At 32.9% G+C, this 63,603-nt stretch overlaps 7 protein-coding genes across 7 annotated transcripts; 3 read left to right on the forward strand and 4 right to left on the reverse strand.

Moving 5' to 3' along the window:
• Positions 1-17,649: 17,649 nt before the first annotated feature.
• On the reverse strand, positions 17,650-20,301 carry ND-18 (NADH:ubiquinone oxidoreductase subunit 18). The gene is made up of 5 exons (XM_080158409.1): positions 20,208-20,301; positions 19,248-19,367; positions 18,726-18,844; positions 18,263-18,419; positions 17,650-17,823 (listed from the first exon to the last, which is right to left on the reverse strand). Exons 1-5 carry the CDS (start codon positions 20,265-20,267, stop codon positions 17,740-17,742), a joined length of 540 nt encoding a protein of 179 aa, XP_080014535.1. The 5' UTR covers positions 20,268-20,301; the 3' UTR covers positions 17,650-17,739.
• Positions 20,267-25,168, reverse strand: Lipt2 (Lipoyl(octanoyl) transferase 2). Its single transcript, XM_080155469.1, has 10 exons — positions 25,035-25,168; positions 24,436-24,524; positions 24,034-24,102; positions 23,458-23,608; positions 22,892-23,035; positions 22,504-22,572; positions 22,222-22,355; positions 21,364-21,443; positions 21,017-21,142; positions 20,267-20,602 (listed from the first exon to the last, which is right to left on the reverse strand). The coding sequence occupies exons 1-10, from the start codon at positions 25,116-25,118 to the stop codon at positions 20,565-20,567; spliced, it is 984 nt and encodes a 327-aa protein (XP_080011595.1). The 5' UTR covers positions 25,119-25,168; the 3' UTR covers positions 20,267-20,564.
• mRpL40 (mitochondrial ribosomal protein L40) lies at positions 25,162-28,948 on the reverse strand. The gene is made up of 6 exons (XM_080158408.1): positions 28,836-28,948; positions 27,962-28,038; positions 27,054-27,273; positions 26,444-26,543; positions 25,831-25,961; positions 25,162-25,315 (listed from the first exon to the last, which is right to left on the reverse strand). Exons 1-6 carry the CDS (start codon positions 28,886-28,888, stop codon positions 25,195-25,197), a joined length of 702 nt encoding a protein of 233 aa, XP_080014534.1. The 5' UTR covers positions 28,889-28,948; the 3' UTR covers positions 25,162-25,194.
• Sec8 (exocyst complex component secretory 8) lies at positions 28,936-37,392 on the reverse strand. Its single transcript, XM_080158406.1, has 5 exons — positions 37,246-37,392; positions 35,296-36,917; positions 31,792-31,927; positions 31,230-31,327; positions 28,936-30,981 (listed from the first exon to the last, which is right to left on the reverse strand). Exons 1-5 carry the CDS (start codon positions 37,354-37,356, stop codon positions 30,063-30,065), a joined length of 2,886 nt encoding a protein of 961 aa, XP_080014532.1. The 5' UTR covers positions 37,357-37,392; the 3' UTR covers positions 28,936-30,062.
• A 1,835-nt stretch (positions 37,393-39,227) lies between these two features.
• Positions 39,228-47,769, forward strand: LOC145317362 (uncharacterized). The gene is made up of 9 exons (XM_080158410.1): positions 39,228-39,389; positions 40,637-42,510; positions 43,452-43,554; positions 43,897-44,068; positions 44,560-44,716; positions 45,161-45,371; positions 46,028-46,190; positions 46,648-47,213; positions 47,524-47,769. Exons 1-9 carry the CDS (start codon positions 39,270-39,272, stop codon positions 47,725-47,727), a joined length of 3,570 nt encoding a protein of 1,189 aa, XP_080014536.1. The 5' UTR covers positions 39,228-39,269; the 3' UTR covers positions 47,728-47,769.
• Positions 47,712-50,878, forward strand: LOC145317363 (coiled-coil domain-containing protein 134-like). The gene is made up of 5 exons (XM_080158411.1): positions 47,712-47,847; positions 48,074-48,177; positions 48,471-48,517; positions 48,930-49,090; positions 49,635-50,878. Exons 1-5 carry the CDS (start codon positions 47,774-47,776, stop codon positions 49,921-49,923), a joined length of 675 nt encoding a protein of 224 aa, XP_080014537.1. The 5' UTR covers positions 47,712-47,773; the 3' UTR covers positions 49,924-50,878.
• On the forward strand, positions 50,857-60,633 carry LOC145317364 (lysosomal dipeptide transporter MFSD1-like). Its single transcript, XM_080158412.1, has 17 exons — positions 50,857-50,971; positions 51,504-51,824; positions 52,138-52,225; positions 52,472-52,572; positions 52,751-52,856; positions 53,182-53,292; positions 53,429-53,609; positions 53,893-53,992; positions 55,052-55,148; positions 55,556-55,694; positions 56,069-56,127; positions 56,527-56,605; positions 57,053-57,258; positions 57,774-57,898; positions 58,432-59,275; positions 59,559-59,702; positions 59,929-60,633. Exons 2-15 carry the CDS (start codon positions 51,529-51,531, stop codon positions 58,595-58,597), a joined length of 1,854 nt encoding a protein of 617 aa, XP_080014538.1. The 5' UTR covers positions 50,857-50,971; positions 51,504-51,528; the 3' UTR covers positions 58,598-59,275; positions 59,559-59,702; positions 59,929-60,633.
• The last annotated feature ends 2,970 nt before the right edge of the window (positions 60,634-63,603 follow it).

The raw sequence follows: 63,603 nt of genomic DNA on the forward strand, positions 1-63,603 counted from the left end.
TGTGTTGAACATAAGTAGAAGTACTTAATTTAGGAAATCAAAGCCTCTACAAGAGTAGTTAAATATCAAGAAATCTAAATTCAAGTAAAGACTGTTCCCCTGTATTTCTGAACATGATACATGCATTTCTGCACTTTCTTACAGGCTAAGCAATAATCACGAGGATAGTGCATGATATCAGAGATAGGGATTCAATTTCTGAATATTATTTTCAAAAAATAGCAATATATTTCAAATATGTAGATCTCTATAGGCATTACAATGTAAAGAATAAAGAAGCGTTATTAAATCAATATTTCCTTAAATACTTTAAATCTATGAAACAGAAGAATTAGTAAACTATTAAGTAAATACAAGTTTTATCATCAAAAGTAAAAACTTAACTGAAATATCTATGAAAACCTAGTTAAACAGGAAAGAATTGGGCATTTTCAAAAGGAATATTAATACTAGGAAGCTAAGTGTTTTTACAATAACCATTAAAAATCTATATGTACTTTTATAATATTGCTTGCTTAATTAAATGTTTTTATATTCTTTATCTCTGTACCAGCAGGTACTATTTGACTATTGTTACAACAAATGCATTATATATGCAAATGATTTTATGAAACTTGTATACAGTTTATACATTTAGGAAAGTACAAACTGTTGCATACAAATATGTTATTGTTTGAGATAACATGACAATGATAACAAAAGATTTTTGTTGTTGGGAACAAATTATCATATTGATCAAATTTTTTGAACTTTTGAAACAAAAACGTTTTGTTTAAGTGAATCTTCATTAAATTCTAAATTACCCAAACATGATTTACTGTAACAATTTTGTTTAAATTTATCCTATCAAATCTTTTAAAAAATTACATTTATCTGACATAGTTATTGTTCATACCTTATTAGAAACCTATGTTAAGAATAACTGAGATTTTGTTCTAAATTCCTAATTATTGATTGTAGATCTTTTATCTGTGAGTCCTAACTGTTGATCTTAGTTCAAGACAATCACCTAATCTTGCTTACAAACACTAACAGTCTGCAGTATCATGTCAATAGGGCCTCATGAGCTTGTCTCGAACCTAAAGCTTACTAGATTAATAACAGAAATTGAATACATTGAAATGGAATCAAAATAAACAAAGCCGAAGCTTTAGGATGACTGGAATTCAAATATAGATTATACCCCTTAGCTTGAAGTTAAGATAGAAACTGACCCTCAAAATCTTATTTGCTTTGCTTATGCAAATATGATTTTGCATAAGCCCATCTGTTTTTTGTGTTCATTTAGTACAGAAAATGAAACAAGTATATTTACTTCCAAAGTATTCAAAGTTCTATTTGTAAGTTTAAGTAAAGGGTAAAAAAAATACATCAAATTAACATCAAGTTTGTGGTTCACTAAGGGATAAGATCATGGACAATAAATTAATTTACCCTTTAAATATTATAAACAATCTTAGATTAGCCTAGTATCCCAAAGTTTTTAATCCAACGAATATCAGAATTTAATTCCTAGTGCAACATTCTCTCCGCCCCTGCAAGAATGTGTGTGTAACATGTGGTAAAATTGCTTGGAGACAGAGTGGCATCAGTTAAGATGGCATCATAACTAACATTTTTTTGCATTCTGTCTAGACAAACTTGGAAAGTTTTGAGAGGTGATTTATTATCATTTAGAATATTCTATCTACAATGATAGTACGTTCTATGTGTGAATTTAAATCTCATTGATAGCTTTGAGATCCTTTATTCAGAGAAGATGTTTATGGGCAGGGATCTAAAGGGATAAGAAAATGGCCAATAAATTTATGTACATCCCAATGATATGATACACAAAATTACGCCTTCTGTAAATTTGAATTAGCTATTGAAACGTTTGAACAATCGACTGAATGAACCAACCAATCAAAATTCACTAAGGTCCCTAAAGTTGTAAAGCCAGCAAATAAGAAAACGTTGTTATAGGACTTTGGGGACTCGTGTAATAAACAGTCCATTGTCCCCTCTTTCTCTCTGATTTATGGATCATTGAAAAATACCAAGCTAATAATAAGCATTACAAATAAGAGGCTCAAAAATAATTCTTAAGAAATGCCTACTCACTTTTTTGTCTTTCAGTTTAGGATAATATAAATAACTTTACTTACTGCAAAATAATAGTAAGGCAATTAATAATCATGAACAGAAGAAATGCTTTAAAAATCATCTTTTTTAAACATGACAATATAAGCTGTAACCATGAGTAAGCTTGTTTCCATGTAGTAAAAACTGACAAACATCAAAGTAAGGCAGGAGAGATAAAAAACAATAAGGCATGGGTTAATTTTGTAAGTTTGCAACGTGCGGTGTATTTGCATAGACATACATATTTTGCTGTATGACCTAATACTCTGATTATAAATTATTAAGTTTGTTGCTATGGTTACAAAGGCAACATATTCTTTAATTGTTATGTATGTAATGGGGCCTTGATTCAGCAATTTTACTCAACTTAAAATACCAAAAATCTATGTAGGAATAAACCGCTTCAAATATATAAAGTGAAGGAAACAAAGTAAGTGTAGTTGAAGGAATTGTTTTCACTTAAAGTTGTTGGCTAGAATTCTGATCCATGTCCCTGAGTAGGTAGGCATAAAAATACACATTTGAATAAAAAAATTATAAGCCAAAAAAAAATATTTAGCAAAAAGCATAGGTATCATGACTGGAAATAGCTTAATAAGCCATCATGATACTTTTTTGACAGAACAGAGGTATCTCTACATGTGCAGCTCTACATCACTAGTCGCCGGAAGGGAAAAGCAGTTTTTTGAAAGGGGCTATCTGAGATTATTACAGATTCTGATATATACATATATAGCCTAATGAAAAATGCAAAAAACGAAATCAAAAGCGTTCCTTCTTGGGAGAAAATCCGGGAAAAAGATTTTAGCTATTTTTAACCTAAAATTCACATTGGCAAGCCTGCAAAAAATATAAAGACATTTTAAACATGTCATTGCTCAGCACCTAGAAGTGGTAGAAAAATGCTATGCATACCATTGGAAAGGTCATAACCTCTAGTTTTCATAAAGGTATATAACGTTTTTGTACTATTATTAGTTTTTGAGCTATCCTCTAAAGTATACTCAAGTTCTAAAAATGCAGTTTTTTCATGAATTTTAAGTTTGATACTAGTTACACAAACCTTTTTAAAATTATATTGCTTAGCACTTAGGAGTTATATAATTATTTTATAAAGGTACAGGTACATTTGTATATTTTAAGTAATTTCAATTTTAGCTGAATTAAAAATTGTCTTTGAAATGCGTATAGTTTGTAGTAAGAACCAAGGAGGGAGGGCAGAGTTTATACACTTATAGGAAATGAAATGCAGTATAAAATTAGTAGAAAAAGTGGTAGAAAAATGCTACGCATACCATTGGAAAGCTCATAACCTCTAGTTTTTATAAAGGTATATAACGTTTTTGTAGTTATATATATTATTTTATATAGGTATATTTGTATATTTTAGGTACTTTCAATTTAAGCTTTGAAATGTGTATAGTTTTTAGTAAGAACCAAGAAGAGAGGGGGGAGTTTATACACTAGTAAATAAAATGCAGTATAAAATTTTGCCCTGGTTGTTTTTGTTATAGTAATTGACCGGATTCTTTTTGTAAAATCTTTTATATGATAAAATTCACCAGTAAAACTCTAAAATTTAATTTTGGCACTTTCCTTCTAGGGGCTAGTGGGATAAAACAGCCCCCAAGACACTGAAATTATAAGATATGAGATTATTTTCAAAAACATTAAGTTAATTTTTTTAATGTTAACATTTTTGGACATTTTCAATGTCAAGCTAATTTTTTTAATGTAAATTTTTTTTGACATATTTTAGCAAAGTAGTCACTAAAGATTTCATTTTGGCACTTTCATTCTTGGGGCTCCAAAACACTAAAATTTAAAGTTATGAGCCTATTTTTAAAGATATCAAGATAATTTTTTTAACTTAAAATTTATCCTCATAATTTAAATATGTAGCCATATGTGGCACTTTCCTTCTTGGGGCTTCCTTAAACATATTAAAATTATAAGTCAGTATCAGATTTTGCCCTGGCTGTTTTGGACTTGTTGTTATAGTTATTTTTTTTAAGTTGGTTCTACGATGTGATTGGTTATAAGATATGAGATTATTTTTGAAGACATTAAGCTTATTTTTTTAATGTAAACATTTTTCACATAATTGAACTAAGGAGTTATTACAGATTTCATTTTGGCACTTTCCTTCTAGAGTCTATTGGGGTAAAACACCTTTAAAATTCAAAAATTATGAGTTCTGAGCATATTTTCAAAGATTTCATGTTGAACTTTAATAAAAACTTATTTCAAATCATAGAAAAAAATAATTTAGTCCTTGAAAGAGGTGCCTAATTGAAATCTATAGTGATTATTAAGTTAAGTTATTTGAAGAAAAAAAGTTTTCATTAACAAAATCAGCCCAGTATTTTTAAAAATAAGCCCAGAACTTAAACTTTTAGTAGTTTTGGGGGAAGTTTTACCCACTAGCCACTAGAAGGAAAGTGTCAAACTTAATGTTTATTGATAATTAATTATATAAGATTACAAAAATAATCAGGTTAATAACTATACCAACTAGCCCAAACATCCAGAGCAAAATTTTATACTAAATTTCATTTCCTAAAAGTGTATAAACTCCCCCCCCCCCCCTTTCCTGTATTTTATAACTTAACAATTTGGGGTTGTTTTTTACCCCACTAGCCCCGAGAAAGAAAGTGTTAAAACAAAATCTTTAGTTGCAACATAGCTCAATTATGTGATAAAATTAACATTAAAAAATCAGCTTAATATCTCTAAAAAAACCTCAAGTCTTAAATTTTAGTGTTTTGGAGGATGAAATAACCCACTAGCCCCAAGAAGGAAAGTGCCAAAATGAAATCTTTAGTGGCTACCTAGCTAAATTATGCAAAAAAAAGTTTACATTAAAAAAATTTGCTTGATATCTCTAAAAATAAGCTCAGACATTAGATTTTAGTGTCTTAGGGGCTGTTTTACCCCATTAGCCCCTAGAAGGAAAGTTCCAAAATTTAATTTTCAAAGTTTTACTTGTATATTTAATCATATAATTTTACAAAAAAATAAGGTTTATAACTATAACAACAAGCCCAAAAACATCCAGGGCAAAATTTTATACTGCATTTCATTTCGTATAAGTGTATAAACTCCGCCCTCCCTCCTTGGTTCTTACTACAAACTATACGCATTTCAAAGACAATTTTTAATTAAGCTAAAATTGAAATTACCCAAAATATACAAATGTACCTTTATAAAATAGTTATATAACTCCTAAGTGCTAAGCAATATAATTTTAAAAAGGTTTGTGTAACTAGTATCAAACCTAAAATTCATGAAAAAACTGCATTTTTAGAACTTGAGTATACTTTAGAGGATAGCTCAAAAACTAATAATAGTACAAAAACGTTATATACCTTTATGAAAACTAGAGGTTATGACCTTTCCAATGGTATGCGTAGCATTTTTCTATCACCTCTAGGTGCTGAGCAATGACATTTTTAAAATGTCTTTATATTTTTTGCATGCTTGCCCATGTGAATTTTAGGTTAAAAATAGCTAAAAAAAATTTCCCGGATTTTCTCCCAAGAAGGAACGCTTTTGATTTCGTTTTTTGCATTTTTCATTAGTCTATATATGTATAAATCAGAATCTGTAATAATCTCAGATAGCCCCTTTCAAAAAACTGCTTTTTCCTTCCGGCGACCAGTGACATATAAGCTAAGGAAAAAAATCATGGGTAATTTTAGGAAAAATCAGGTCCACCCCTCCCCAATGTTTCATTGGCTAACTCCTGGTAACTTTCAGACTCAGTTGTTTAGGTTTATATCCTGCTCTTAAATTTAGGTTTAAGTCCAAAACACAAAGCTTTTCCTGATTAATGAACGTTTACAAACATATCATATATTTAGAAACAAAGTTAGTTAAAATTGGTGATAATATAAAGATAATGCGTAACAATTAGACAGCTAAATAAACATTTATTAACTATTTTCATTATATCACTTATCAAAATATATTACCTAAGGATTGTTGTATTAAATTATGAAAAAATATGCTTAGCTACTTAATCAGGCTAAAGGGGTACTTCCAAGAAGTAAATTTTAATAAAATAATCATGATCTATATTTACCAATTCAATCTTTCTTTATTGTCTTTATTTATACATATCTTATATTCAAAATATGTAAAATTCATTTTCTTGTGTCCCTCGTAAACTGTTTTTTTTAAACACTTATTACTCCCTTAATATTTGAGCTAGCTTATAAAAATTAAAAGTATTTGGCAGCCTACTACTGACCATTTAATGATATAGTGATGACAAATCCGCAAAGATAACAGAGAAAAATCTACAAGGTAATACATAACAGGCTGATTTTAGTGAATATAAGACTAATCCACAAGAAAAATATGCCTTAGTTAACTTTAAAAACAGCTGGTGGTCAAACGGTGGATCACAAAGACTTACTCCAGACATTATAAGAACTGGCATTGTAATATAATTAAAAAATCTGGTATATTTCAGGTTCTTGTATGCATTTGAAGCGAGCTCTCATGAAAAATTAACAAAGAAGATCAATATTATGCCTATTTTTACATATTGTTCACTTATATTACACTTTCTGGTGCTATGTCAAGCCTGTTCTATTTTTGTGCTTAGAAAGTCTGAGCGAACAGCCGTTTGGACCCTAACTAATCCTAAAGTTCACAAAGCAAATATTTTCTTGCGGGTTAGTCTAAATTCAATAAAATGAACCTCTTATGTAATACCTCGTAGAATTTTTCCTGTTTATTTTGTGGATTTTTCATCATTACCCCATAAAATGGTCAGTAGTAGGCTGCCAAATACTTTTTATTTTACTAAGATAGATCAAATATTAAGGGAGTAATAAGCGTTTAAAAAAAAAAACAGAGGTGGATTCTTAAAAAAAAATTGCCCCACTAATCGCTTGGTGGGGCAAAATTGTTGTCGTGAAACATCCTCCAAAATCACATGAAAAATCTACAAAAATTAAATAAAATCTTATGTTCATAACCCTTCTATAATTTTGTTTAATTTTTGTAGATTTTTAATGTGATTTTGGTGGATTTTTCACGAAAACAATTTTGCCCCACTAAGCGATTAGTGGGGCAAATTTTTTTTAAGAATCCACCTCAGTTTACGAGGGACACCCTGTATATGCAATTTAAGAATGTGTCTCATTATCACCAAGTCAGCATGAAAGCCATATATTGGTGATTCCTTACTTATCACACATTACTAGTTCTTCAAATATTATGTGGGATAACTACTCTAACTAGTTAAATGCACTTCAATTAAATATCCTTTAGATATAAAAGTTTTATTCCCTGCTCCTTATAAAAATTGTTGTATCGTTTTATACAGCTATTCAACTTTGTAAATGAAGAATATTTTAGGATATTCTACTTCAATATAGCAAGTTCATCTAAGACAGAATTATCTCACTTGTAGAGATGCTACACTCCTTATCAACACATAGATATTTATATTTCAGTAAAAAAACATATATCAAGATTTGGGCAACTAGTTAATTGCTAAAGAAAGCAACATGGGGCCTAAATTTTCTAGGGTTAAATGCAAATAAATGTCTGAAATGCCACATTTATGTAAAGCTTTGGCAAAAATGTCTGAAACTTTTTCTTCTTCTTGCTTTTTGAACATGTGTTTGAAAGCTTTAACTAATGATAAATAAGATAATTTATCAAACTTCACAAAAAGTGAACATTTTTATAACAAAGGTTTTAAAGACTTATAAATAAAATTCATAGCAAATATTAATAATACTATTTAAATTAAGAATGATGTCAAAAGTAAATTTGTATTTCTCAATCCCCAGTCTCAATTTTAACACTGTTAAGAATTTTAAATTGCTGCTAGAGTAGGCCAAGTATTTGAGGAATGAAATTTCATTGTTTTTTTAAATTCTTAACATCTCTATAATTGACTAGTTTCTCTTTCTCTTTAGTATTTACATGTATTTTAAATATATATTTAAATAATAAGATTGCTGTAGGGAAAATAACATATGTACTTATAACACATTAGACAATTTGGTCCATATGATGCACAGCAACAAAAAATAACAATATTTGAGAGTGTGAGGATAAATACATATGAGATATTTGAACAAGCTTTTTAAACATACATTAGTTTTACTTTTAAATTTCTTTAGAGCAATACCATTATTTTATATAAAATCTTGCTAATGTTTTTTTAAAACTTTTTCAATACATCTTTACTGCTAAAAAGTTACACTTTTGCTTAAGAATTTCCAAATCTTGAATATATCCTCTTCTTTTACCGACTATTATGCATGTACAAAATTGTCCTTGTTTTTTTTCAAATGGCCGCATGCTGGAGTACTTAACATATAATCTATATATACATTTATATTTTGCACATGCTCCTACATGCTTTTGCAATAGTAGGTAACAGTTGCTAAAAAAATTTGAAAATTTTCAACAAAAATATTTTCTTTTTTCCAAGATTTTTTAAATCTAGTATCTCTACCCCTTCAAGAATTTTTTTGATATGGGGGGAAGGGGGTGATTTTAATACCCGAATTAAAAGGATATTTAGGATTGATTACAAACCAGCTGAAAATAGACTAAACCCTGCCAATGTTAATGCAAAGCCTCACTTAGAATTCTAAATAAAAAAACCAGCTACCTATACATTCTACTATGTTTTGAAAAGATTTAATAACTTTTAGCCTTGACTTATTGAATGATAAAAGTAAAACTTTAGACAACCCTTTTTACAGCACATTCAGCACATCAGACTTTTTTCAAGTTTACATGGATATGTTAATCGATGATATATGTGCTAAATAAAGAAAGAACTTGTATGTTTTGTATTGAAATATATATTATTTTAACTCATTCTGTTATCCCTGAAATGACCTTTACCGACTTATATGCAAATATAAGTTAGATAGAATCCTATATTTAAAACTTTGCATCATAGGCGTGCGGTAGAGGAAGTCCATGCCCCCTAAAATAAGAAAGGATTGCCTTCTCCTTTTTTAACCCCACAAGACTTCACAAACCCCTGGCGAATCCCTGTGCAAGCCACTGGTAAATGCATGAGGATTTCTGTGAAAATTCAGTAATGGGCCAGGTCTTCGTTCTCAATTCATTGAATTATTCCAAAAAACTGAATTACTTTTTAAATTGATATAATGTACGTACCAGTCTCTTTTTCTAAATAGTACGTATTTTGTTTCCTGATTATTAACAAGAAATAAAATATTTCTAAATACCTATTGAGCTTAGGTACTTTTTAAAGTAGATAAAGAAATATAAAATGTAATATACTCTCATTAATTAATTTAATTTAGAAAACATAAATTACAGTTCTATTTCTTTGGAATAAACTTATCTTAACAAGGATGACAACATCCATAAAAGCGAAGCTCTGAAACGGTAGGACAAACGGACATTAACACTTGTATAATGTCAGAACTGAATAATGTAAATGTGTATAAGAGTCAAAGCAAAATTGTAAGCAAATTTGTTGAAAAACTGCTTGATACAGGATAATGTTTATGGACATACTTACATTTTTAGGACTTGATTATAGAGTTGCTTCGCTTATAATATTGTACTTTGTTGTCCCAGGAATCAGTATACAAAAAATCAGACCAATCGGATAATTAGGTCACATACAAAAGTGTTGTTAAAATTGTAAAAAAATCAACATATTTTAAATGGACGTACGGACATTCTAGTAATGATTATAGAGTTGCTACGCTTTCTAACTCGTACCTAACTTCTAAAGGAATCACCATGCAAAGTTTGAAATCGATAGGACAATTCTAACATGCCTAAATTAACGAAAAAAGCTATCCGTTACGGACCGACCCTAATTATAGAAAAGCTTCGCTTTTAAAAACAGAAAAAATAACAAAATGGCGATAAACAGCATGTAGATCGTACCTAGATATATTATGAGGCTAAAAAATGGACTTTTCAACATGTAGCTCAAAAAATATGTATCTAAAAACACTTAAACCACATAACACAGAATAAAAACATTATAAAAATATTATAACAAGGATGACAACATCCATAAAAGCGAAGCAGTGAAACGGTAGGACAAACGGACATTAACAATTGTATAGTGTCAGAACTGAATAATCATAATATAAATGTATAAGAGTCAAAGCAAAATTGTAAGCAAATTTGTTGAAAAACTGCTTGATTTAGGATAATGTTTATGGACATACTTACATTTTTAGGACTTGATTATAGAGTTGCTTCGCTTATTACATTATACTTTGTTGTCCTAGGAATCAATATACCAAAAATCAGATCAATCGGATGATTAGATCACTTAAAAATTAGTTGTTAAAAAAGTAAAAAAAATCAACATGTTTAAAATGGACGTACGGACATTTTGGTGATGATTATAGAGTTGCTACGCTTTCTAAATCGTACCTAAATATTAAAGGAATCACCATACAAAATTTGAAATCGATAGGACAATTCTAACATGCCTAAATTAACGAAAAAAGCTATCCGTTACGGACGTACGGACGGACCCTAATTATAGAAAAGCTTCGCTTTTAAAAATCACGTATGCACTTAATATATCTAAGTAAAAACATATAAAGCAACTTAAAAATAAGCATTGCTTTCTAAATAATGATGAAAAAAAACATTTACACATAAATGTATAGTATACAAATATGAAAGATATGACGCAACTAAAAATCTTTCACTTGATAATCAAATCAAAATAGCTTTCTTTTTCATATTTCACAAAAAAATACATTTTTTGGGCATATTTATCTCCATAAAACATACATTTTAGCACACTAAATTAACTGAAATAACGGAGTAAAAGTCAAAAGTTATAGTACTATCCCGTTTGTATTCAATGTATTTCAAACTGTGTTATTGTGCCTAACGTAAAAAATGACTTAGAGAAATACTAAAAAAATTGTTTATGATTATTTTTCAAGGGTTTCTAATATTCATTTGATGACAAGATGTTAACCAAAATAAGTTTATTTTTCATTTTTATCGCAATTTCTGGAAGTTTTTTTACTACCTCCATTTTTTCCAACAACACACTTTTTCCCAAAGAGTCATTACTCGGAGCTTTTTTCTCGCTGAAAATTGTGGAGTGATACATCGGACCATATTTCAGCCAATCACAGCTAGGTCTCCTTGTCAAAAATTGACCAATCACAGCCCAGAATTTTACAAAACTTCTGCTTTACAACTATCCGGTGTTTGTGTTTAGATTGTGTGTGTAAGAAGGGTAGGGGCAAGTATTACAAAATCTGAAACATTCAATTGTAAATTATAAACGCGTTCTCTCATGCGTTAGCTTAAAAACTATTATTAAATCTTGATTATTGGTTCAAGCTACCAAATTTCAAACTTCAAATTTCAATCTACAGAAGGGGTAATTTTATTTATAATAATTGAGGATGATGTACGTAAATTTAGATCCTTTGGTCAACTAAAAGATAGGAATAATTTTACATTACACATATTTCAAATAAAATTCTAGAGAAAGGAATTTTTGTTGTTAGTTTTTTCTAGATTCTTTATTTGATGTAAAACTTTTAAAATTCATATCACTGCACTGTGTGTAAAAGAAAGGAAGATGTCTCCGAAGTTTAAAAAAGTGTCCATGGAATGTCAAACTTTAAAGATACGTTTTACAACGTGGATTTCCAGTAAAAATAAATTTGAGTAGGTACACTGTTCAGTGATATTACTTTAAGTGCATAGCGGCACAGAAATCCCCCCTTAATTATTGGTATAAAATTAAAATAAGAGTAGAGGGATGTGATCTTTATCATGCCTAACCCCTGCGAGAAGCCCTAACCCTGGAATGATACCCTATATACACATAATAAAACCTAACCAAACCTTAAATAATAAACACAAACATAAGAAAAGCATACAAAATTCTGACAATATAATCTGTAAAAAAAATCTTTTCCAACTAAATCAAATAATTTAAATGTTAATTGGGTATGCTGCTCCCTCTAGGGGCAAAAACACTAATATCTCATAATTAAAAATAGACATGACAGCAATATTAATTACCAATAGAGATAACATTATTTTATGTTTTAAAATAAATACTAAATGATAATAGGATTATTAGCCGGATATAAGTGAAAATTTTCATTTCAGACCTTGGGACAACTTCAAAAGGTATAGAGATTCTTTGCTTATGATATTATACCTTAACGTCCTTCTCATAGGAATCACCATTCAATAATCAAGAATATATTATGAAAAAAGTTTGAGGTCTAAGTAGCATCATGTCAAAAAAGACCACTGCTGACTTTCAAACAATTATAAGGTTCAATTTCGAAATTGTACCTTATAGCTAAGAGAATCATTGTGCAAAGTTTGACACACCCAATTCAACCTTTAGAGCTATCCGTCACGGACGGAAGGACTGACCCTAAAATTTGGAAAAGCTTCACTTTAAAAAGATAACATGTATACATTTTTGTAGCAATTTCACCAAATTATTTCGTGCGTAGATAAAAATTGCGTTTCTTTGTGAATCAATTTTCTAGACTATACATGCTCAAACGACTTGTTTCCTAGAATTAACAAATTTTTACTACGTAATTCATTAAAAATATATAATTTTGTTGACATTTTTTACCTTGCTACAATGCAACGTAGGTTAAGGTTTTACTTTTTTGAATTCATACTAAATTGTTACAGGAATGTTCATTAAAGGTTTAATTAAAAAAGGCGATACTAAAACTCAAAATATTAAATGAAAGCTATACCTGCTAGAGCGAAATGGGGAGAGGAAAAGAAAAACTTAATTATTGAAAAGCCTTGATTAAAAGTACTTTCCTATGAAACTTTTACTTATTTAAGTAAAAGACAAAATGTCAAATTAAGATTTAACACGAATTATTTTTCAAAACTTTGCATAACAATTTAGCAAATAAAATAGGAATAAAAATATACATAATAATGAATAAAAGGCGTACCTAAAACACGTTGTTTTAATCTCACAACACAATTTATGTTAATATCCTAATTTTGTTATAAGTAGAAAATCAACTAAAAAAAGGAGTAAACAAATATATGTATAAATATTCACATGGTGACAAAGACCGGTTGTAGACAGCGCAGCATGCTATTCTATAGTGCCCCATATTTTTCAGTTATATAATTTTTAAAATATATTTCATATCTCAACCTTTTTTTTCAGAAATCATCATATTAAGTCAAATATTTAAGTTTATTTCTTTTTCGAATAAAAGGATAGAAAAATAAGAAAAATCGTCGTTATAATGTCCATTTTCAAACAAAGGAAAAAATTAAGGCAAAATATTATCTAAAGTTCAATTAAGAATAGAAATTTTTATGTCTGTCCGTTAAGAGTACAAAAAAATTAATGTATTGATGGCTAATTTGAAATAATGGATTTGACTACCCATTGTTGTTCTTGTACATTTTAATTATATAATAGGCCAACGGGTTTGTTTATTAAAGCTGAATTAGATCACACTATGTGCTGAGAAAAAATAATTTTCCTAATTTTTTTCTTTCTATTTTGAAGTTTTAATAACACTTGAAGCTTTAAAATCAATAATTGCGTAAGAAACTTCAATATCTGATAAGAAATAAGTAGAGACTGTAAGAGAAAAAAAAATTGAACAATACAAACACGTATGCAGTGGCGTGCACAGGGTTTGGCTAGTGGGGGTGTAAACCTTGAACATCCCAAGTCAAAGGGGGGGGGGGCGTAATGACATAAGCTCTTAAACCATGAAAATGGTCTAAATATTGAGCTAGACCCTTCAAACTTGGTATATAAGCTTAGTCCTATAGGTATTACATCTAAATGGCAAAAAAATCCAAAAAATTTTATTTTTGGGTTAGGTTAGGTAAGAAAAACCCTGCGGAAATGGGGTTTTTAGGCTTTTTTTGGTCTATTTTGATGTGGAAACTTGCCTTAAATTGTTTTTTCATAGGGTTTTTACTTAAATACACTGTATCTATTTATATGGATATTATTTAAGCTGATTCAGTAAGTCGGGGACTGACCCCAGGGGGCTAGTTGGGTGGCCCGCAGGGGTTAGGTTCATTTTTCCCAATATATTTGTTGTGATACATCAAATTATAGGTTTTTTAGGTCAAGGAACTCAAATTCAGAGCTAAAATAAGCATTAGACTAATCTGAAGCTAGCCCCAGCGGGCTAGGTTGGTGGCCCGCAGGGGTTACGTGCATTTTTATATTGTTATATATCAAACTATAGGTTTTTTAGGTCAAGAAACTCAAATTCTGAGCGAAAATTAGCATTAGACTGACCTGAAGCTAACCCCCCCGGGCTAGGTTGGTTTTCTGCAGGGCTTAAGAGCATTTACCTAACCTAACCTAGAAACTTACTTATATTTTTACAGGTTTTTTTCTTGAATAAACTGTGTCTATTAATGAAGACTTTATTTAAGATGATCCAGCAAGTCGGGGACCGACCCCAGCGGGCTAGGTGGGTGGCCCGCAGGGGTTAAGTGCATTTTTCCCAACATATATGTTGCGATACATCAAATTATAAGTTTTTTAGGTCAGTTAACCCAAATTCAGAGCTAGAATTAGCATGAGACTAATCTGAAACTAGTCCCAGCGGGCTAGGTTGGTGGCCCGCAGGGGTTGAATGCATTATTTCCAATATAGATCTTGTTATATATTAAAATAAAGGTGTTTAAGGTCAAGAAACTCAAATTCAGAGCTAAAATTGGCATAAGACTTACCTGAAGCTAACCCCTGCGGGCTAGGTAGATTTTCTACAGGGCTTATGTGCATTTTACCTAACCTAACCTAGAAACTTACTTATTCTTTTTGGTTTTTTCCTTGAATAAACTGTGTCTATTAATGAGGACATTATTTTAGATAATCCAGCAAGTTGGGAACCGACCCCAGCGGGCTAGGTGGGTGGCCCACAGGGGTGTAGTGCATTTTTTCTAAAGTATGTGTTGTGATACATCAAATTATAGGTTTTTTATGTCAAGAAACTCAAATTCAGAGCTATTTTAAGCATTACCTAAGGCTAACCCCTGCGGATTAGGTGGGTGGCCTGCAGGGGTAAATTTTCCAAATTATGTGTTGTTATACATCAAACTATAGGTTTTTAAAGTCAATTTAGAGCTAAAAAAAAACACAATAGCAACCTGATGCTAGTTTTTTTGTGGTATGTGGTATACATTAAATTAAAAAATTGTATCCTATTAGCATAGTAAATTCTTCCACTGCTAACATTGTACTATCAAAATTGAAATTCTTTCAAATATATGCCATATAAATGTAGTTTAACCAATTAACCAGGAAAAAATATGCAGTTCACTAAATTAAGTTCAAATGCATTTCGTGAAACTACCCCTTTGAATTTCTGGACCTAAAAAAACTATAATTTTATGTATGACAACTAAAAATGCACTTAACCCCTGCGGGTCACGCACCTAGCCTGCTGGGGTCTTAAATCTTAAATAATGTTCTAATAAATAGACACAGTTTATTCCAGAAAAAAACCATAAAAAAACAAATACGGTTCTAGGTTAGGTTAGGTAAAATGCACTTAAAACTTGCAGGCAACCCACCTAGCCCGCTGGGGCTAGCTTCAGATTAGTCTGATGCTTTTATTAGCTGTAAATTTGAGTTTCTTGACCTTAAAAACCTATAGTTGGATGAATGACAACACATACTTTAAAAAAAAATGCATTTAACCCCTGAGGGACACCCTCCTAGCCCGCTGGGGTCGGTCTTCGACTTGCTGGATCATCTGAAATAAGGTCCTCATGAATGGACAGTTTATTTGAAAAAAAACCTAAAAAAAAAATATTAAATGTAAGTTTCTAGGTTAGGTTAGGTAAAATGCACTTAAGCCCTGTGGGCTACCTATCTAGCCCGCTGGGGTTAGCTTCAGATTAGTCTAATGCTTATTTCAGCTCTGAATTTGGGTTCTTTGACCTAAAAAACATATAATTGGATTTATCACAACATATATATTGGGGAAAATGCACTTAACCCCTGCAGGCCACCCACCTAGCCCGCTGGGGTCGGTCTTCGACTTGCTGGATCATCTTAAATAAAGTCTTCATTAATAGACATAGTTTATTCAAGAAAAAAACCTGTAAAAATATAAAAAAGTTTCTAGGTTAGGTTAGGTAAATGCTCTGAAATAAGGTCCTCATGAATGGACAGTTTATTCTAGAAAAAAAACCTAAAAAAAATAATAAATGTAAGTTTCTAGGTTAGCTTAGGTAAAATGCACTTAAGCCCTGTGGGCAACCCAGCTAGCCCGCTAGGGTTAGCTTCAGATTATTCTAATGCTTATTTTAGCTCTGAATTTGAGTTCTTTGACCTAAAAAACATATCATTTGATGTATCACATCATTGGGGAAAATGCACTTACCCCTGCGGGCCACCCACCTAGCACGCTGGGGTCGGTCCCCGACTTGCTGGATCATCTTAAATAAAGTTTTCATTAATAGACATAGTTTATTCAAGAAAAAAACCTGTAAAAATATAAGTAAGTTTCTAGGTTAGGTTAGGTAAATGCTCTTAAGCCCTGCAGAAAACCAACCTAGCCCGGGGGGGTTAGCTTCAGGTCAGTCTAATGCTAATTTTCGCTCAGAATTTGAGTTTCTTGACCTAAAAAACCTATAGTTTGATATATAACAAGATATATATTAGAAAAAATGCACTTAACCCCTGCGGGCCACCAACCTAGCCCGCTGGGGCTACCTTCAGATTAGTTTAATGCTTATTTTAGCTCTGAATTTGAGTTCCTTGACCTAAAAAAACCTATAATTTGATGTATCACAACAAATATATTGGGAAAAATGAACTTAACCCCTGCGGGCCACCCACCTAGCCCCCTGGGGTCGGTCCCCGACTTGCTGAATCATCTTAAATAATGTCCATATGAATAGATACAGTGTATTTAAGTTTAAACTCTAAGAAAAAAACAATTTAAGGCAAGTTTCCACATCAAAATAGACCAAAAAAGCCTAAAAACCCAATTTCTGCAGGGTTTTTCTTACCTAACCTAACCTAAAAATAAAAATTTTTGTATTTTTTTGCCATTTAGATGTAATACCTATAGGACTAGGCTTATATACCAAGTTTGAAGGGTCTAGCTCAATATTTAGACCATTTTGCTCACGGTTTAAGAGCTTATGTCATTACGCCCCCCCCCCCCCCTTAGCAAAGTCGGTTTTATTTTCTTAAAAGGTTTTGGTTTCGTCACATATATCCTGAGGTCCGAGATTGTACGCAAGTTTTAAAAAGTATAAGGGCAAATAATCATAAAAAAACAGTATCTGAAAGACGATCTACTAGCTGGGGCGTTAAAATATCTTTCTTTGAATTAAATCTATTTAAAAATATTTGTAAATCTCGAGAACATTTCCTTTCTTACTAAACAAAATCAAACACTAAATTTGGTTGTCTTCTATGTTTTTAATTCCAATCGTTTAGGCTAAGAAACTAAGAAAAGAAAATATTTTTCACCATTTTTAATCTGAAATATAACTGTTTGACAGGGCAATACATTAAATATAATATTTATTTCATAAATGAATAATGCATATACAACATTCTAAAGTTTGAATTTAAAATAATAATTGACAGAAAAAAGTAATCTACTTTGTTGACTTTCTGGTTCTCTTGTTCCATGCAAAGTTGAGAGCATAAGATTTGGCCTTAGGTGCACGCTCCTTGGGGTCCTAAATAAAAAAAATACATCAAAATTGTAAAATTATCTTATAATATAAAGAAGTAAAGTCTTTTATATTTCCGTTAACGAATAAATCGATTGAGTTCTCCATTTCAGGTAAGCTATGTATAAATCCTAAGCAGATTTTTTAGTTATTGTTTTTATACAATTTAATATGAGAGAATAGGGGCGTGGCTTATAGTTTTACATAAAACAATACCTAGTTGGATGTGAACTCTTCTTTTTGTTGATTTACATATCGTAGATGGCTGTAAAAACTGATTTAAGAAATGAAAAATAATGGTTTCAAAGGCAACACAGGGTTTTGCCAATAGGGTAAAAAACAGAATAGGTATTATAATTTCTTCAGTGATAAAAAAAAGACTGTTAAAACGACAGAAAAATTAGTTTGTAAGGAAAATTTCTATTAATTAACAATAGGTACTAACCTCAAGAATGTAATTCCAATTGTTCTTCTCAACAAAAGCGATGGCCTCCTCCTTGGTGGCAAAGTCCAGCTGGAGGTTGGACAGGGGATCAGCTGTGCTGGACCAGCCCATCAGGTTGTTCTCCCATCTCTGCTGGGTGTTCCACTCCACCTTCCATCTGAAATCATAAAATAATTTAAATTTAAAAGCAAAAATGAAATTCTACCATGATTGAAATGCTTTAAAACTGTATTGTTTACATTGAAGAAAAGAAAAACTATTTAAAAAGGAAGAATATGGACATTAAAGACAAAGCAACAAAACTGAAGGCTTAAAGTTCTACACTCCATGGCATCAGGGTTAGGCTTTGCAACGCTAGCATGGATTAATGTACTTCTTTATAGCAGAAAACTTTCCTGATAAGTCAACGTCTGACCAAGAACTTTTCCTACAAAGAGACGAACAAATATCTAAAAGTGTATACCTCTTAATACCGGCGGTACCAGACTGCATGGCGTTCTTGGCGGGCTTAAAAATTCTGACTTGTCTTTCAAGAGTCTGTTCTTCGGGCATACCATTTACAAGGCTCAGGTCCTCTTTTCCCTAAAAGTAATAAATCTATCATAAAAGAATGCCTTTTATAAAATTATTTTTCAAATAAAATCTTCCTTAAAACTAAAATTTTCTATGCAGTTTAGAGCATATTTACAGCATCAAAGCCTCTATAGGTTATATGGGAAACCGCCCGTTCTCAGTTAATATTTCTTAAGAATTAGCAATATTCATTTTAATGGTGGAGAGGTATCCTTTTATAGGTTGGACGCTATAATATAGGGTCACACCTCAAGACAAGCTTTAAACCAATACAGTACCAGCACGTGTGTTCCCTTGAAAAAAAGCACGACCTAATCGGTTCAGGTTTAGCAGTAAGCCAGATACGAATTGAGAAATGAACGAACGGGCGGGCACCAATATGCATCCTTCTACTTTTCATTAATAAAACTACCTCAATAATGATGAGTTGTTGTTGAGAGGAAGCTTTATCAGTGATCAGCTTGGCTTCCTTAACCTTGTCCTTGATCTGGATGTCGGTGGCCAGCACTTGAGCACGGGACAGACTGGCAATCTGAAGATTTAAAAAAATTTGTTACTCCGTTTCCTGTTATGCTGTTCTAACAGCCTCTGTGAGTACGCCACACAATTGATCTATTTTAATGCTTTTTATCATAATTATTTGTTATCAAAGTTAAGTTTAAATGTTTTGCCTTTAAAGAATGTTTTATCATATACTTATTTTGTTGTTTTTTTCCAGATGCGATTGATAATGAGTATTTTTTACTTGAAATATATTTCGGAATAATGAAGTAGACATTTTTCTTTTAAATTGGGTTGAGAAAGATTTATAACTGAATAGTTTTCTATTTTATTATTAATCTATAATTTTTATTGTTTATCAATCCTGTCAAAAAAGTCTGTACTACAGGATGTTTTGTCACTATATTAAAGGAATTCAACTACACCAGTAGAAAATAAAGATTAACAAGCCAAGTATCAAGTAAGTAACGAAATGCATTTAACAGGTTAATCTACTCATTATAATGAAGAAAGCTTCAGAAAATAAACTTTACCCTACGATTTTTAAACATTAAACGAAATGTCAATTTGTGACGGGAAAAATTAGCATTCCAGAAAAAATATTTGTTAGCAAAAATTACAAGAATATCATAAGACCCTAGTGAAAAGAAAATACATAGGTAGGTATAAAGTTGCATGCATCACAAAAGTTTGAATTTTCAATTAAGATATTTTGAATACTACACAGTAAAAATATATTTGTAGTTGCATAATTGAACACAAATATTAAATATTTCAAGTTTAGATATATAGGTATTTAGTGTACCTAACTACTCTTTAAAACAAATGAAATAATTACTTATTCCTTTTACATTCGAACGTGTGGACATACCTGAATTTTATTGGAGGCCTGAATGCCGCGCAGAATTGTGCTTCTCAGGACACCCGCCATTTTTGTTTTAGTTCTGTCTGAAACTTAAATACATATTTATTTTTTAAGCTTCTAAATTTTGTAACAAATAATAAAATTGGAGCAATACATCCTATTTGCGTAAATTTCATACTTTAATTTGATCTTTAAAAAAACAGTAATTATTTTACGCAAAAATGTCGCTTTATCTATCTACTTTCTATATAACTACTTTTATAAAGGTATCACAATAAAAGGACCCTAAAAATCTATGAAATCACAGCCTTGTTGTAATTTTTAAGTTCAATATTGTCTTTATAATACTTTTAAATATTATTATCACTTGGAATTTTCATCCGGAGGAATCTCAAGCTCATCTGCAATATAGAAAATATTAGGTATTTCTACTATGATTTTTTTTCATTTCTGGTACTGAAAACCCATATAATAAGATATATATAATATCTAAGTTTGTTGATAAAAGTGTTTTTGCCTGATTGGTGACAAATCATCCCCTTTTTTATTATACTAACAGGGGTGCTTATTCTGCGCAAGATTTATTTTCTTCCCCGGCTGCAAAATGTTTCATTTTTCCTTCCTAGTTTTTCCCCCAAGGAGTGGGAAAAATGTTTTTTAGTAGTCATTTTTACAACACCCATATATTTTTCTAGTTTTTTCCCAAGGAGGTCAAATACAAAAAAAAATTACTAGTACTCTATTTAATCCCCACCACCCCCTAGTAGCAGGGGATTCCATACAGAATATATACACCTCTGTAATTATATACTTACCTACTAAATGTTGTGGTATAAATTGTTTAGTTTGTTCTTGGTCACATTCTACAAGAACCGCGCTAAATTCTTGGGAGAATGATTCAATAAGATGGGGGGTTACGTCTCCTACTGTTATTTCTCGACCTTAATTATAAAACAAGGATTATTCTTTCCAATAGGCACAATGCTTTTGAAAAAATGTCCTTAAGAGTTTTTTAGTTCTTTCTGTATTTTAAATTAAAAACAAATACACAGGTACAGGCAAGGGCATTTTATTGAATTGAATTATGTGAAAAAAATTGGTTGTGAAAGAAAGAGGTGAATATTAATTTGTCACTTCCCTTTCTGCCAATGTGCATTCTTACCTAATTCTTTAGTCAGGGAAGTAACCCCCTTGTCTTGTATACCACAGGGAACTATATTTCTAAACCATGCCATGTCAGTACTGAAATATAAATATCAATCAGTCAAGACGTTAAGTAACCTCTTGTCTTGTTACCACAAGGAACTATATTTCCAATATGACTTCGAAACCTATCAATACCCGCTGGATTAGAACCAGTTCTCAGTCATACTTAAAATTCGTGTTTTGCATAGTATCATACAATTAATCCCAGTTTTGTTAGCTTGGGCCTTACAAAGCATAAATACAGCTAAATATGTTCAGAATATTTTAGATAGTGCTGTTTTAACTCCATGAAAATTGCGACAAAACATGGTATGATCAGTGCAGTAGGGATATTCCCTGAAAAGCAAAGCTCCATCGGGCCAGCAATTAGTGAGATCTCAAGTTTCAACCATACAAAAGGGGGGGGGGGGGGGGGCCAAAGTGACACTTTTTGAAACCAAAACTAAAAGTCAAAGGAACTCAACTAAAAAAAAAGAGTTACAGGTCTGACATTTTGCATGGCAGTTGCTTTATAGGGGTACAATATGGAACTGTGAAGAAACGGCGTCGCAACCGCCGAAAACCGCCGAGAAAAGGCAAAAAAAAATTCGGCGGGAAACGGCGGTTTTCGGCGGTTGCGCCGCCGTTTCTTCACAGTTCCATATTATACCCCTGTAAAGCAACTGCCATGCAAAATCTCAGACCTGTAACTCATTTTTTTTAGTTGAGTTCCTTTGTTGACTTTTAGTTTTGGTTTCAAAAAGTGTCACTTTCGCCCCCCCCCCCCCCCCCTTTATTCTACCTTGTATTACAGTGAGATAATAAATATTCTTACTTTGCATTAAGAGCAAGACCATGGCTGGTGATAAGTTGACTGCTGTGGACCCCCATGGCACAGATCTTGTTGTCCCCCACCCACACACCTGTGTGTGGGGACCTAGCACCCTCCAGGCCATATGATGATATTGTCTAAAAATAAGTATTAATTAAGTGAATGATTAGTCAAAGTGTTAAAAGCTCAGTCTTTATAAGTATACGTCTCAAAAGGTTGGTTTATAAATCAATCATCTTGCACATTCAAGAATTTATAAACAAATAACAGCTGATGAAAACTTACCCTAATAACAACTTGTTCTAATGTGTTGACATACCATCTCATACCTAGGGCTGCTTTTCTTCTATGAACCTAATCAAGAGAAAAAAAATTAAATTGAAATTTCAGAACATATATTTTCATGTAAACAAAAATATCATCATCATCAGGCGCGTCTCTCTATTTGACTATGAAGTCCAGAGAATGCGGACACCTTGTTCCTCCATGAATTCAACAAAAATATAATGTACTTTAAAATAAGAAAATTAAAGAATGAAAGCTTTTGTTAGATCACCCCAGTTGCTAGAAGTAAGAGAAAAGCAACTGTGAAAATACGACGAACCCACTACTTCGTTTTCTTTCAACGATCCAAAAAAATATAGATAGGTACTTTGTTATTGTTATACTCTACCTGCGGCACAAAATTGTTGAGATTGAGAATAGGATAAGCTACCAACTGTCCAGGTCCATGGAAAGTAATGAGGCCGCCGCGATTTGTCCGCACAAAATCTGCTCCCAGATTTTTTAACCTCATCTCCTCTTCCAACGAATATTCCTAAATTGACGGAATAAAATGCATAACGTACAATAAAAAAAACATAAATTTTTGGGTTAAATATTTAAAGGGGTTAAAAAAAGCTATTATCAGCTTAAAACTATCTAACAGAAAATAAAGGTTCCTTTTTGGATGTTGTTAGTAATAAATATAAAACAATCAGATAACAACTTATCATATTTTAAATGATTTTAATGAAAAAGTTATAGGCCAAATAGTTTTTTCATTAACAATGTGCAAGGAGCAAAACAATTTCTAGTGTTATTGTAATACATAGGACATTTCCGAGAACATGAAGGACAGTCATTAAGAAAATGCTAAAATAGAATACTAAAAATCACCAAGACTTGCGTATCAAAGTACAAACGGACGGACAACCCATAGTTATAGAATAGCCACGCTACTGATACTAATTTCCTTACCTTCGACCTGATACCCGTGGTGTAAACAGGTTTATGCTCCAGGAGAAGGAGAAGATTGAGTTTATTATCTCCTTCTGCAATCCTCCGCTTAACTTCTCCAACTAGGTGTTCCTGCAGCTTATACCCACCACGGTAAGGTATCACACCAAGCCTAATCAACAAGATTAGTTAACAGGAAAATCCTATGCCTTTAAAATTTTAAAAAGCTAAGTATTCAAATATAGACGAATAAACACAAGAATAAAACACATAATGCTAACACAACAAAACCAAAGGTCATTAGAATTTAGAATATAAATATTAGCCAATAAAAGTTTTTATTTAGTTTTAAAACTTAATTCTTAATCTAATGGGTTATTTATCTTGAAGGTGTATGCAACTTCCTCAAAAAAAATTTTAAAACCTTCCTGATATCCATGAAAAGCTTCACTGTGATGAAAAGTAATTTCTGTTACGTGGTTAGAGCGATATTTTTCGGTAAACACACACACACATCTTGTTATTTTTACAATAGGATAAAAATTCTCACCTTAATATATTAACTGTATTCATGATGGGAAGAATTGGGATATTTATTTTTTCTTTTTATCATCTACAAAGTTTCCCATACCAGAAACATTCGGATCTTTCATCATGTCAAGTCTTCTACAAGATTTAAGCTAGATTGTCATGTGTTCAATAATATATCTTACTAAGGGGGGTATAGGCTTTGTCTTAGAAGTGAGAGGATATGTTATCTGGCAAATTAAGTTTACATTTGGGAGGTACTTTCCTTATATTTAAAATTTTGGATTTGGCCTGCAGGTTCAGGTGCTGCAGGCCTCCAGGTGGTCTCTGTACAGATAAAATTTTAAATAATTGTTTGACGAGTTAGAGGTTAACTTATAAAACAAAATATGCATCTTTTAGAAAGTTTTCAACAGGCGCGATTGCTTATATTTTTTTAAAAATGTAAATAAAATTTAGCTTAAATCCTGCCTGTAACCATTTCTCATGACATGTTCAATTCTGATTGTATCTGTTTTGGGGATCAGAGCATTACGACGAAAGGTGGTTTGAACATTTACCTTAATTATAATATGCAATTAATCTACATTTATAAACATGATCTTTCAATCACAGGCTTAAAAAACCTGGGAACTTTTATTAAATCTTGATTGGGTCTTACAACCCTCCAATGCCCTAATTTTTCTACGAATAATTTTATCTACAGAAGAAGTAACTTTATTTGTCGCGATTACTTTAATGTATCGCCCATTGTCCTATCCTTTGAGTCTCTCTTTAAACCAGTACATCCTGTAATTTCTCCCATCCTAACCCATTACCCATTGTTTCAATCGAAAGTTTACGGCAGGATTAAATAAATTGCCGAAACACGGTCTTAAAATATTTGAAATTGTAACTTTTGGCTGAAGGTTTAAAGCATTCAGAAAATTTAAGTTTTTTGGTTTTTAATTAATGATGTTTCATTTTTAACATTAATTAAACAAAATATTCGCCCTTTAGTCTATATTTCTTTTTTATTATGTGTTATGGCCGTTTAAGTATTTTTTTGAAGTTGGTAAACTTATTAATACCTTAAATCCAGGTTTAGATTCAGCAGCTCTCAGACATTGCTTGTACAAGCTCAACACTTGGGACTGCAGCTTACTACGGCGCATTATTTCATTTTCAACTTGATTATTTTTGTAAATGTTAGGTATATTCTGAAATATTATTAAATAATAATAGTTTGACTTAATCCTCCTCCGCTGCTTTGGATTTTTTCTTTCTGGTTCTGGAAACAAGTTGTTTGAGGAAAGATTCAGTGTCCTGGTAAACCACTTTATAGTCGCGGGTTATATTAGTGTATTCTCCATCCTGTTGCAAAATAGTCAATTGATTTTTTAAGTGAGGCTGCGCTTCTTTAGTGATTTAATGATTAATTGGTTAGCTATAAATATAATGATACCTTGTTTGGTCTTAAGTTGTAATGTAGAACACTTTTGTATGCCATTTTAGAAACAAAGTTACCTTATAACTTCCTTTGTCCTTCCGTCTAAGGGGAAACATGATTTTCCCGGATCTATATAAGATAAAACGCTGAAACTTTGGCGAAGAATTAGTTTTATGAACTTTGTGCATTCAGTCCATACAATGTTTTGTCCGTCGGTCTATGATATGATAATCTTTTAATTTTTACAGGGTAAATGAGATTTACACGGTAGCCTCTACAGAATATAGCTGATTTGAAATATGTTGAAATATTTATAGTATATTTAAACGGAAAGAGAACCTTTTAGAGAGTAACATTACACACGGAAGGAAAAAGGACAGACAAACACGACAAGTGAATGATAGCTTCGCAACAAGTAAGAACCAAATTGATTATTTTCCTGAATGTAATCTTTAATAGCTGGAGTCAGTGTTGGCCCCGTCACGGTGAAAGGTACCAGTTCTGGATCAATCTGAATGGCCTCCAGGTAGAGTTCCAGGCTTTCGTGCCGCAGCTCATCTAAAGCTTTCTAGACAACCAACATATATATTTCAATCGTTTATTCAAATCTTATACTAATGACTTAAAATATTTTTTGTCTAAAATTAACTTATTTCGACTTTTTAATAAATTACATTTGTCTTATTAATTGTAATAGTGGCTTAGGCAATTTAAAATGACTGACTATTGATAGGTAAAAAAATCATATTGTATCCGAAGAAGAAAAGTATTTGTACACATGTAGTAGTCACTCTAAAACACCTAGAGTATGTATGTACATCAATCTGTTATTAGCTATTACGCCACTCCTAATAATATTATAATTCATCAAAATGCCCTTAACTTTGTTGTTCTGATAGAACACAAATGGCCAATAATATGCTTTCATTTTCATAATCTATTCTATTTTTCACAAGTCTTGAAAGCTTGTAGTTGCTGTGCTACTTATGAATATAACTTTCCCGGATTTATTACATTGTAATGATAATTGTGAATGAAATATAAAATTTCCTGTTGCGCCAAAATCTTTGTATCCAGTTCCCATATTTCTCGTCTATTTCTATCCTTAGCAAACTTGGCCCAATCTTTCATAAAATAATGTCTCTCTTCCCTGAAAAAGTAAATTAAGTGTTTCAATAAGATACTAGTAGTTGCAGCCCGAATGATATGAGTTGGTGTTTCAACCTTCCTCATCATTTTATTTTAATTTTTCCTTTGTTAACTACTTTGTGTTGGAAATCTACCTCAATGTTTTCAGGAAGGGAAGATTGTATTATCCTTTTTTATACGAATTTATAAAATTCTAAGAAAGTCATAACCTTAGGTTACTCCCTAATTTAAAAATGAATGAAAACACAATATAAGAATAATAAAGTAGATTTTATAAGCGAAAAATGGAAACACATTAAACAGAGGAAAAGGAAAAAAAGTAGGTAACTAGATGATTAGTATGAATTTATTATTATTATTATTATTTGTTAATATCTAATATTTGTTAATTAATAAGTTTTATAAGAAAATTGTGTGAGTCACATGTTTATCACCGACAAACTAACAAAGTCAAAAAGCATGTAAAACTTGCAGACTAGGTTTGCTAATATGTTCAATAGAAATAACTTACATTACTTCCTTAGGTGGCTGGTAATTCCTGGACCTTATGGCCGCCTCCGTGTGTAGGACAGCAGGAACTTCCATCTCAATTAAGGGTTTCATCTGACGGTCCTTTTTCTCCATTTTCTTCAGAGCTTTCACCAGACGTCTCCGTCGCCTTTCGTCCTTCATTCGGTCAAGGCCAGGGTCGCCTGTCCGTTTTCTTTTTAGAAAAGCAGAACCGGAAACGGCTAGAAATAACACAAATTAAAATAAATTTTAGTGATAACAATCTTAAAACATCCACTGTATTTCTGCCAGTTGTAGAAACGGCAACGTTCCGCTAGGGCTTAGATAAAATTTGTTGATGCAATTAAAAGTGAACCAATTCTTAATTTTTTGGAGAAAGGGGACTATGCACGAACGAGAGCAAGTGATTCTAAGGACCTTCCAGCCGTGATTCTAAATATTTTTTTTTTGTAAATATAAACCTACTAGGGTTATGTTTGATATAGCTATACCAACTAAAAAAATTAAGTTTAACCATGGTTTTCTATTATAAACTTTGAAATGTTAAGCATTTTTTGATGAAATTTCTTCAAATGTTTTGTTGAGTTCAAAAGGTTCAAAAAAAATAACCCGCTTTACTTTTTTTTGTCACAGCAGTTTGAACTCAACAAAACATTTGATGGTATGTAGACAAAAAATGCCTAACATTTAAAAGTTTTTTTTTCATATTTAACCATGGTAAAACTTATTTTTTAAAATTGATATAACGTTATTAAACATAACCCTAGTATATAAAAAAAGAATCACTGCTGGAAGGTGCTTAGAATCACTTGCTCTTGTTCGTGCATACTTCTCTTTACCTTTTCTTTTATTATAAATATCTGAATTAATGTTTTAATATTCAAGATTTTGTATTAAAAAAATCTTTACCTGTTAATTTAAAAGCTTGAGATGTAGAAGTATGAAAACCAATGCTGCCATTTAATAAATTAAATCTACAAACAGGCCTAAAGATAAGCTAAAATTATATTTTTATACATAGAAACAATAATAGAAATATGAAAGCGTACCAATAACAAAATACCAATACAAAAGAACAGTAAAATCTTATACAGTTAATATCAGGGTGGGGAGAAACCCAGGGTTTTTTTAAAAAGCCCAACCCAACCCGTAAAAACCCTTTAAACCCTGGGTTTTAAGGTTTTTTTTGGGTTTTTTTGGGGGGTTTTTTCATTTAGGAGTCAAATACATTTGATATATTGATGAAATATCAATGTTTATGTTGTTGTAGGTAAAAGTAAGCAAGATTTCACAATAAACAAGATAGATAATGGGAGGGGAGGTTAAAAGCTTCAAAACATGGTACCTCCTCCTCTATTCTTAATCTGTCAACACCCTCCCCCCCCCCCTCCCAGAAATTATTAAGGTCTTCCCCTTTTTACATCCCCTTCATAAAACCCTCTGCACGCCACGGTAACTATTTCCTTTCATTAATTGTTATGTTTTAGTTTAAAAATCAATTATGATTATGTAATTTACACAATTTATATATCATAAATTTAGTAGCAAAGCGTTTTTTTTCAATGGGTTTTTAAAAAAACCCTGGGTGGGTTTTTTGGGTGGTTTTTTTGGGTGGTTTTTTTGTATGCCCACCCTGGTTAATATAGTCCAATGTCCTATTCAAATAGAAATCAAGATTATTAAAAAATGTACATATCATGTATGTAAATATGAGTGTATGTGTTAAGTCAGGACGACGTCTTCTAATTATAGAGTAGCTACACTACAAATATGATAATTTTACCTGGAAGAGCCAACAATATTCATTGTTGACATCGCTCTAACCAAACTATTCATCCTTGTAATTTTATTCTACTTATTTTTATCTCAAAGTATTATCATTATTTTCTGGAATGTTTCATAGGTAATAATCTTAAGATAATAGAATTAATAAAATGCAATAAGTTTCTGGATTAGTACAATAGTTAATATTTACAATTCAAAATAATTTAATTAAAAGGGAATATTTTATCTAAAGAAAATATGTTTTGTCTCCAACATTTCTGTAATTAATTACATATCTATAGTATGGTAATGGTTTCAGCATGTTTTTCTTACCTATATTGAAAAAAAAGCATTAAAGTTTATTTTCTGTTAAAATAATACCCTATTATTTTTTGTTGCAAAGTTATTAAGTTTGTTTAATTTATCATATCTAGTACCTAATAAATTATAACTTTAAAGCTTAATAGATTTACAGAAAATAATATTGTTTAAAATAGCAGAAATTAATCATAAGACAATAAAAAATGTTTACATAAATTCTGTTAACTTAAACCAATTTTTTTTTTAAATCAGCAATAGGAAAATCTAAATATTGTTCAATCAATTACAAGATAATCTAAATTATTAACTCATGAAAATACTTCCAATTCTAAATAAATACATAAAAAATCACTGGCTGCTATAATAAAATACATTGTTAATCTTAAATATCAATAATATTAGTTTTGAGGAAGACATATGAATTTTGAGAAATCTAAATCAACAAAAGAGTAATACAATAATAACAATTAGGTACAAAAATGTAAAATTAATACACATAAAAAATAATAATTTAAGGAGTTTTGGGAAATTTTTTCTTACAAAAAATAAAATGGGAATACTTATTGGGTTTAAATTCTATAAATTGAACAAAAAGCATAGTTTGAGTAAACTTCTAACTATGTAATCAAGAAATTTTCTTCTTAATTGCAAAAGAAAAGCAGCTAATGACTCAGATGTCAATGCTAATTTTACAAATTTTTCTTCAAATAAAATACAATAGAACTACTAGGGCATCCCAATTGCAATTATCATAATGAAATTTTTCTTTGAAAAGAGCAGTTTTTCCATATTTGGTTTCAATACATTCCCCTCTCCCTAATTATAACTGCCATCCATATAACAAAAATTTAAAGTTTTGCCTGAGAAATTCGAGGATAAAAATATGTTACTTCTTAATCCTCAAAGATCTTGTGTTCACATGATGTTAAACTTGAACCCCAGGTCTGGACCCCATACTTGTCAAGATCTCTGCCAGTTTATCCATATGCTTCACCAGCCCCTCGTTGTCCGGCTTCTGCTGGGACCTGTTGATCAGCTGCAGAGCGTTCATGTAGTCCAACTGAGAGAACACAGCTCCCCTCTCCATTACATTCTCCAGCAGCTCACTCTGTGACAAGTTCATGAGCTCGTAGTATGTCTTGGCCTGGTCAAGGGCCACCTCTCGCCGCCCTGTTATACTTGAAGTCAAGGTTTGCTGCACTGAGAATATATTACGACACATTTTCTTAATTCCATTCTTGTTAATCTTCTTAATACTGGTAGCAGAGCTTATTAATATTGCTGAGATAACATGAGAAACGCCCTCAAAGATGTACTGAATCTTTCTTGGTTGCAGGGATGTATCAAGAGCCTCCTCAATACCGAGTAAATCTCTGTTTAATTGAATAACCTCATTGCAAGGATCAGTGGAGTCTGGGCCACCAAAATATTGTCCTCCACTAGGACCCCTCCAAAGGGGAAGAAGATAAAAGAAACAATGAACCCTGACCTCCAGATGTAAAACTAACAAACAAACATCCCCCAGTTCCACAAATTCCTTTGCCAAGGATATTAAAGTTTGTAGAGTACTTTCTGGTAGATCCTTATTTTCCAGGGTTTTGCTGAAGGCCAGAACTGATCTGGCAAACCAGTCCAGGCTTTCATGAAGTTGTGCCAGGGATCTTAGCTGGTTAGAATCAGATAAAATTTCGTGGGAGGTAATCTCAGAGCTGCCAAGGTTCTGGACCAGAATTTCAGTTTCCTTCCTGTTCTGTTTGTCCACCTGGGTGGCAAGTTCCTCGCCTGCCTGGTCTGGAACACTTCCACTCTCTTTGGTCTCCCAGTTTGGAAGAGATTTCAAAAACCTTAAATTACAGAAAAATTATTAAGATAATTCTGGATACAAATCTTCTAAATCAACATCATTGCGTTCATTAAGGACAAGAAAATAAAAAATCTGGGAATTATTTTTTTAATCTAAAAAAACAGCCAATAGTCTAACCTTTAAGAATATTTATGACCATAAATGATGAGAAAACATTGATAAATTGTTATGAAATATTAAAAAATTAAAGACATACGCCATTTTTTCAAAAAAAAAAAAAAAAATTACCTTGAAATATCCTCGTCCTTTGCCCATTGTGCAGAAATAATTCGTTTATCCTCTGCGTCAGGTTGGACCAAACCTCTATACGCTGCACAACATATGTCCTAAATACGTATAATTGAAGGATCTTTTTTCATGGTAACATGCCTCTAGTTGTCGGAAAGATGTCGGGTTCGTTTCTAAAGTCTAAACCACATCAGGACATTATTAAAGTAAAAAATGGTCCTTTTGCTACTTTGCCTTGGGTGTTGTTAAATATTATGAGCAATAGTAATAGCCAACATATCTAGGTGGTACAATCAAATAGTTCTATGTCTCTAAAAACATAGATTATTTAAAACTGTGATGCTATTTTATAACGGTTTGCATGTTTTTGGGCTTCTATTCTTAGTCAAAATTCTGTTAGCTTTTCCAAAAATCTAGTTTACCAACCAAAATTTAGAATCCGTTTAACAAAAATCCACCAAAATTAGGAAAAAATATCAGCAAAAAAGGATTGAAATTACCATGCATGTTTTTAGTATGTTAAAGATTTTAATATGAGCAATAAAAAGAACAATTTTCCTACCTTATATTGAACCAGAACATTACAGATGATGGTAAGAAAGTGTGTTGAATACAAAGGCAATGTTGTCATCATTTCTCCCAACTCTTCAATACTTTTCCATACTGATACTGTGCTTTGAAGAAGAGGCCGAGATACTCTGAAACACATATCAACGTAAAAATCACTTATAGGGCCAAAGTTAATAATAGAGAAACTTCTTGTTTAAAACTTGGGATCAACGTCATTTATAACAGTCTTCTAAAAATAACCTTTGTGATGTAATGTCATCTTGCGACAAGATAAAAATAACTCAGAGAATGTTTTGAGGGCAAAAACTTTATTACAAAAAAGTATCCTTTTTTTTATAAAGGGGGGGGTTTTTAATGCAACCATCTCGTAATCAGTGATTAAATGGCACTTAGAATTCGAATTTCGATCTGAAATTTTGCATGAGTAATCCTTGGTAGGTCTATTTTCCCTAAATCGAACAAAAAGTTGGAAAAGTAACGGCTGGCGGCTGGCAGCACAGCCGTTTAGCCGTTTTTTGCCTATTTTCAGGGCAAATTCATCACTAATTACGTAGGAATCAACTTTTAAAAACATATTTTGGGTTTAATTCATGGTAAATGATAGCTATAACCATTTTTTAAATTTCTAGTTTCAGCTGCTAAACGGCTAGAATCGGCTGAAAACGGCTGGGAGCTGCCAAGAGTATGAAGGGTAGATATGGCTTGTGACGTATCTAGGGGTAGGTTTTTATGGCTGCTGAACTCAAAAATACTACCAAAAATAGTGGCCGCCCATCCATATGGCAGCTGGGTAACAGCTGCAGCTCAGCTGGGAGCGGCCAAGAGTAGAATGAGTAGATAGGGCTTGTGACGTGTCTAGGGTTAGGTTTTTATGGGTGCTGAGCTCAAAAATACTACCAAAAATAGTGGCGGCCCATCCATATGGCAGCTGGGTAACAGCTGCAGCTCAGCTGGGAGCGGCCAAGAGTAGAATGAGTAGATTGGGCTTGTGACGTGTCTATGGGTAGGTTTTTATGGGTGCTGAGCTCAAAAATGCTACCAAAATTAGTAATGGCCTTCCATATGGCAGCTGGGTAACAGCTGCAGCTCAGCTGGGAGCGGCTAAGAGTAGAATGAGTAGATAGGGATTGTGATGTGTCTAGGGGTAGGTTTTTATGGGTGCTAAGCTCAAAAAAAACTACCAAAAATAGAGGCGGCCCATCCATGTGGCAGCCGGGTAACAGCTGCAGCTCAGCTGGGAGTGGCCAATGGTAGAATGAGAAGATAGGGCTTGTGATGTGTCTAGGGGTAGGTTTTTATGAATGCTGAGCTCAAATTTACTACCAAAAATAGTGGTGGTCCATCCATATGGTTGCTGGGTAACAGGGGTAGGTCTGAGCTCAAAAATACTACCAAAAATAGTGGCGGCCCATCCATATTGCAGCTTTGTAACAGCTGCAGCTCAGCTGGAAGCAGCCAAGGGTAAAATGGGTACATAGGGCTTGTGACGTGTCAAGGGGTAGGTTTAAATGGGTGCTAAGCTCTAAAAAAAACACAAAAAATAGTGGATGCCCATCCATATGGTTGCTGGGTAACAGCTGCAGCTGTGCAGTAAGCTGTTGTTTAAGCTATAAGCACTTTTTGGGACTATTGAAGGATAACCAAATATTGAATATTTCAGTATTGATTTAGTTGTTAAACAGCTGAAATTGGCTGAGAACAGTTACCAACAGATAAAGGTAAAAGTTTAAGACAAAGCTTGTGATGTGTGGGGTAAATTTTTATAGGTGCCAAGCTTATTTATACTCCCCAAAAATAAAAAGGCCCATCCATAAGGCATCAAGGTAACGGCTGCTGCTCAGCTGTAGCTGTTACCCAGCGGCCATATGGATGGGCCCCAACTATTATTTGTAGTGTTTTTGAGCTCGACACCCCCATAAAAAGTTTAAAACCTACCCCTAGAAATGTTACATGCTATATCTACAACATATACTTTTGGCTGTTGATAACTGTTTTTAGACGTTATTGGTAGTTTTCAGTGAAATCTAGAAATTAAAAAAACTGTTACTAGTAATATGTCCATGAAATGAAGTTATAATGTTAATTGGGAGAAGTTTAATTCTACTGAAATAATAAATTTTGTGATATTCTTCACACGTCACAAGCCCTATGTACTCATTTTACTCTTGGCTGCTCCCAGCTGAGCTGCAGCTGTTACCAAGCTGCAATATGGATGGGCCGCCACTATTTTTGGTAGTATTTTTGAGCTCAGACCTACCCCTGTTACCCAGCAACCATATGGATGGACCACCACTATTTTTGGTAGTAATTTTGAGCTCAGCATTCATAAAAACCTACCCCTAGACACATCACAAGCCCTATCTTCTCATTCTACTCTTGGCCACTCCCAGCTGAGCTACAGCTGTTACCCAGCTGCCATATGGATTGGCCGCCACTATTTTTGGTAGTATTTTTGTGGTCAGCACCCATAAAAACCTACCTCTAGACACGTCACACGCCCTATGTACTCATTCTACTCTTGGTCTCACAGCTGAGCTGCAGCTGTTACCCAGCTGCCATATGGATGGGCTGCCACTATTTTAGGTAGCATTTTTGAGCTCAGCACCCATAATAACCTATCCCTAGACATGTCACAAGCCCTATGTACTCATTCTACTCTTGGCCACTCCCAGCTGAGCTGCAGCTGTTACCCAGCTGCCATATGGATGAGCCGCCACTATTTTTGGTAGTATTTTTGAGTTCAGCACCCATAAAAACCTACCCCTAGACACGTCACAAGCCCTATGTACTCATTCTACTCATTCTACTCTTGTCCGCTCCCAGCTGAGCTGCAGCTGTTACCCAGCTGCCATATGGATGGGCTGCCATTATTTTTGGTAGTATTTTTGAGCTCAGCACCCATAAAAACCTACCCCTAGACACGTCACAAGCCTTATCTACTTATTCTACTCTTGGCCGCTCCCAGCTGAGCTGCAGCTGTTACCCAGCTGCCATATAGATGGGCGGCCACTATTTTTGGAAGTATTTTTGAGCTCAGCAGCCATAAAAACCTACCCCTAGACACGTCACAAGCCATATCTACCCTTCATACTCTTTGTAGCTCCCAGCCGTCAGCCGGTTCTAGCCGTTTAGCAGCTGGTACTAGAAATTTAAAAAATGGTTATTGCTATCATTTACCATGAATAAAACCAAAAATAAGTTTTTAAAAGTTGATTCCTACGTAATTAATGTTGAATTTGCCCTGAAAATAGTCAAAAAACGGCTAAACGGCTGAGCTGCCAGCCGCCAGCCGCTACTTTTCCAACTTTTTGTTCGATTTAGGGAAAATAGACCTACCAAGGATTACTCATGCAAAATTTCAGATCGAAATTCGAATTCTAAGTACCATTTAATCACTGGTTACGAGATGGTTGCATTAAAAACCCCCCCCTTAAATAATATGTAAAATTGATTATAAAGGTATGATTAAATATATCTATGTTTTAACTAAGCTTACCTGAAGCCGCGCAGTATTTCAGAATCTGACACAGACTTCCAAGCGTCCAAACTTTGGCTGGCAGAATTCAGTGAATTTGAAATATCCACATGAATCTGGCCAAGAAAAACATCTTTGATATAATCCATGAGAAAAGCATACAGAGTACAATGTGACCCGGTGGGACATTTCAATTCTTTCTCAACTTGCTGGATAAATGTGAGTAGTTGGTTGAAGATCAGGGTAATATTGTGCGGATTAGCATCGCATACCAAGATCTTTTCCTCCTTGGATCCGCCGTTTGCATTTGATCCATTGTTGTCAAGAACAAGGTCATTCAAGTTTAAAGCAGTGGAAGAGGAGTCAAAACGAAATAGGGAAGTTCTCTTCGGGCGAGTGAAATTAGTTTTCCGCCTGACAAAGAATGAGTTAATGTCAGCGGCTGGTTCACTCAGCGTGTTGTTGCTCTGCTGGACGCCCAAACTTCCAAGTTGAGTGCTTGACTTGAAGTCAAGATAGTCAGTAAGCAGCACTTGGATAACTGATTGGACTTTGGACCAAACTTCAGGAAGGTCAATACGGGCAAAATCTGCTTTGTGACGTTTGACGGCTTTGTCTGCAACTCTAGCCGCAAGTCTGTATGCATCAACAACATGATTTAGCTGAGCTACAACAGCTGAGAATAATATACCTAGCAGCCGTTTGTCTCCCTGGGGATATTTTCCACTTTCAATGAGTTGATGAGTGGTTCTTGTTAAAATCTGAAAGAGCTGATTTTGTAATTCACTTGTCAGACTTTCAACGGAATCTGGAAGTTTGTTCAGCATCGTTAAACATTCCATGTCAATGAGAATGGAAAACGCGGGACCAAGTTCAGAATCCGCAACTTCTGGATTCTCCAGCGCATGATTCCAAGTGTCCTCGTCTGCTGGGGCCAGAACTGTCATCTGGTTGTTGCTGTTACCAGTCTCCGCCAACAAAAAGTTGGACTTTATAAAATCTCTGGGTCTTCTGCTGAACACTTTGCTTGCACTACCTGGACCTTTACCTGACCCCTCTCGACCCCCATCTTTAAGTTTTTTGCCGGATCCAAATTGTCTATCGCTGCTGTTTCTACCGCTGCCAGCTCGCTGGAATGCCATTTCCCTGCTTGAACCAACTCTCTGCATTTGTAATACATCCCAAGTTGAGTCTAAATAAAGCTGAGATGTTAAATCTTCCAAAATGCGGTTAAACAACAAAGTTGATTTGGTTTCAAGTTCAGATTTGACTTCAGCTAAAGCTTCGACATTTTTTAGTGAAGTGCTTAAGAGATTTCTACTTCGTATCAACAGACTTGTAGCTTGATAAAATTGTTTCTTAGCCATGTGAGAATTTATTTGGTCCCTCATTTGTTGGATTTCTTCAATTTGATTCAATAGTTCAAGAATCTGTTTCTGTTCTATTCCGTCCAGCCAAAGTTTTTTCAACTCATCCCTTTTATAGTAAAGCAGCTCTTGGCAAGTTATCAAACATTCTTTAACAGTGGCAAGCTTAGTTTTGGCCTTGTTCAGTCTTGATGAGACAGAGCTGTAGTTTGTCATTACATTTGCAAGGTCAGACTGAGTTTCACATACCATTTGATCTAGCCGGTTGTCTGATTCCTAAAAAAAAGATAATAGTGATTATAATTGAATACATATGTATAAAAAAACACAAAGGGACATAAATTTCTCTATGAAATTGTGAGCTATTTGAATAATGCTTTATAGCCGGAATATATCAATTTAATAATGTTTCATATGTGATTATTAAAGTTTGCAACTTTCCATGTCAAGAGTACAAACCATATATAGATTGCAAATTCCAACATCTAATTATATCTGATTGATTTTTTTTTGTCAAAAAAAAACTCTACTCTGAACATGTGATTAGTTTTACAAAAACAAAGGTGTTTCTTTTTTCATTTATAATTCTTTTCATTTAAGTTACCTTAAATTGTAGTTCTAATTTTTTCTTCTCTTCCTCCCTTTCCCCCGTATCCGTCTCATGTAAGGTTCGGATTACCGAAATCAAGAGGCCTGACACCTCTCGATCCGACATGGTTCAAGACACAAATAACAATTCTGAAAACCAATTTATTCTAAAATAAAAGGTTTACTTCGACAGTAATAGTTTTTATGCTTAAGTTTTCGATCTCTTTAAAGCATGCATTTAGGATATAAAGGTTTTTAATCGACTGTTCTTGAGTACTTATTGGGATTAAATTAATCAGGAAGGGGCAAGTCATTTGACATTGATCTATGCTGCATGGTACGTACCATGTATTTTTAAAAAGTTTGTCCGTAAGGCTTTAGGTACTTTAACTAAATATTAATATCATCGTATTCTCTAAGATCCTTAAAATAAATAAAAGTGTAGGATATCAGAAAAAATAATCACTCTCCTATCAAATCATCTTCTTGTAAAAGTGTAAAATGAAAAATGGCTATTTACCTAAGTAGCAGAAAGTTTATTTAACAGATTACGTATGCCAACTATTTTATTTTCACTTTTTTTTATAGTGTTCAATTTATATTTCAACAAAGAATGAAACAATACAACATTTACATTTTGAATTTTTGTTAGTAGTTAAATATAAATTTTTCAAGATGTGTTTTGTAGGTTATGTTTGATTAAAATTAAAAACAATGAAATAAGAAGTTGTTACCTTTAATAATTTAGCCCAAATGCCGCGTATAATTATGAAAGAATGGATGATGTAGGGACAAAAAGTACTTTACAACTTTTTCCTATAAAAGGGGACTTGGATTGTAAATTATATCGTTTCATAAACATACTTTGTGATTCGTTGGCTTCAAAATTTTTGTTTCTTTATTAAATCATCATTGATTGGGTCAAGCTAGTGCAATGTTCAAAGTTTCCAATCATTTGTTTTCAAAATCCATTACTACTGATGGGATATTTTAGTTTATACTAATTGCAGATACACATTATACATAAATTTATATACCATTTTTATTCCTATAGTACTTTTGGATGTACGTTCATTTTCCATTTGATTAAATATTTCTTGCTGAAACAAATCTAAAACATACAAATATGAGGAAAATATATGTTAGAGAATTATAGTCTAATCTTGCAAGGAATGCGGCGCATGCCGCGCAGAAAAAAAATAATTCTCAATCATATGGCCACCCTGTTTCAAATTGTTTATTTACATGTGCAATTTTGTAAAAAGTCATGTACTTTTTGCCTATTCATTGAATTGTTGCTGTGTATTATATAACAAAATGTTATTAAATGACGTTTTTTGGGTGTATTCTTTATTTTAATACCAAATAGCTATCTCAATTTAAATGAAACAAAAAAAGCATGGCAAGAAATAATTAACACAATTTGATTTTGGAAGAAATTTATAAATAATAGGTAATTGTTCTATGTGTAAGTTTAACTGATCTGTCTTATATTAATCTGTAGTCATTCTTTAAACATCTGAGACCAAGATCGAATTAATTTTTTTTAGATTTATTTTTTGAAATCTAAATTATATACGTAAAATTGGTTTGATCAAACCTTTTGGGGCAAAGATCCTAGAGGCTAGGGGCGAAGCCGCTAGTATCTAATATAATAACTACTTATTTAAGTTTACTTAACAATATATATATATACATTAATGAGGGGGAGGAAATAATCAAAACTACTCGTATAGGATATCAGGTTAACACTTATAGACTATTAGGCACTTTGATTGCACGGCCTGGAAGTCCCAACTGTGCATGGTAATGAGATTAGCCTGGTTATGGGCAAAGCACCCCCCCCCCCTTCTTTACTCGCATAATTAGTGTCACGTCCAGACACAAGTAGTAGTAGAGGTATCGATATTGAATGATCGACCCGGTGTGTTCTAGACTCGAACTCGACAGCGCAGCAGTTACGTATGCGTTATTATTTATGATAATGCCAAAGGTTAACTAAATAACTTACATCTATTTAATTTCTTACAGAATCTTAAGATGGTCGTTCTTGCAGAAATGCAAAAGGAGGATACAGACATGGATGTCGAAATGTCCTCGGAAGCCAATGTTGAAAATGGGACAAATGAACCCAAGAAACCAGGAAAAGGCAAATCCAAGGTATCTTATTATTTATAATAGGGTTGGCAATCCGAATCCGGAATCCGTTTTTTAATAGCGGATTCGGATTCTTTATTGGTAGGCTAAAATTAGCGTCTTGAGTTTTTTCTTTCAACTCATCTTTTTGAAGGCAAATATCACCCCCCCCCCCCCCCCACCCCATCTCTTCCCACCTACACTTCCAAGTTGAGAATTATCATCATATTCATAATTATATAGAATATCTTTTAAAATCTGGTTCGATTCTCGGAAGTGAATTATAGAGAACACCAAGAGCATTAATTTTTAGGACACACCTATGTAGCACTTAAATTTTTTTCTACATACAAAATTTTGATAATTACTTATGTGATGTAAATGTTTTAGTTATGCTGGAAAAAAGCCTTTTGAAATATTGCTAGTATCCGGAATCCGCGGAGAATCCGCCATTTTTTTGGACGGATTCTTGTAAGAATCCGAATTCGGTCCAAAAATTAGACGAATTGCCATCCCTAATTTATAAATAAGAAATTTACAAATTCTTCAGTTATGAAGAAGTTGTGGGGAAGGGCCGGGCGCATTGGGATCAAGTTTTTAAAAATGGTAAATCACATAACATTTTCCATCTAAGGCTTAATTATAATAGAAAATCAATACTAATGCTCTATTGTCGCGATGTAGACTAAGTATATTCAGAAGAGGGGAATGGTTAGAAAAAGTGGGTTATTTTTCACCTTCGAGACATGAATTGGCCTTGGGTTAACTTAGTTGGCCGCTACATTTTGCAATAGGGCTTATTTCAATAGAAACTATGACAATAAAAATAAAAGTTTAAGGGTAGTCGCACGAAATGCATTAAAACTTGAATTTAGTCAACTGTATATTTTTTCGTGTTCAATGGTTTAAACTACATTTACAGGGCATATACTTGAAGAAAAAAATTATTTTCTACCATGCAGTTTAAAAAATAATAAGACTTGGAAATCGTATTTTTGTGATACATACCTATGCAATTTATAATATATAGCTGGCTAGTTTCACAAAACAGCCTGGCGACTAATTTAGTGATATCTAATTGTATTATTTATTGTAATGCAAAATTATCCTAAATGTTTGATGGTATACTTGTGACTTATGCTTGAAATCATTTCTGAAATCTTCTTCAAACAGCTATCCCTTTAGCTCCCAATGCCTAAAATTTTTCTAGATAAATCCTTTACCCCATTCTGCCTTAACTACAAATGTATATACTCTCCTTTCTTTTACAGGAATTGCTTAGTGCCCTGGACTGCTACCAAAAGTTGGGGATCGTCAAGGACAACACAGTTGTAATTGATATTGCTACAAAGTTGCTTAAATTTGCAAACACTAACAAAGAGGAACACCCCTATGTACTAAGGCGTCTAATTCTAGGGATGACATCGGTTTCAAAGGTTTCTCAGCAAAATCATTTTGTCTGCCTCGTAGAATTTTTACGCCAGAACAATATCACCTTTTATGAAGTGGAAGATATCGTGCAGCAATATTTGAAGCCCATAAGAACACGCACTACTGAAGAGTCAATGGTTTTCTTGGCCAGAATCCTGACATACCTTGCTGTCTTTAGATCAGGAATGCCTCTGTCACAGAAAGATAAAAAATTCGCACTAGATATGACTTTGAGTTATGGAGGAAAGAGAAACTTTCTATGTGTATTGGCATTAAAAGGCATTGTTGAAAATGTTGTCGACTATGAAGAGATTGCAACTGGAGAGGAAATGTTTAAGCAAATTACAAGTTCAAATCCGATGGGGTTCAACATCAGAAATGCTACCTTGGACACCCTACATTTCATCTGTTTTGTGCTGAACAACTGTAACCTGGACCCTAAAACTATCAATATGTACTTTGGTTTTAAAGATACAGCAGATACGTTTTTTGACAATGCATCTAAGGTTATCATGGGTTCATCAGAAACAATAGAATTTGTTCTCTCTCATCCTTTTATGAATGAATTAGTCATTTTGATTTCTAAACGATCAATTGTGAGAGAATTTTTGGCCAAAATGATACCAGAGGCTTTAGAAAACAAACATATGGCTCCAATTTGCTTGGAGATTGTATCAAAACTTCTGAAAAACTCTCCCGAAGATTACCAGGATTTATTATCTCCTCAAGTTTTATCTTTGATATACCGTTTTGGAGAAAGAGAGCGAGAGTTAAAGCGTCCCATCGTAGAATCGCCATTGATCATTCAACTGAACACCATGATAAAGAATGACCAAATCACCTCAAAGGCAATGTTGCTTAAACTCATCAAATGCTCCATTACATGGGACAAATGTATTCCTGGAAACATGTTGCTTACTCTCTTCAACAAAGCAGACAAAGAGTTACTGACTGAACTTGAAGGTGTATTACGTACAATATTTAAAGGTAATGAATTATCAGCCAAGCGAGTTTATGCTGCAGGACTTCTGTCTAAAATGGTTGGACATACTGCTTTAGTTGAAGATATTCCCAAAAGGATTGCTATACTAGAACTTTTGTTCCAGCACACAGTTGTCAACATAGACGACCCTACCTTTCATCCATTTCTTAATGCTGCTTTATCGGAGGTGAATGATATTTTCTTTAGAGCCTTGGACAACAGCTGCAAAACATTTGCAGAGCAAATTAAAATTGTTGAAAGTTGCATGGCAATCGCTATCAAGCTCCAGTCCAAGTTTAAGTTTACCAAGGAAGCTGAGGAAAACTGGACTCAGGTTACAAAATTAGTATCAACTCTGTCAAAGAAATGGCAGAAGGATGAGAACAAAGAAACCGGCGTCTTTCTACTTCTCTTCTGCAATATTGGCCTGCAGTTGTTCTCCCAGCCAAAAATGGCAGTTGACATCCTGTCTGATCTGTTTCCACTATATTCAGATTGGAGTAAATCCAAGAAGTCTAAGGGAAAAGACCCCTCTGGGTATGAACTTGTGGTTGATATTATGATATCCTTGTTGGCACAGAGCAAGCACTTCTTAAGAAGTCTGGTGAAGGTAATATTCAGAGTGTTATCAGGTCAGATGACACAACCTGCCATCCAGGTCCTTCTTGATGCCATTGGAGACGACAGTGTCGCAGATAAGGATGAAGATATGGATGATGAAGAAGATTCTGAAGGATTGTATATTTCATTTTATTAGATATTCTTGTTATGCACCTGGTCAGTAACCCTGAAAAGAATACCTAGGGGAGATTATTTTGTCACATGTCATACCATTTTTTTTGGGGTGCTACTTTCTTAGTGTTAGAGATAATTAGGTAAAATAATTTGGATGAGTCAAGAGGAGGGGGGGGGGGGGGGGGGGGAGTTTTGACACATTTGCGTAAACAGTGAGTATAGGCTTTATCTTTAGACTGAAAGGACAGGTTATTAGGGATAAAATCATTCTTATGTGATAAATTTTCCCAAGTTTTAAGATTTTTTTGGATAGGCCTCCAGGTTCAGGATCTGCAGGCCTCTTGGTGGTCTTTGGCCAGATAAAAATAATTTTTTTGTTTAAGAGTTAGAGGTCATTTTATATAACAAAATATGAATATTTCAAAGTCTTATTTTACAGATTTGAAGAAAAAAGATGCATATTTTGTTAAAAAAGTTGACCTCTATCTCTTCAAAAAAATATAATTTTTTTTTACCTGTCCAGAGACCAACTGGAAGCCTGCAGCTCTTTAACCTGGAGGCCTATCCAAAATATCTTAAAACTTAGGAAAATTCATCATATAAGAATGTTTTTTTTCTTTCATAACCTATCCTCTCAGTCCAAAGATAAAGCCTATACTCACTGTTTACGAAAATGTGTCAAAACTTTCCCCCCTCTTATTACCCTAACCTTTGGTATCTTTCATATTAAAAGGCGGTGGGACCGCTGTTTCACTACTCTCTTCCGCCGCGGCCCAAATTTTTTTTCTTTAAATTTCTCGCTAAAATAGGTGATGTAAAATCAATAAAGACTATGCTGTTTTTTTAATACCTAAATCTAATTAACTTTTTCGGAATTCTCGTTTTTAAGGCAAATCTTAGAATTCGTGTTTTTAATATCTAATATACAATGTTGAATCAGATGATAATGAAAGTGAAGGAGAAGAAAACAAGGAAGAAAAGACGGGTGAGGATAAATCTGACAATGAAAACAGTGAGGATTCTGAGGAGGATGAAGATGAGGTATAATTTCCAAATTTCAGAATTTTGATTTATTTTAACTTTGAAATGTTAAACATTTTATAACGCAATGTCATCAATCGTTTTGTTGAGTTTAAAAGAAAAATTAAAATAACACGTAAAAATCAACAAATGCTGTAAATTGTAAAAGTACATTGATTAAACTGTTTACATTATTATAAGTTATCACCGTTTTTTTCAAAAAGACATTTAAAGTAACCACTCCATCATTCCATGTACCTTATTCCTTTAAATTCACCCAACAGAAAAATAAAATTGAATGTCTTTGTATACTTTAATTTACGATATATCTACAATAAGTCGCAAATCCCTTATTTAACCCAGGAGGAGAATATTGACGCTGAGTTAGACAGTGACCTGAAGGCAAAGATCCAGAATGCCCTGGGCGAGCATGCCGAAGCTAGTGACGAGGAGAGTGATATTGATATGGATGAGGTGCCAGAGCAGGATATGAATAATCTGGATAAGATCTTATCTCAAGCTTTCAAAGCTTTAGGTATATTTTCTATTTCATTTTTAGTCGCTAAGTGACTTATGAAATATATTTATAACGTTTGCCACTTATGATATATGTATACCTGCATATTTCGTTATTCCTTTTAGATAACAAAGAGTATCTACTATATAAATTACCTCGTCCTCTTGTCCTTCAATTGGTAATGTAATATTCGGCACCTCAAAGCAGTGTTTCGGAGCTGTTTAATTTTGATGCGGCTCCGGCTCCGCGGAGCCGTATCTGGAAATACGGCTCCGGCTCCAACCTAAAATCAAGAATAACTCTACATATTTTTTTTCCCCGGAGCCGTTTTTAACGAAATATACGGCTCCGGCAAAATATGGCGGCTCCGGCTCCAAAACACTGCCTCAAAGGGATAAGGTTATAAAATATCATATTATTCCACTGCACTGAATAACATTCATATACTTCAGAATTTTTTTTTGCGTTTTCCTTTGAACTAATTCAACTAATTTTCATTTTATTTTAAGGTGGCAGAAAATTACCACACGAAAGGAAGAGAGAGTCACTTGATTATTTGGCAAAACAACATTTCAAGCTTCGAGTCCTGGAGCTGATTGAAATACACCTCCATCATGGAGCCACCCTCCAAAATATCTCCATTATTATTCCTGGTCTTCTTGACAGGTAATTTTATGCACTTTTTACCAGGTTTGCAAAGTCTCTTGATCAGTACGCCTGTTCATAGACCAAGACATTCCTCTTTAAAAAGTTGATAATGTCGCGCGTTTACATAGTAGTAGATAAGACAAAGGGATAAGACAGTTGACGATAAATTGATGTTATTGTCAAATAATGATAGACAAAAATACCCCTTCTAAGTTTTGTAGATTGAAATTATTTTTTGAAAATCTTGGACACTTAGTTTTAAATTAGCTAAATAAGGATCAATAAAGTACCCAAAGTTTTTTAGCCAACGAATAAGATAGCGTGGATATATATTTTGATACCAGTATAATTTACTGTGCATGTTCATGTTCAATGATACAACATAATGCTACCCCCCCCTCGACCCCCACCCGTGGATTTTGTTATTTGTCCTTAATATTATCACCAATGTCCTTGTTGTAGGTATGCACAGGTGTACACCAACAATCAGGACGCGCCTATAGCTGCCAAGATAAAAACCATCCTGACCAAGTTTGCCAGCACGAAGCTGTCAGTGGCCGCTGGTGAGGGTGTCACCACAAGTGAGCTGTTGGACTACCTGTTGAAGTACTGCTGCAACAAGACCTACATCAACATGAAGCTGCAGAACACTGTGCCCAAACTATGTCATCAGGTAATTATATTAAATCTAATGCAAGCACCTTAAGGGATAAAAAGGGGAATATTATTTTAGAGATTTCGTTAAATCAGGAATGAGGGGCACTTGGAAACAGAACTTAGCAAAATTTTCATGAATAGCTTTGTACCAGGGGTTTATATTCTGTAAAATTGACCTTGCGGGGGAATAAAAAAATATGCGTTTTAGGAAAAAATGTGAAAGTTGAGATAACTGAAAACATTTTTTACATCCCCGCCCCCCTCTCCTCTCATTTGTTAAAAAAACTAGAAAATATGTGGTAGGGGTATAAAATGAATAAAATATAGATTTCTTTAAATATTTTTCCATTCCCCCCCCCCCCCCTCCTTGGTGGAAAAAAACTAGGGGGAGGGGGGGGGAATAAAAAAATTGTAGCAGGGGAGAACAAATGAATCTTGTGCAGGATATACACCCTTGCTTTGTAAATAACCGATTTTATAAAACAGAGAAATCTAATACGTTTAGATGTTCATGCTTCGTAATTCTTAGCTTTCTGTGATGTTTCTTATTGTCATTCTTTCTATTGTCATTTATTATCTCAAACCTTTTAATATAAATCTAAATTTCTGAAATCAAATATTTTTGAGTTTAATATCTCCTCACCTAGCATATCAACCAAATTCTCTGTTCAGATACTGAAGAGTAACTTAACAGACTGCGCAGCAACTGAAAAGATTTACATGGACAAACTGAAAGAATATTATGCAAGTGAGGGAACCGAAACTTTTGTGAATCATGAGCTGTTCATCAGCGCTGTTTCATTATCCTGGACTGGAGCACATAAAGTTGCCACAGGTACATTAGATACTTTGTTTTAGACTAAGGTTTCAATTTTAACCAACCCCAACCACAAATTTTTTCGGGTGTAGACCTACCCATTTCTCTCCTATAACGTGTTCAAGACCAATACTAAACCAAAAAATTTAACAATGATCGGTTTTGCCGTTTACGGGATATTACCCAATTTTGTAATTTAAATATAAGATATAATAGAACATTTTTCTTTCGATGTTATCTATCTACCCTCTATAAAATCTATGAAGACTTTTCAATTATCTTAATATCTTCCCTGAAAAGTAAAGCCCTGATCAGGGATCAGCGATATCTCAAAATTTTATGAATTGATAATGTTGCGGTACAATTCCAAACAAATGTTATTCTTTACAGATGTTCTGATCATATTGACGTTGTTTTGATATAAGTAGATAATTTAAGATTCTTTTCCTGTATTGATTATAATATTTTCTTTTAGAAATTTTGAATAAAACATTCTCTGCTGAAGCAAAGAGCTACCAAGTAGGCCAGGGGTTGGCAATTCTAACCTCTTACATTCAAAACCTGAATTTAAAGGAGAAATTCTCTACAGAGTACAACAAGATAACTAAGAACATCAAAACTAAGGCCCTCAGCAAATTATCAGACAGGTTATCCAATTCCAAGCCCAATGATCTCATTCAATTCTTTGAATTGCTCAGATTCTTCAAGAAACAGGATGGATTCTTGACGAAGAAACAAGTTGAATCAATCCAAGCTGATTTGGAAACCTTTTCAACTTCTGATTTCAAGTTTCTATCTAACAATAAGGTCAAAAAGCAATTGAATAAAACCAGAATTATGTTTGGCTTAAAACCCGCAATTATTGCCAAACCAAAGAAAGTAAAGACAAAGGGTGTTGTTAGCAAACCTGCAACTGTCACAGAGAAAAAGGATGAAAATACAAATAGTAACAAGACCGATAACACTGAAGAATCAGCTGATCAACCTGAAAAGAAGAAAAAGAAAAACAAGCAGAAGAGTAAGAAGGAAGAAAACGACGAGGTAGGAATACTTAAATTTTATTATGAGTATAGCTTAATTTCCGAACCCCCCCTCAAAAATAAAAAATTTAAAGTATACCTTAATTTTCAATTTTGGTTAAAATAGAATTAAAGTAATTTTTTTTGGGGGGGGGATTTTTTACTAAGGAGGGTGGCGGTAACCTCACCCAAAATAGTTAAAAATATTTCCCGGACCTATAAAAAGCTTCACTTTAAAAGAGAACCAAATCGGTTCAGCGGTTAGCGAGATCCTTCGCTACCGACAAAAAAAAAGTTTACTTCGAAAATGTAATTTTAAGTACTTTTCACAGGATTCGGAGCCAGTACCATCATTTGCAGAATTTCTACCTGACCCCACTAAGTCTGACGTATTCAAAGAACCCATTGATGTGAACGAAGAATTACCCGTCAAAAAGAACAAGAGCAAAAAACAGAAAGGCGAAGGAAATGAGAACAAAAAACGGAAAGTGGAGGACCCCGAAAGTTCACCGAAAAAAGCCAAAAGCTCCGAGTGATTGAATGTGATATAAATGTTATTTTTTTGTTATTTTTTCAGAGACAATGTCGGTGCAGTTTTCTTTATGGATTTCTTGGCTCTTTATGATAATTATATTTTTCATGGGTTCCTTCACTAGGTAAAGATTATGGTTAAATTATGGGTTTTTGAAACTTGTAGCGGGCTAAATTACTGTTACCCCATTCCTTCCCCTCTTACTGAATTAACAATTAGACCAATAAATGACGAAGAAAATAGCAACCTAAAATTACGACAATTTTCCCTGTCAAAGTATCCACGTATATTTTACATACATTGTTTTATATTTTTCCCTTCATTTGTCTTACTCATTACTTTTTTTTTAGTTACAGTTTAGCAGAGGATGATGATTCTGTAGATTTATTTTTGAGACTTTTTGTGGCAAAAAGGATGGACCAACTCCAAGCTGTTAAAAATATTCTTACTTTAGGTAAAGATTCAGTTTAAATTTTGTTAACTTTGAAAAAAAAACTTATTGTTTAAAGATACAAAGTTAAATTGCTATATTGCCCGTAAGTGTTGAAAAATTTTGTTTAATTTTTAGCCTTTTATAAACTAATGACGAATGTTTTCTCTTGTAAAATATGCAAAAATAACAACAACAAAATTAGTACTTATCAAAATTCTAATTAGCCGAACTCAATAGTTCTACATTTTTTCAATCCATTTTTTTTGTCATTGTCTTACTGTTTCTTGTGTTTATATATTTTGCGTATTTTTTAGACATGGAAAAGCAAAGTGGCTTTCTAGATAAAATAACCTCAAAAATACAGGAACATTATTAATTCTTAAGTACGAATTAGATTGAAGAAAGGAGAAAAGATAAATAATTTGGCGTTTTGTACAAACGTTTGTGACACCTTTGTTTAAAAAAAGAATTTTCCATAGATTATTACATAGAAAAATTACGTAAAAAATTGCTTTACTCATAGTAAACTATACAAGGCATTTCTGAACTACATTGTAGATGTGTTGAGAGGTCTCAATGTTATCCAATTTTATTAATTTTTTACTTCATCAAGTTAAGCAAAATTCTTTTGTTTGGCGTCTAGGGTCGGATAAAGTTTCACGTTAGAGACTAGGTACGCTTTCTCACAAGAGCTCTTCGTTATTACGCGCCCAACGCCCTAGACGATGAAAAAGATGTTAAATAATGTTGAATGAAATATGATAATGTAATATCAGGATGTAATGATGAGACACAGAGTAACCCTGGAGAGCTCTGGGTACATCCCCGGGGTGGGGCTTGCTGATGACGGGGAACTCCCCTCAGATCCAATAATTAAAGAATCTTTATCCCTTGTCCTGGAAAATTCTTGCCTCCTCTGTGATATTGTTCTCAGGTTTAAACTTTATAAAGAGAAAAAATTCTTTTCAGTATGGCTTCAAAAACGATTAATATCCGATGGATTAGAACCTGTATTTAACCTTACTGATAATCAAGTATAGCATTACAGACAAGTTTCCACGATAATTAAATGAAATTGATAAAATTAATGCCAGTTTTGTTTCCCCGGGTCTTTATTTTAATATCCGCGGAAAGCTATGTATAATACGATGCAAAAATAACTATTACAATTTTGATGTGTCTGTAAGTAGCTCTTTTCGTTCAACAGACATGTTAGAATTTTCCAAACTATATCAAACCTTGTATAAGGATTTCTGCATAGTGAAGTAGAATATTATATTGAAAGCATAGCAACTGTATAATAAAAAAAAACTAGAAAGTCTGTATGTTAACCTATCTTCTTCAATTTTTATGCTCTGTCAAAATAGAATTAATTAAAATCTTTTCTTTTGGTGAATTTGTTACTTTTTGAATACCTAAATCTTAGACTAATGTGGCCATTTAGGTATAAAACCATATCATTTAGACTTCTATTTTAGGTTGCCTACAGAAATGCACAAGCGCTTCGGCACCAATAAAGACCTGGACCTCATCCTCAAATGGTCGGTGGGCTTTGTTAGAGAGATGTCCCTGCTGGACGACTCTACACACCGCCTACTGGACCTGTGCTCCCAAGAGATAGGGATCATACCCAAGGATCCAGAGTTTCATAATCCATACAAGATTGTGAAGCCTGCACAGAAAAGATTTGAGGATCCGCCGCCACCGACAAAAAAGCCAAGGCTGAAGCTGAAGCGTGGCCCAAAAATGTCAAAAACTGAGCTTTAAATAATTTTTTATTAATATGATGAAAATGTAAATGAAATCACAATTAAATTGTTTTCATTATTCCAATCTTAATCAATGCATCAGTTACAGTTTTTTCATTTTTACAATATATTTTTTTTTGAATTTCAAATACAATTTTTGTTATTAGTACATTTGGTAATGTCAGAGTAATACCTACAATAAGTACCTGCACCCATAATAAAAACTAAATGTAAAATAGCTTAATATTGCATTATACATACATTCTACTTAATTGTTAGGTAATTAAGTTGTTACGATTTAAAATTCTACTTTCAACAGGGATAGCAATCCTATAATTTTTTTCTGTAATTCGGATTGCTATCCTTGATTTTAAGGTATGTATTGAAAGAATCGCACTATTAATAATTTTTGGGAAAAAATGCACGAAAAATTCAATTAATGCCACCATTAAACCATTCTGCCTTTCTGAAATTATTATTGTTTGTTTTTCCTAAATCACATATATATATCTTTAATATGATCTCAAAACCAGTCCGACATGTATGTTGTATATGTATTATGTATAGTTGTTTTTTTAACGCCAAAGAATCTTTTAAAGTTTTAATAAATTACACTGTTTCGAACTTTTAAATAATATTAAATAAAAGGTAGTAGGCAAAAAGTATCTCCCGAATGAAATATTTCAAATAATTAATTTTAATTAAGTGCATTTAGGTCAAATGTTCCTGGTAATGGTTATCTCCAAAAACTCCAAACATAACAAACTGATAGCTATTGTGAACTGCACTAGATCCATTTTTTATATCTCGAGAAATCACAAAGGAAAATTTTGCTCGGGTGATACCTACTTTTTTCTATCTCCCTTTTTACCTATTAGCTTATCTTCTCTAATATTAGGGTAATAATGTGTTTATTAATCCATTCTGTGATGTTAAATATTTATTTGTTATTGTTATTTGTTATTACTTTCAGACTTTAGGCTTTGTAATAGACTTAAATATGTGATATGTTTTTGGGGAATAAAATTACACAATTAGGATACTAGTAACAAACACATTTTTTTCAGGTATTAGTTTTGGTTCTTATTTCTAAAAATGTTGAATTTCTATTGATTTTCGCGTTTGAACTATAACATTCTTCTTGTTTGCACAATAACATGATTTCATGCAAATAAAAAGATATATTATTAGATAATATATTTTAATTAATTTTGACAAAATATTTAGTGGTTTATATTCTGCATGGGATCCCCGACTAGGGGGGGGGGGGAGTATGAAAAAATAAGGTTTACTGAAAACATCCTGTGGGCCACTTAATTGATTTTCTAATTTTTCCCCTAATTGGGGGAAAAAATTGAAATATTTTGTTCCACCAGGGAAAAAAAGAATCTTGTACAGAATATATGTACACCCCTGAAAATATTATTTCATTCATTTATTCAAAGCCTTTCTTAACCGTTTCTTATAAATGGTTTTTACTTCTTAACTTTTCCTTTTCTCCCTATGTCATCAACAAACCGTAATTAATAGAAAGATGGATAATACCCAGAAATTATAAACTAAAATGATTAGAATAATCATAGCAGCATTTTCTCCTAGGTTCATTTAAGAAACCTCCGGCAGTATGGCGTCGTCAGCTCCAGTTGACCGCCGGCCGTTGCTGCCAGATCATCCAGTGTCCAGAGCGCCGAAACGCGGGAGAACAATATCAGAGGCGGTCCACCAACCGCCGCCGTCTATGGCCGTTGCAGTGTCGCCGTCCGGCGCTGCGTCGGCCGGCAGTCCTGGCGGCGGGGGTGGCGGTGAAGGAGCGGCTAATGTTCCCGCCAGAGAGAGGACGTTCTCTGCCTCTGATGTAGAGGTTGATCTTGAGGGGTGGCAGGGTAGCTGTTTCTGCCATCCACAGTCACTTTTTCACAGGTAAACTCATCATTTTAATTAACAGTCATTGAATTATATTATATTACTATGACCTTTCCTTTAAAGAAAAAGGATGTTGGTCTGCTGTGTGTGTTTGGTCTGGAAGATCTCGCCAAAACGTCAAGTCTTACTTTTACAAAAAAAAAAAAAGTTTTATTGGTTCTGGAAAAGTTTTTTACTGATATGTGTGAGGGTACCTCCACCTTCCCAAGTGAATTCGCCCCTAGTAAAATATTATACCCTTGAAGGGCAAAAATATTTTCGTAATCTTATATACTAATCTTATACACACTAAAATTTGTGCTTTTTTTAGGATTATCGCTTTGGTAATGATGTGTCTTCTGGGTTTCGGATCTTATTTCTGTTTTGATAATCCTGGCGCTTTACAGTCGGAAATTAAGGTGATTTTTCATTATTATTAGCGAGGGGAGGGACATTGGACTGGTACCCTTAGTTTTTATGACCACGTTATCTTATTCGATAACTACTTTTATTGAATTAAGATAAATTAAGTATGGTTTGTTTAACTGGCTATATATATTGATTCTTATTTAGACTAATACCTTCTTAAACTTTCATTTAAAAACTCCAATGTCATGGTTCTATGATATTTTTATGCATAATTAAATTTTCTTATTACTAAACAGGAGGCCATGAATATAACAACGTCAGGGTTTGCCAACCTGTACTCTTGGTACTCCTGGCCAAATGTTGTGCTGCCAATTATTGGAGGATTTCTTATGGACAGGTACATAATCTTTTCAGTGCTTTAGTTAAATTGTTGATATAGAATTTACCAAGTATAGCGCTTCGTTGACTCAACAATGTTTTATAAATTGCAAATATATTTCTATTACAATATTCATCTTACCAATGAAGCGCTACTTTGAACAAAAATCTTGTATTAATTTTAATTTTGTTTTCAGTGTTTTTGGTATCCGTCTGGGAACCATGTTATTTGCTTTTATTATTATTCTTGGACAAATACTCTTTGCATTTGGAGGATTTCTTGACAGACTATGGGTAATGGAGGTAAGCTAACTATTTTCTGGCTTTAGTATGACTAGAGTCATTATTGAATTATGGAAAAACTTAACAAGGGGAATACTTTTCCAATTATTTACTTTATTTTGGTTTATTTTCTTGGGTATATTGAATGATAGTCTGTTAGTATATCAAATAAAAGTCTACAAACTTTTATGATAACATAACCATAGCAAAGGGATCATCACTATTAATACAAAATGCAATTTTGTTGTGTTAGTAAGAGAAAGGTTTTATTCTTTATTTTAATAAATAAAATATCACTAGTTCGAAAGAAAAAACCTTTACGAATCTTAAGTAATTTTTTTCAAAGGTTGGTCGGTTTGTGTTTGGAATCGGTGGTGAGTCTCTTGCGGTAGCACAAAACACATACGCTGTCGCTTGGTTCAAGGGGAAAGAACTCAATATGGTTTTTGGTTTTCAGGTAGTTAATTTTTATTACTGTTTATCTTGAAAAACAACCGACTTAAAATCTTGTTTTTTTGTTCTTTACATCAATATTTTGCTTAAATTTTTTAAACTGTCTTCTGCTGGTTGCTAAAGAATTTGTCAATTTTTAGTTAAGTATAGCCAGGGTTGGTTCCACTGTTAACTTTCTGGCCATGGGTCCCCTGTACGCATGGATCAAGAACCAGACTGTCCACCAGCTAAACCTGGACAATCCTTTTGTGGACGTGTACACAGCTGTACCTGAATACCTGGACCTGGATCCTGCCAGCTCTAACCACACATACGATCCAGGTTTGTGTTTAATTAACCTTATTAATTGTAAAAATTTTAGATTTAACAAGTATAATGATCGCAGCCCATGTTGTTTTCAGCAAAAATAACCTCAAACCTGACTAGAACCCAAACAGAGATTACATGAAAGTTGTTTTAACGAGATCTAAATGGACAAATACGTACATCCAGTTATTTTTTATCTGAAAAAGTACAATGTTTCTCGAAACATAAAAGTTTTAGATATCTGATTAGACAAATATAAACATATTTCCAATCCAAATCTAATGGCTTTCTTCTTTAGATTATCCAGATCCCAATCCAGAGCCGAATTATGGACCAACAATCATTGGCTGGACTCTTTTGATTGCTGGCCTTTCTTGTGTCATGTCTTTTGTTTGCAGGTATAGTTATTAAATTGAGGACTATCCACGAACAAGAGCACGTGATTCTAAGTACCTTCCAGCATTGATCCTGAGTATTTTCTTTCAGAATAAAATAGGTCACGATCAAAAAATAATATATTGACGAGAAAATTTATGTTTCACCACTTCAAGTTGAAGAAAAGTAACAAAATGTCCACCATTTTTCGTTAAAATTCTATCAAACGTTTTGTTGAGTTCGGGGTGTCTTTAATTGTCCATGTTGTCAAATAATAAATATAAAAAAAGTCAAAAGAACATTTACTATATCTCATATGTATGTTTAAATTAATGCTAATATGGATTAATTTACAATCTATATAACACGAGTATTCGCATATGTATCATCAAATATCCATTTTATTAAAAGAATTAGCTTCATAAAATTTTTCAAAATCAATTAAAATACCTAAAAAAAAACATGGTGAAACATAAATTTTCTCGTCAATATAATAATAATATATTGTGTCCTATTATATTCTGAAAGAAAATACTTAGGATCAATGCTGGAAGGTACTTAGAATCATGTGCTCTCGTTCGTGGATAGTCCTCTTTTAAAAAAGCAATATTTTATAGGAGATATTAAATACACGTAGTTATTCGTATTGAACTCTGTAGTAAAAAATGGAACAAGGGAACAAAAATGGACTTAGGTGAAGCTTCCCTAAAATAGAGAACCCATCGGTGTAGTGGTTTGTGAGATCTTAACGGACTCTCAAAGAAAAAAAAAATATGCTACTCTATACAACTGTACTAGTTACGCCGACCCTAGCCTCTAAGGGAGTGCGGGGAAGATCAGGAAAATAGCCTAAAACCAATCTAAAACATTTATCGATCTCCTCTGAAAAGCAAAAATCATACGGACCAGCAATTTCAGAAATCTTACTCTTCAGACAAAAAATCCTTAATACTTTAGGTATACTACAGGATAACTAACAAAAAACAAACAACGTGTAACTTACACTGACTTTCAACAATTGAAGATAAACAATCATCCTATTACTAATACAATATTATTGTTATCGTACGTATTATATTTAGTGTGATATTGGCTTGGATGGACAAGCGAAGAAATCAGCTTCTGGGCCTTACCGACATCTCGGATTCCGAAGAAGTTGTCAAAATTACAGATGTCAAGGTTCGTCTAAATTTTTTTTTTAGGATAGAATAAGTTTTTAGGTAAAAATTGTAAAATCCTCAATCTAAATGCATAGCTTTTCTTTGTAGTAGATAAGCTACTCCATAACTTTGTTCGTCTGTTTTTTTAAACTAAAGTTGAAATGGGATGTACTCTGCTGTAATTGTCGACAGGCGCCTGTTATTTTTTGAAGATTTTTTTACATTTGAGCAGCGGCGTGCCGTATGGGGGTGTCAACACCCCAGTTAAAATTAATTTTGGGTAGGGCTGCTTTCACTCCTAATGGTTTTAAACCCCCTTTGTGAATCGCTGTGCACGTCACCGTATATGAGTATCTTCTTCATTATAACTTACATTGTCAGTCAGTCTGTCTGTCTGTTGCCTATTTGAGAGACTTAATATTTCAGGATTTTCCCATTTCCTTTTGGTTCCTATGTTGTGCGTGTCTGGCGTACTATGGAGCCATCTTTCCTTTTGTTTCTCTGGCCAAGGATTTCTTCAAAGTAGAGTTTCATATGGACGGAGATTCTGCCAATTTTATAACTGGTAAGTTCTTCTTTCCAAGGGGTAGTTGCACGAAATACATTTCAACTTGAATTTTTTTAACCGAATAGTTTTTCTTGTTTAATGGTTTAAGATGAATTTATGGGGCATATATTTGAAAATATTTCATTTTTCTACTACGTAGTTTAAAATACCAAGACTTGAAAATCATCTTTTCACATCTGCAACTTATATGGCTGTCCTGTTTTCACAAAAGTAGTTTCGTATAATATTACAGGAATTAGGCTCTGAAAACTATATTCAGATACTCATAAAAAAAATAAAAAAGTAGAAAGATTTTAATACAATATCACAGCTTTGATATTTCATAGATTTTATTTCAATTGTAAACATTTAATTTTTGTTATTTACTTTAGGTTTAATTTATTTGGTATCAGCTCCTGCCTCTCCACTTCTTGGCTTTCTACTAGACAAGGTTGGTTTCAAACAATTAAATGAAACTAAATATATTAAATAAAATAGGTAAAAAGAGAATAGCTAAAAAAATATTCTGAAAACTTGTATTTTATTCTCTATTAGCAGTTACGCCTCTAAATGCAATTGAGGTGAGGGAGGTAAGGGTAAGTTTACAATCCCCCCCCCCCCCCAGTTAAAATTTCAAATAAAAAGTTATAAAACTTCCAATGACTTTGAAAAATTGCAGAAGCTACACTGAAAAGAAGAAACATATCTGTTGGACTGACAGTCCTTTTTACTTTTATATAAGGATTGACCATATGAATCTGCAAACACTTGTAGAATATATTATAAATCACTACTGAACAGTAACATACAATCTTCAGGGTAAAATAACAAGGATTGTAATTTGTTTCAGACTGGACGTAACATTACTTGGTGCTTTTTAGCCGTTGTAGCCAGCATTGGCTGTCATGCTCTTTTAGCCTTCACAAGGAATTCACTAACTTTTATTTTATTCATCCAAATTTTAATACATCAGGGATCTTTATATACATCCCCATTGATGGAAACAAAATTACCCGGCCCTTCTGTAGATTGAAATTGTAGGTTTAAAACTAAAAGTTTAAACTTGCCAATTCTCAATAAAAGTAACCAAAGTTCTTGAGCAAACTAATAAAACTTTGGTTACCAGTATAATTTACAGTTCATTGTCCACTCCCTCTATGGTAAGCAAGTAGATCTACAAAGTAAAACGGTTTGTTAGTGATTAATGTATGCCTTAATAAACTGTAAATCAATTGAATATTTAATGCATACCTAATTAAATAAATGAACTCAATTTACCTCTTTCTTTCAAGTCTCTTTTAGTTTAATCCATTTCTCTTTATAACTAAAAGAAATGCACTCTATAAAAAGTTAGTGAACATAAAAAACGTTTAGTCTGAACCCCTACATTGCCATATCGATGCTGGGCGTCGCGTACAGCCTGCTGGCGTCCGCCTTGTGGCCCATCGCTGCCTTAATTATTCCTGAATACCAGTTGGGAACCGCGTACGGCATCATGCAGGCCCTCCAGAACCTGGGCACTGCTCTAATTGTCATGGCGGCTGGGTCTATATCTGATAATTTTGGATATACCTGGCTGGAGGTCAGTTCAAAAATATATTTTACATAGGCTTAAATGGAACAGAAGAATAGTTATTTACAGCATCGTATTACAGATAGATTTCTGGGGTAATAGTAAAATGAAAAATTACAAGACTATATTTCTGTTGGCCCTGTACGTCCGGGCCAACAAAACTGTTACTAGTTTTATCATAATTGCTTAATTTTCCGTGGAAAATTGTCTGTAATACGATACTATACATGATTATTCAGTATGGCTCAGAACCGGCGCTAATCCAGCGGATTTTCATCGGTTACAAAGCTAGACTGTAATTATTTAGCTTCACAACTGATTAATGTCCGTTGGATTATAATCGGTTTAAAAAAAACATGTATCTTATCACAGATAATTTATCATTACTATTTGCGGAAAGCTGCCTATAATACGATCCAATAATATAAACTTATAAAAATAAGTTATTGTCTTACATCTTGTAACTTCGTTTTCTGATTTTACAACTCTTTAAAATTCAAGATTTATGACAATTTTTTTTGCAGATTTTCTTCCTTGGATGGTTGGTGTTATCCTTGTTGATGATCATCTGTATCTGGATTTATGACTGTACCACCTCTGGTTATCTAAACATGTCAATCAAAGCTAGACAAATGTATGATGAAGAAAGGTTGGTTTATTTTTTTCATTGCCAGGGATGATGGGGACATTGGGGTGTAAATTAAACTTAATAACGAAGTCATTTTATTAGTGGGCTTAAAAACTTTTGGCACTTTTGTTGAATTTTGGTTGGTTGGTTCAAAACTAGAGTGTTTAATTTTTTCAACCGTTATTTAGATCTACTGAGGGTTTATATATTGTTTAAAATCATATCTATATATTGTCCATGGTATTATCCCTTAAGATTTCTGATTTCACAATATATTTCTAATTTGCTTTGAAGAGGAAAATGTAAACCTTTGAATTTAAAAAATTATTGGTCATTGATGTAATGCATACTGCATATTGTGTATTATTACTGCATATTGTGTATTATTAGTATTTGGTATTTTTTGATCGTTGCATTATAAAATACATATTTTTATTATTTTTTTAAAATGATGAGATTGTTTTTAGTACATGAATTTGAAAAATCCTTTTTACTTTACTATTTACCATTTATATTTTCGTTTAACATAATAAACCATCTTTATTTTCTCTTAGGGAGGCAGAAAGAGAGGCGGAAAGAGCGAGGCGTGTCGACGGTTACCGCCTGCTCCGCCCCAGAACAGAGGCCAACATCAGAAACCGCTACCTGTCCAAGGTTGGCGCTCATCTGCCCGGCCATCTGGGACACGGTGGTCTTATTGTGCCTTCACATTTGCGTTGACCGGTCCAGAAACTGGAAGTTGATCGGTCAGGCAGAACTACGCTGCAACCTTTCAGAAAAGACAGAGCTTAAACCTTGCAAGAAAATACAAATTTTTTTTATAAAATATTGATTTTGTTTTCACAATTTATTTATTTATGTTAACTTTTGATTTTTAATTGATGGGGGTCTGATAATAATTATTTTTAAAAAAGGGAGGGGGGGGGGGGCATTTCTTATTAAATTGGTAAAAATTATCTATCTGAAAAATAATGACACTTAGAATTGACATGGAAATGGTTATTAAACGGTTACATTTCATAAAAAAAAAACTACCATTATATTTAACAAAAAGCCTACATACAATTTGTAGGTATCTTGTATCTATTACAATTGTAAGTGCAACATGATCAGAAGAGAAATTTTAACCATAATTATGAGACTTCTAACCTACCCCCTTTCATAATAAAGCAAGGATTTTTATAGTGTAAGAAAATATGTAAAATACATACTGATTTCATTTATAGTGCGTGTAATTGTACATAATTTTGTATAGAAAACATTTTCATAAATATTATAATTATAATACAGTGAGGAATTTGAAATACTCGCCAAAAGATTGGGCAGTTTAATTAATGTCCTCACTATAACATGTACTCTTTTGTAACCAATAATATCTTGAATGACAACATATCACTCGTTATTAAAAATTTTATTTTACACTAAAATTTTATTTAAGTATTTGGACATCGGAAAATAAAGTATGTTCTTATGTACATTAGACCTTGGGCTTGTATACATGTAAAATGTAACATTTTATTTAAATTCCTAGATTTTTATTTCGGGCTGTTAGATTTACCCTATACTCATGAAATAAAAAATCCATGAAAATTATAAAGAATTCTTAGAAGATTTTTAATTGCGAATAGTTCTGAATACTAAAATGAAATATTTAGTGTTACAATTATAAATCTATTAAAAGATTATAAAAAAAATTCTTTAGTTTTTTATCTGATTTTTATAAATGATTTTAACTTTTGATTATTGGCATTTATTAAAAATTAATATAACTGTTATGAATAAGTTTTGTTAAAAAACATTTAGAATTGAAAAATTTATTTTACTGGTAACCCAAAAATATTTTTTTTTGTAAATGTGCAACAAAAATTTTATTTTCGACGTTGTAGAAATCTCAAAATTAATTTAGTAGGTTGTGAAAAAATTTTAACTTAAAATTAAATTGTTAATAATCTTTTATTACTTTGATTTGATTTTGATCTTCAAATATTAAATTTATGATTTTTTATTTGTATTATAACTGGTACCATTAAAATGTTTAAAAAAATTAATAGTTAGAAAGCTTTAATTTAGATTAAATGCAATTTTTATGATGAAATATTAATGATAAAGATATTTTAAAAGTATGCAGTAGAACATGGCTAAAAAAACCAACTATTCTTAAGATTTAAAGAAAATATTAGGTTTTTTTCAGCTTCCACGATTTATTGGTATCTTATGATTTTTTGGAGGGGAAAATCACAATTTTGTAATATTTTTCAGGAATATGGAAGACTGGACTGTAAATTATTATGGTCTCCAAAGTTTTATAATCCTGTTATCTAAATCGTTGGCTCAAAAAAAATGGTAATTTATTGAATTTTGATTGATTGAATCCATACTTTTGAATAAATATTTCAAATTTATTCAAGAGGTTATTTTGTTTATAATCAATTCATCGTCCATTCACCATTGTCTCATCCCTTAAGATCCCTTAAGGTTTTTCTTCTATACCATGTTTTACTATTTGTTTTTAGAATAGCTGCCCCTGTCCATTTCATTGTGATTAAATGGTTAAAAATAAATATTTGATAATTATGACATTGACTTCAGTAAAAAATACTTGTATTAAAAAACCGTGATTTCTATATTTTGTACAATAATTGTCAGTGTAAAAATTTTGTAATTATTATTATAATATGTGTTTGAATTTATACATTATATATATTTATATATTTTAGGCTATTAAAAAGATCTTATTTAATAAAGCAACTTTAATTGTAGAATATTTCTTTTTAAGAATGTTGAGTTTAGATACTGTTTAGATAGATGGTATCGATAGCGGTAGGTAGGGCAATTAGCCTCTATAGAAATTCACATGAATTTTTTAATTACTAGCGGTTGCGCACCTAACATTTAGGGTAGGGAAAATACTTTTTCATCCAAAAATTGAGAACCAAGAATCGAAGGTTAGGTTTATTTCCAGGATCTAGGAATACAAAAATTTAGTTCTGTAATTGATCTTTTGTTATACTAATACGTATTACTTTTCAGATTTTTTTGCCTAGTAAGTGATAAATTATCATGCTTCAACCTTGAGGGGGGGTCGAGTCGGCCACCCCCCCCCCCCTTTTTAATTATAGCTTTAATAATAAATTGAAGGTAGGAAGGGTCCGTTTTTCTTTAGGGGCAATTTCTCTAAGGGGAGGGTTACGATACCATTCCCTGAAATAGTTATCAACCTTACAAGGACCATTAAGAAGCTACACTGTAAAGAAGAACAATTACGTTTCAGCGGTTAGCAAGAACCTTCGGTACACATACACACACTTAGACATCATTTTACTTTTATATTAGTATTGATTACCTTGTTAATCTACCATGTACAGAATCTAGTTTTAACCAACTTCTATTGAGATTTTCACATTTCCTTGAATAATTTAAGTTTTTGATGGACGATTTATAGTCATTTTAAACACGCAATTTCAGTTGACTTGTATCAAATACCGGGGTTTTACTGTTAAAATACGTGTAGGCTACATAATCCAAGCTACTCTATAATTCACTTGCATGTCAGTTGATCATATCAAAAAAGACAAATTATATATTTTTACAAAGGTTTTTTGTTTTTATACATTTAATTTATCACATATTCTCTCTCTCATTCTTTTTATGACCACTGAACATCAGCTCTACAACTCCGTTTTTCCATTCCAAATTATTACAATCCCTCCAAAGCGATACTTACAGACAGATAAAATGATTTATAGAGGTGCTTCGCTACTAATAAGTAATAAATGCGTAACATTTTACACTCTTGGCGTAAATATATTTTATTTCAGTGTTTTTTTCTATGATAAAAAATTTCTGCTGTCATTAACAATTATATTAGTTTTGGAAACCTCTCTCATATAAAAATAAGGGGATCATGGAAAGAAAACGAAGTAGCGGGTTTCGTCGTATTTTCATAGTATCTTTTGATAGGTTATTTTGGGTTAGGTAAATGTTGATGATTGCCCCGCAGCTGCAATATATATAAGAAAAGCTACTGTGAAAATACGACGAAACCCGCTTTTTCGTTTTCTTTCCATGATCTAAATAAGGACATATTGTGTTGCATTGTTACGCTTAAGGCAGCTTTTCAAATTCATTTAAAACTTGGTAATAGCCGGAAATTAAATCGTTTAAGAAGGTGGACGGATGGGGAGGGGGTATTTCCCATCATCTTTGTCTAAATTATATGTGGTCAAATGCAGGGTGGGTGGGGATATTTGAATTTCTTTTTTACTGGTTCTCTCATTCGTTGGCTTAAAACGTTTGGGTATTCATTATTCATTAAATCTCAATTGGTTGGTTTCAACTAGTATATAGTGTCCATTGTATTCTCCTGCAGCTAAAATTTTTATATAATCTTTTGGTATATTATTTTTCAATTTACGATATAAATAAAGTTTTATGGTACTTTAAATAATGACAGTCTTAATAAACAAAAGTTTAGTTTTCTCTTAATTTTAGGTGTCCTTAAATTTCTTAAATCACCTTTACCTGTGTTCAAGGGATTTTAAGTAGCAGTACAGACGAAACAGCTTCTCGGAGTAAATTATAAATTAATTTAGAAATAAATTGCACTCCATAGAAATTTGCTAAAATAATTTAAAATTGAAATCCTTAAAATTAAGGACATGCGATATCTCCTACGGAAGGGAGAGGGGTGTAGTACTATATGCTGTGCCAAAATTTGTGTGCGGAGGGGGACATATGTACTTCTAGGAAGAGGGGGGGGGGGTATATGTGGTAGCAGTTTCACGCCACGCTTCACTGAGTCTCCTGGAGAAATGCGGTGCTCACACGAAACTACAACAAAAATAGGTTCAAAAAGAAAGCCAGAATGTGATAATAGTTATTTCTCGTATCGTATTATAAACGGCTTTCCGCGGATATAGAATGTACAATTATAAGATTAAAACTAGTTTTTTTTAGCCCCGTGGTGCCGAAGGCACCGGCTAAAAAAACTAGTTTTAATCTTATGATTGTACATTTCTATATTCGTAGAAAACTGGATATAATACGATGCTAGACATAGTTTTTTCGTATTCATGAGAACCGGTTCCTATCCACCGGATTCAAATGAATACGAGAATAGTTATTTCTCGTATCGTATTATAAACGGCTTTCCGCGGATATAGAATGTACAAGCCCCGAGGTGCTTGAGGCACCGGCTAAAAAAACTGGTTTTAATCTTATGATTGTACATTTCTATATTCGTAGAAAACTGGATATAATACGATGCTAGACATAGTTTTTTCGTATGGATGAGAATCGGTTCCTAACCACCGGATTCGAATGAATACGAGAAAATATATTCTCTTGTTTGGTTTATTTGAAGGGGGTATAGCAATCTTCCCCTAACAATAATGATTCAACAGAAATTAATTTTAAACTTTAGGTCATTTTAGAAATTTTTTTATATTTTATGGTGTGGTTGTTATATTTTCAAAACTGGTTTTTCATTTTTTTATTATTTAGCACCTTTTAAACAACAAACTGTTTTTTTTTATATTAGCTGTTTAAAAACATTAACACAAATGAAAGTATACCATAAAGACAGAGATGGTTCAAATCCCTATTTCCCTTTTTACTCTACTTCCTATTTCCCCCTGTCTAAATTTCCTATACTGCCGTTAATTCCCCCCCCTTCTCTCCGTTGCGTACCCCTAATTTACCTCTCGTGTTAAGAGAAATCTTTAAAA

The sequence above is a fragment of the Acartia tonsa genome, chromosome 4, assembly GCF_053477335.1.
Source record: "Acartia tonsa isolate MP-2025a chromosome 4, ASM5347733v1, whole genome shotgun sequence".
In the NCBI taxonomy this organism is placed as follows: domain Eukaryota; kingdom Metazoa; phylum Arthropoda; class Copepoda; order Calanoida; family Acartiidae; genus Acartia; species Acartia tonsa.

Excerpts from the sequence above, each read along its gene's own strand:
- Lipt2 (XM_080155469.1), bottom strand. The coding sequence starts at position 25,118 with ATGCGCCGTAGTAAGCTGCAGTCCCAAGTGTTGAGCTTGTACAAGCAA. Across the intron at positions 23,036-23,457 it reads CCACGGGTATCAGGTCGAAG|GAATATTCGTTGGAAGAGGA; the intron begins GTAAGGAAATTA and ends CCGTCAATTTAG. Across the intron at positions 22,573-22,891 it reads TCAACAATTTTGTGCCGCAG|GTTCATAGAAGAAAAGCAGC; the intron begins GTAGAGTATAAC and ends TCTCTTGATTAG.
- mRpL40 (XM_080158408.1), bottom strand. The coding sequence starts at position 28,888 with ATGAATAGTTTGGTTAGAGCGATGTCAACAATGAATATTGTTGGCTCT. Across the intron at positions 27,274-27,961 it reads TCAAGCTTTTAAATTAACAG|CCGTTTCCGGTTCTGCTTTT; the intron begins GTAAAGATTTTT and ends TGTTATTTCTAG. Across the intron at positions 26,544-27,053 it reads CAGCCACCTAAGGAAGTAAT|GGAAGAGAGACATTATTTTA; the intron begins GTAAGTTATTTC and ends TTACTTTTTCAG.
- Sec8 (XM_080158406.1), bottom strand. The coding sequence starts at position 37,356 with ATGTCGGATCGAGAGGTGTCAGGCCTCTTGATTTCGGTAATCCGAACC. Across the intron at positions 36,918-37,245 it reads AATTAGAACTACAATTTAAG|GAATCAGACAACCGGCTAGA; the intron begins GTAACTTAAATG and ends TCTTTTTTTTAG. Across the intron at positions 30,982-31,229 it reads AAGGACGAGGATATTTCAAG|GTTTTTGAAATCTCTTCCAA; the intron begins GTAATTTTTTTT and ends CTGTAATTTAAG.
- LOC145317363 (XM_080158411.1), top strand. The coding sequence starts at position 47,774 with ATGTCGGTGCAGTTTTCTTTATGGATTTCTTGGCTCTTTATGATAATT. Across the intron at positions 48,178-48,470 it reads TAAAAATATTCTTACTTTAG|ACATGGAAAAGCAAAGTGGC; the intron begins GTAAAGATTCAG and ends CGTATTTTTTAG. Across the intron at positions 49,091-49,634 it reads CTCTGTGATATTGTTCTCAG|GTTGCCTACAGAAATGCACA; the intron begins GTTTAAACTTTA and ends CTTCTATTTTAG.
- LOC145317362 (XM_080158410.1), top strand. The coding sequence starts at position 39,270 with ATGGTCGTTCTTGCAGAAATGCAAAAGGAGGATACAGACATGGATGTC. Across the intron at positions 39,390-40,636 it reads CAGGAAAAGGCAAATCCAAG|GAATTGCTTAGTGCCCTGGA; the intron begins GTATCTTATTAT and ends TTTCTTTTACAG. Across the intron at positions 42,511-43,451 it reads GATGATGAAGAAGATTCTGA|AGATGATAATGAAAGTGAAG; the intron begins AGGATTGTATAT and ends CAATGTTGAATC.
- ND-18 (XM_080158409.1), bottom strand. The coding sequence starts at position 20,267 with ATGGCGGGTGTCCTGAGAAGCACAATTCTGCGCGGCATTCAGGCCTCC. Across the intron at positions 19,368-20,207 it reads AGGCCTCCAATAAAATTCAG|ATTGCCAGTCTGTCCCGTGC; the intron begins GTATGTCCACAC and ends TTAAATCTTCAG. Across the intron at positions 17,824-18,262 it reads ATTGGAATTACATTCTTGAG|GACCCCAAGGAGCGTGCACC; the intron begins GTTAGTACCTAT and ends TTTTTTATTTAG.
- LOC145317364 (XM_080158412.1), top strand. The coding sequence starts at position 51,529 with ATGGCGTCGTCAGCTCCAGTTGACCGCCGGCCGTTGCTGCCAGATCAT. Across the intron at positions 55,149-55,555 it reads TCAAAATTACAGATGTCAAG|GATTTTCCCATTTCCTTTTG; the intron begins GTTCGTCTAAAT and ends TTAATATTTCAG. Across the intron at positions 57,259-57,773 it reads TTGGATATACCTGGCTGGAG|ATTTTCTTCCTTGGATGGTT; the intron begins GTCAGTTCAAAA and ends TTTTTTTTGCAG.